Source organism: Nelumbo nucifera, chromosome 2, assembly GCF_055504915.1.
Source record: "Nelumbo nucifera cultivar China Antique chromosome 2, China Antique-T2T, whole genome shotgun sequence".
NCBI lineage: Eukaryota > Viridiplantae > Streptophyta > Magnoliopsida > Proteales > Nelumbonaceae > Nelumbo > Nelumbo nucifera.
Genome location: NC_142650.1, coordinates 82,352,065 through 82,424,153, shown reverse-complemented (window position 1 = coordinate 82,424,153; position 72,089 = coordinate 82,352,065). Strand labels below are relative to the sequence as shown.

At 38.2% G+C, this 72,089-nt stretch overlaps 1 protein-coding gene across 8 annotated transcripts; it reads left to right on the top strand.

Annotated features, from left to right (window-relative positions):
- Positions 1 to 23,186: 23,186 nt before the first annotated feature.
- LOC148802377 (ubiquitin C-terminal hydrolase 12-like) lies at positions 23,187 to 66,333 on the top strand. Of its 8 annotated transcripts, XR_016082590.1 has the most exons (9): positions 23,187 to 23,471; positions 23,562 to 23,670; positions 23,766 to 23,881; positions 38,912 to 39,021; positions 39,207 to 39,281; positions 39,378 to 39,422; positions 48,678 to 48,862; positions 49,098 to 49,269; positions 51,084 to 52,939. XR_016082590.1 is itself a non-coding variant. In XM_088898336.1 (7 exons), the coding sequence occupies exons 1-6, from the start codon at positions 23,187 to 23,189 to the stop codon at positions 51,181 to 51,183; spliced, it is 795 nt and encodes a 264-aa protein (XP_088754462.1). In that variant the 3' UTR covers positions 51,184 to 51,206; positions 66,186 to 66,333. The 8 variants fall into 8 exon arrangements, 4 of the variants coding, with proteins under 4 accessions (XP_088754462.1, XP_088754463.1, XP_088754464.1 ...); XR_016082588.1 differs by lacking the exons at positions 39,378 to 39,422; positions 48,678 to 48,862; positions 49,098 to 49,269 and adding exons at positions 61,823 to 61,878; positions 62,201 to 63,110 and having other exon boundaries at positions 51,084 to 51,206; XR_016082592.1 differs by lacking the exons at positions 48,678 to 48,862; positions 49,098 to 49,269 and adding an exon at positions 42,065 to 42,174 and having other exon boundaries at positions 51,087 to 52,939.
- The last annotated feature ends 5,756 nt before the right edge of the window (positions 66,334 to 72,089 follow it).

Genomic DNA, 72,089 nt, shown 5'->3' with positions numbered 1-72,089 from the left:
ATGGACTCAATGGAGACCAATGGAGTCTGGACTCTAGTGGATCCGCCCTCCGGGGTAAAAGCAATTGGTTGCAAATGGATCTACAAGAGGAAGAAGGGCCCCGATGGCAGGATTGAGACCTTTAAAGCTCGTTTGGTGGCGAAAGGGTATACTCAGAAAGAAGGCATCGACTATGAGGAAACCTTTTCACCGGTGGCCATGCTTAAATCCATTAGGATCCTGCTAGCTGTAGCAGCGTACCATGATTACGAGATTTGGCAAATGGATGTCAAAACAGCGTTCCTGAATGGAGATCTTAGTGAAGATATCTACATGCAGCAGCCGCAAGGCTTCATTGCTGCTGGTCAGGAACACATGGTATGTAAACTTAATAGATCCATATATGGACTTAAGCAGGCTTCTAGGAGTTGAAACATCCGTTTTGATTCTGCAGTCAAAATGTTTGACTTTGAGCAGAATCCGGATGAGCCCTGTGTTTACAGGAAATCCAGTGGGGATAAGATCACCTTTTTAGTCTTGTATGTGGACGATATCCTACTCATTGGGAATGATGTAGGAATGTTGACTTCGGTCAAGGTGTGGCTATCACAACAGTTCTCCATGAAAGATCTTGGAGAAGCTTCATACATACTGGGTCTTCGACTCTATAGAGATAGATCGAAGCGGATAATTGGATTATCCCAGGCTGCTTACATTGACAAAATTGTCAAAAGATACAGCATGGAAAACTTCAAGAAAGGAAACGTTCCTTTCAGGCACGGAGTCACTCTCTCCAAGAAGATGTCTCCCAAGACTTCTGAGGAGATTGAGAGCATGAGAGACGTTCCCTATGCCTCAGCTGTGGGGAGCATCATGTATGCCATGTTGTGCACTCGCCCGGACATAGCTCAGGCGGTGAGTGTGGTAAGCAGATTCCAGGCAAACCCTGGACAGGAGCATTGGACTGCTGTGAAGAACATACTCAAATACCTTCGAAGGACGAAAGAGTTTTGTCTGGTATTCGATGGTAGTTCACTGCAAGTTCTAGGGTATACCGATGCCGATTTCCAGTCGGATCCAGATGATAGAAAGTCTACATCTGGGTATGTTTTCACGATAGGATCGTGTGCTGTTTGCTGGAAAAGCAGCAAACAGGGGTCCACTGCAGACTCCACAACCGAGGCCGAGTACATTGCCGCAAGTGAAGCTGCCAAGGAAGCCGTGTGGATGAAGAAATTCATACACGAATTGGGAGCGATTCCATCCAACACATCACCCATCCCGTTGTTGTGTGACAACAATGGAGCGATCGCCCAGGCTAAAGAGCCTCGGGCCCACTCGAAGTCAAAGCACATCGAGAGGAAGTACCATGTACTGCGGGAGATCGTTGGTAGAGGGGACGTCCTAATTCAAAAGGTAGCATCAGCGGATAATGTGGCAGACCCATTGACTAAGCCACTGACACAGAAGGTGTTTGAGAAACACGTGGAAAGTATGGGACTCCGGCTTGTACCAGATTGGACCTAAGTGCAAGTGGGAGCTGTTAGACAGTTTTGTATGCCCTTAGCTTCAATCATTTTGATGTACTTTTGTTATTTAGTGGAAATAAATAAAGTGCATGTTTGATTCATGTTGTTTGGTTTAATTCTGTGTAAAACCCTAAAACTGGACATTTGTAGAGACTCATGTTAGTTTTAAATGTTCACAGCCGTTGGATAAGTCTGGGGAGATTTATCCTGCCAAGGCTGATACTGGTGTGCCACCAAGTGTTGGGATGGCCTGTCTCAGCCATCAGGGTAAGACCCAAGGCACATACAGCATGGGATTACTTGAATCCTTGAACCGGACCAGATTTCCAGTCTTGCCCTGGACCTTGGAGATAGATGGGCAAAACTGGAAAGTTACACCTGACCCCTAGACTCGATTATGACACTTCACTAGGTGCTGGATCAGGCTGCCTTTGATATGCCAATCAGTGAGATCCTTAGTGGGGATCAAAACCTGGGTATGTTGGGGCAGTTTGAGAATTCATCTGAGTGGGTGGTCATAGTGACAGAATCGGCCACTTTGTCGGACAAAGGGTAATGATCGGGAATGCACTCTCTCTGATGGAAACCAAACTGCCGGCAGTTGATTTCAATCGTTGGAATTTTGTTTTTGCAAAATTAATATATTTACATATATATATGTATGGTTTCAAAATGTTTGCAAATGGTTTTAATTCCCGGGATCCATGTGAGAGGAGAGTGCGGCACTGTTCCTTGCAGCCGAGGGAGAGGTCCTCTCTTGTCGGGCAGTGCTTGATCATTAAGGGCTGAGAGGTTAAGTGTAAGACCATTTAGGACAATACCTGATGGGCTAATCTTGCACCTGCCCACAGTCCCTGGGTTTTTATAAGATGGCTTGGCCCAGGGACCACTTAATGTAAGTGTTGGGCCCATAGGGTTCATACGATGGACTCAAGGGGTTCATTGAGATTTTCAGTGAATTTGGCTGGGCCTTGTATTAAAGGCTGGGCCGAACCCATGTGGCTGGTGTGTAGATCAATGCTTGGGTCCCACGCCATACAAAGAAGCCCAACTGGGCAGCAGATTGGAAACTAATTAAACACTGAATACTTAATGGGCCTAAAGCCCATTTCGAAGTGGGCTGATATGATCACCCATCAATGGGGCGAATTTGAGATTGAAGTTAGCAAAAAGGATTGGGCTCTTAGCCTTATCCACTCTTAGAGACCAAATTCAAATCAGATTTGAATCTGGTAACCTCTTGATAAGATCAGGAGTAAGCTAACTCTATCTGGGAAAAGGATTAAGAATATCCCCTATCCAAATACTGATTTGGATTGGGATAACTCCTAATTAGGAGATTTCTTAATCAAGAAGAAAGGAGGAGATTTCGAATGTACCAAGAGGGAGAGAAATCAGATTTCGATCCAAGGGGTTTTGGTAAGCAAGAAAGGTTCCTGCGAATTGAGATTAGATCTCATTCTCTCCAGAAAAGAAAACAATTCAGCTTTTTCGTTTCTGGAAATCTCCTCCTGCCGCCGCCATCTGTATTGTTGCAAGATTCGATCTTTGCAGAAAAGAAAGTCAAGAAACCAGTTCTTGACATCAGTCTTGCAAGAAAGACTGGAAGAATTCAGTGTTTAGTACATCCAGGGGATTCTTGTGAAGGATCCAGTGTGTAGGACGCACCCTGCTGGTTCTGTTCCATCCACAGCTGTGTCATCTTCAGCAGGGACAGATCTTGGAGCATTCTTTGGGCGTGAACACCAACTTTGGGAGATACTGCTTCTCCGGATCAGGTATAATCCTCCCATTTATCTTTTGGTACAGATCTGGTTTGATTAGGGTTCAAGTAGATCCTTGAATATTGTATTCTAAATTCAGGGAATATGATTCCCAGTTGGGAGAAGGTAGGAAATTTTTGAAATTCGCCCCACCCATTCCGCAACCTTCATGGCGTCCATTAGATGGATCCTACCATTCTTTCAGAGTAGGCATGAGTACAGGTCTTCAGCCGACGCATAACAAGAAAGCAATATAATGAAATTTACAAATATGCCCTCCAAAAGGCGGGACAAAACATCATGTTAATTTAAACACAGTGCTATGACATCAACCGCCACCATAAATATCAGATATCATGTTAGGGCCACACGTGCGAACAGATCGCATTTAATAAGATACGACGGTTAAAAGAGGCGCTAATGATAGCTACCACATCATCAGCGCCTGATTATCCTTCCCATCCCTCAATGATGACAGCATATGAAAGGACACCGAGCACTCGAATAGGGGTAAACCGGATATAGAAACAGTGCCCCTATACACAAGGGGGCTGAACGCCCACACCTAAAGAGCACCTTGTTTGTCTTTTGATAATTCCCTTCCTGCCAGTGGGCAGGAGGCTGAGATTCACAAATTCGATGACGGTTTACCCACTGGAGGAAAACAAATTATCAAAAGACAAAGGGGCAAAATCATACAATGGGTAAAAACTAATAGAGAAGAAACATCCAACTCTTGCCCAAAATCCATTAATAGGCTAGACACATGGCTGCCAAACTGACCAACTCTCAGCTTGTCAACAAGTAGGGGGCTGACTAAGATCTAAACAAACTTCTCTTCCCACCCAACCAAGACCCAAAAAAACAAACCATCAATTAGGGTCAATCTCCTGCCCAATAGACCAATTCACACATCAATTCATATCAACCTCAAGGAAAATCTAAGGACAAAAATGCTTATCGATAAGATTCCACCTACTGATAGCAAGGGGCTAATGTAAGTACATAGTGCTCGCTCAATCCTATAGAGAACAAAAGACACTTGATACCATATGAACATGTGTGATCAGTTCAAAGTTCATCGGTTGTCTGCGATGAACTTATAATGCATTGCAAACTCACGATGAATACATAGTAAATCACACATTCGCAATGGACTTGTGTCTGATATGAACCCAAAACCAAGTTTTAGTTGAACCCGTGATGAATTTTATATGCACGCATTTCAGCGATGAACCTTGGTCGTGATGAACTTTGAATGAGCACAGTCTTGCGATAAACCCGAGACCATTACAGAGCTGTGAATCGCTAAGAACCAAACTCAAACATCGACTGCACATGCAACCTCAAGTTACACTCATGGTGAAGCGCCATTTAGGATTAGTAAAGGGGCCACCTGTTGTGCAATGACGTCATTGGCACCATGTCAGTTAAGTAGGATGCGAAAGGAAGCAGCACGCGTGGATTATGAGGATCCTCGGGTGAAAGAAAAGTTAACCTTTGAGAGATCTTATAAGACATGTGGCGAAACCCTAGTAGTGCTCTTTAATGACCGACAACGAATCTAATATTCTCTTTCCTATTAGGAATCGACCACTCTTGGCTCCTTCCTTCTAGGACTTCAGGATCCCTTCTTATAAATAGAGATTCTCCCCATAATGGAGATGATTCATTTGACCATTGATTCACTCAATCATTGGACTCCCTGTTCAGCTGTCTTGTCACTCCCCTCTCTTGCCCTAGCCTTCCCGGTTGATCCTCTACTCCCGGACTTCCTTTGTCCTTCAAGGAGACCACCCCCCACCTACCTTGATCACCTCCTACTTACACTTATGCTAGATAGTTCCAAGATATTGTGGCTAGTTCCACGATGCTGCATGCTCCATGCAAAGGCCCTAGCAACCCCAAGCGCACACATACTTACCCTGGCAATTTCATGATGTCGTGACCGGTTCCACGATGCCGGATGCTCCATGCGAAGGCCCTAGCAACCCCAGGCAAACATATGCTTACCCTAGCCGATTCCAGGATGTCGTAGCTAGTTATACGATGTCGTATGCACCATGCGAAGGCACTGGCAACCCCAGTCGCACATATACTTACCCTAGATGGTTCTAGGATCTCGTGGTCGGTTACACGATGTCGCATGCTCTATAAGAAAGCCCAACAAGCAAACCCATGTTAACACTCATGTACCCTAACAAATGCAGGAGCAATGGCAAAGAAAGATAGGTACATTACACCTTGTGATGAGTCACCCTGGCAGTCCTAAGAAAAAGCATGTCAGACATAGGTATGATGATAAATTCTGAGTATATTACCCTTGTGAATACATATGATTACCTTGGAAATAGGAGAAATCTAACCGCATTGCACATGATAAGGCATCTTAACTATAGAACTTTCTTATGCACGACAGACTACCCTGGAAAATCCAGGAATGACTTGATCAATACCCCGCATACTTGTTGAACCTCATCTATATTTATTGGTATATGCAAATGTGCCCTCCCCGAGAGCGCATGAAATATAGCGATTAACTTTCACGTAAACAATGAAACTTATACGACTGATTATGCATATGCAATGACACTTTAGTAGGCCGAAACACGACAAAACCTGACTTCTGCTAATGCGAAGGGATCTAACTTTGTCAACTACATTAGAACTTAAAAAGCCCAACTGCAATGAATTTTTTTCTAAATGCAATGATATTCAGTTCTCACGTGCAAAATAGGTTTTATTTCCCCATAAAGCGAGGAAGCTCTATTTTCCTTTCACATGGTAGCAAACTTTAACATGGTGACAAAGTTTGGCTGATAATCGATTCTCGCAGTGGTACGATGACATCTTAGCATGCGACAAGGTCTAACCGACGCATACGCAGCTAACTCCTTTTCTTTAAATTACTGCGATGACTCTTTCACACTCGATGACACTTAGACGCTTGAATGATGTTACTTAACCCTTTTGTTATGACAGGCTTTACATTTTGAATGATGTTCTTTGCTCGCCTAAGAACATCATTTGGGCTTTTGCAATGACATTTGCCTCGACTTACACAAATAGTGTTTGCGGTAACATTCATCTTTCCTTACAAAATAGTGTTTGCGCTAAACTTTATACTTAACTACATGATAAGGTGTTTACGCAACTCATCTTACATGATACTTATGATTCATCACATGCGGCAACCCTTAATTTTACTTTCGTATGTGTTGATAGAGGTGCAGTCTGTTGTTCGCAGGCAACGCTCAACTGTTACAAAACGTCATACTTAAATTTCCTCGACAAAGAGGATAGTACTCAAGTTTATTGTCTGTAATGAGTTTTAATCTTTTCTTCACAACTAGTTATCCTTTCAAGTATATAAATAGTTACGTGTAGCAATTGCATTGAAGCAACATCCATGACGAGAGACCTTGCACAAGGCTACCAAAGTGAAAATTAAGGAACTCGCATTCATGAAGCATACAGGGTCTACAAGCACTACTAGTAGCCCACCAAGGATTACTAGAGCTAAGGTTCGACAGGAAAACCCACCCAAACCCCTCTGTTGATAAAATTATAATTAACAAAAAACTCGAGATAGACTACATAAAAATATAATTAAATGATCTTTCATTACATAATTTAGAAAATTTACATCAATTCGTTATACACTTCATACCGCATACAACTCTTTCCTCATTTCGCTTATCTCTGCTAGATTCTACTTTCGCTCTTCAAAATTTAACAACTCCTTCTGTTCTGCCTCGTATTGCGACACTATGACGACCACACTCATTAAGTAGAGCATTTAACTTCTCGATTGCCTTCGAGAGGTTCGTTTCAACCACCTTGAGATGCAAATGGGCATTCGGTTTTCATTTTGCAAGGGGCCATGGTAAAAAGATAGGGTGTAATGGAGGAAATGGACTGAGAACGATTGTTATAGCGGTAAAGATGGAAACAAAGAGGGCAAACTGACTGAAAATAATAGAGAACGCAAAAAAGAAGAGTTGAAGGCATAGCGCTCTTTTATAGAAACCTCGCACGTGTCTGAAATGCTAAATGGCATCGTGGAAGACGAAACGATATGATTACAAATCTCCCCATTGATGCTTAATAGAAAAGTAAATTATATAAAATTACAGTCATACCCCTAGTTGGGCGGGACAAACTGGCGCATTAATTTAAAAGTAGCGTCGCGCTAGCAACCACCACTTTAAAAGTTACATCCTCCCTTTGAGCCACATGCACGAACACAGTGCATTTATGTGGAGACGACAATTACGAAAAGCCCTAATGATGACCGCCACGTCACAGGCGCATAACATCTTTCCTATCACTTTAATTGTGATTGAATATGAAAAGCCACCTAAATGGAACACAGCCAACTCAAATTGTATATTCGCAACGGGCAATACTTCACCAAAGATAGGGGGTTGGATGCCTTTACTCTAACGTTTCATATTTGTCTTTTGACAATTTACTTCTTGTTAATAGGCAGGGTGTTGAGAATTTCGCTAACAAACTAAGCATAGAGTTGCCTACTAACAAAAAGCACATTGTCAATAGACAAGGGGGCTAAATCACAGAATGAACGAAAAGCTAGCCCAAAAAGAACACCTCGATTCCCATCTAAAGATACTACTAAGCCGAATGTATGATTGCTTGTTGACTGATTCATAGCTTGTCAATAAACAGGGGGTTGACAACATTTCCAAATGAATTTTCCCTGGTCGCGAAAGATCCAATCAAGACAGGGACGATCACTGGACATAACACACAAAGATCAATGTGCCACAATGCATATTAATCCCTCTCCATCACAAAATTTGAAGACAAATCCAAGGACAAAAATGCTTATCAATCGCTCAGACCATCAGAGTGCAGAGGGTACCGAATTAAATACCATACGGACGTTTGTGATGAGTTCACAACTCATTGGACATCTGCAATGAATATATGACTCATTGAATGACTGCGACAAACTCGTATCCAAAACGGGTCATGATGAACTTTGGCTAGCATAAACCTACGATGAACTTTAGACATGCATAAATTTTCGATGAACTTTAGACGCATAAATCTATGAAGAACCTTAGACACAGACAGATTTGCGATGAGCTTTAGACACATGCAGGGATGCGATGAATTCAAAGTCATTACAGAGTCGTGACAAATGTAGAATCACTATAGACAGGGAATAAATATTAGTTACACGTGCGTCTTTAAATTACGCGCATAACAGAATGCCCCGTGGATCTAGTAAAGGCACACCCACTAAATGATGATGTCACTCATGCCACATTGGTTAAATGGATCACGAAAAGAAGTAACACACGTGGATTATGAGAATCATCGGACAAAAGGAAAGTTCATTCCAAGGATATCGCATAGTACACGTGGTGAAACCCTAACAATTGACAGCAAATCCAATATTCCCTTTCCTAGTAGGAATCAAATGTTTTTGGCTCCTTGCTTTTAGGACCTTGGGATCTCTCCCTATAAATAGGGGTCCATCTCATAACAATAGGATCATCTTATCATCCATGTTTTCCCTAGCCTTTATCCCAACTCCTGCATCTGGTCTTCCTTTGTCCTTCAAGGAGACCCTCACGTAGCCTCACCACTACAATTACACATGAATATCGGTAAAAGAAAGCCCTTAAAAAACCTAAGGGAAATGGAATATTACAAACCTAGTATTCCCAAAATGCGATGAAAATAACTTGATTATGACTCGTAATTGTGATGATAAACTAAGCTACCTGCTATGCCAAAGTAGTAAATTGTCGACAGCAAAGTGAAAATACTCCATGCAACAACCTACTACAAGATAGCTTCAGCGCTCAACTTACTGCTACAATCAAACAAATACAAACTAGGTAGAGACACCAAGCTGCTACCCTAAATATACTACACATCCAATAAATGGTGCGCACTTTACTCATCACAAATACAAAACGTCTCAAGCTCACATACAAAGCGAATCCATGGGCCTCATCATCACTAAATAGGAGCCCAAATCCTCTAAGCATACACATAGCTCGAATGGCATACTGGCATCACGCTCTGCCCAAAAGGGTCTACTGGTGTTGCATTCAGCCTGATAGACCCATTAACACTACTGCTCTTGCCTCATGGGTTATAAAAACCAAAAGGGGCCACAATTAGCAAAAATTTAAGGAGAAATCAAATTACACAAGAATAAAACCAAATTCTCTTTCATTAAAAAATCTCAATGTTTTTTTACATGATATAATGTTACATATACATCTCAATCAGCATACCACTTGCTCCTCATACGGGCGATCTTCGCCAAACTTTGCCTTTGCATTTCAATCTCTAAAATCTCCTTTTGCTCCATTTCATACTACGATGCTACCTTCCTTTGGCGAGCACACTCGTCAAGTAGGGTGTCTAAATTTTCTGTGGCCTTCGCTAGATTCGATTCGACAACCTTGAGGCACTGACGAATCTCTTTTGAAGCTTCAATAGTTAAGGGATGGGACTCCTTGTAACCAACCTTCCAAAATATGTGGGCCAGATGAACCACCCTCTCCTTGATATGGTCCATCTTAAAGCCTAGAGCAAAAAATAACTCACAAGTCCTCAGCTAGTGGGCAAATCTAGAACATGAAATCTCATCTATGGATTGGTCCATGATGCAATTCATCATTGCCGCTATCATATTTAATGATGTCCCTATAACCACCAGAGGGATGTCACCAGATGGTAGCCAACCTTTCTAAATGATTAGAGTCACGGTCTTCGCTACAAAGCTTGAAAAAAAGTACTTCTCGTGTCTGCGAAGACATTGAATAGAGACTAGATCTACGACATAGTAGCCAAGAGGCACGACATCATGCTTTTTATAGTATTCTTGAAGCTCCCAACGCACCAATGCAAGTTCTTCGTCATGTGATAGAGCCTCGGGCGGCGATGATATCTCAACATCCATAAGATCACTTTTAGACTGAGTCTCCAAGTTTATAGGTTAAACTGTCGAAGCCTTAGAATGTTAGGGAAGCACTACTAATACATCTCCACAAACTCCAATCTCCACATGGCTTGTGGTTACACGTTCCTCTTCATGATGAGATTCTGGCACCGTAGCCTTACACACCTACTCAGGCAAAACAACAATAGGTTTCTACTCTTGCTATTCCTTAGTGGGCTGCCCTGAAGCAATGTTTGGCTCCTGGGTAGATGATTCACATCCATCGAACTCCCAAAGTGATGCCTTGGCATTGTAACTATTGGTTGATCCCCTTGGACACCCTCAGTATGACCCACCGGACTACTGGGGGGCTACTCCTGCAAGCCCATGCTAGCCGTAGTTCATTGTAACCCATCTCAAGTACGAATTTGTCGCAATCGTGCGATGTCATATATTACTCATCGCAAATGTCCGATGAGTTATAAGCTCATCGCAAGCCACTGATGTGCAAGCGTCTATGTGGTATCAATTTGGTATCCTTTGTACTTTGATGATCTGAGCGATCACTATGTACCTACATTAACCCCCTACTTATCATCAGTAAGTGGAATCTTACTGATAAGCATTTTGGCTTCAGATTTTCCTTAAGGTTTTGTGATGGATCAATGTAGAGAGGGGTCAGTGGCATGCTAATTTTTTGTGCGTTAGGCCTGATGATTGTTCCTGTTTTGATTGGATCTTTTGCGAGTAAGGGAAAATTCGTTTGGATCTTTTGTTAGCCCCTTGCTTGTTGACAAACTGCGAGATAGTCAACAAGCAGTCATGCATTTGGCTTATTGATAACTTCGGATGGGGATTTTGGGTGTTCATTTTGGATTAGTTTTTCATCCATTCTATGATTCAGCCACCCTATCTTTTGACAATTTTCTTTCTATCGGTAGGCAATTCTATGCTTGGTTTGTTAGCAAAGTTCTAAGCCCCCTGCCTAATAACAAGAAAGAATTTGTCAAAAGACAAGCAAAAACAGTAAAGTATAGGCGTTCAGCCCCCCTGTGTTTGTCGAAGTGGTGTCTGTTGTGGACATACAGTGTGAATTGGTAATTTTTCACTTTGTGACTTTTCGCATTTAATTACCGTTGAATGGGACGGGAAAGATGTTATGTGTCGATGACATGGTAGTCATCATTAGGACGTTTCCTAACTGTCGTATCTTCATAAATGCAAACTGCCCGCGCGTGTGGCTCAGATAAGAGATTAAACATTTAAAGTAGCAATTTCTGACGTTGTGCCTCCTTTAAATTAATGTGTTGTTTTGTCCCGCCCTTTTAAGGGTATAGTCATAAATTTATATACCTTGCTTTTCCGTTAAGCATTGGTTGAAAGACTGTAATCATGTCTATTAGTTTTCCCCGACGCCATTTGGCATTCCCTACACTTGTGAGGGTTTTATAAAAGGGTGATACGCATTCTATAGTTCCCCTTTATATTCTCAGTTATTTTCGATCATTTCACTTTCTCTATTTCTGTCTTTAGCTTTCTTTCTCTATCAGTTTCCTTCCTTATTCTACTCCTTGCTCATTCATCCTTTGACCATGGCTCCTCACCAGAAGAACACTGAGTGCCCGTTCGTGGAATTCGTTAGAGTTGTTAATACAACGGAGATACTATTCGAGCGAGAGGCGGCCAGGGTGGCCGATGGTGGTAAGGGTTTTTGGTCCCCTATGCCAGTAGCAAGGGGTGTGAGTGGGGTTTTTGATGCCGTTGACGGTAGTGAACTGATGTGCCTTTACAGATGCTTGGATCGGTCGATGTCATTCAAGTGTCAGGAACCAAGGACCGATACTTCGAAGTCCCTGGTGAGTTATTTGGATTGGGCACGCTATGTGTTGGAAAATCCAATATATTGCCGTCTACTGCAAGATGTTGAGCTCATCTGTTTTGTGGATTGCTACATGGATCTTCCCGGCAAAGAGGGGGTAAAGTATGTGAAGCCCCTTCTCGAGTATTGGTGTTGCCGGACCCATACATTCGTGGGGGCATCTAGTGAATTCACTATCACTGTAGAAGACGTTGTTGCCTTGTTGGCATTACCCGTTGGTGGGTCGGTGTCTGCCCACCACCTACAGTTTCCCACGTTCAAAGCCCAAGTCGATTAGTCAACCGCCCGGGGTAAGATGCCACTCGAGGCATGGGTGGAGTATTGGTTTGAGATCCATGGTAGGGGGGATGTGATGGTACAAGGGGCAGATAGCCAGTGCCATCTCGCTGCTTTCATTTTGTACATTGCATCCCGTTTTCTCTTCCCCGAGTTGCTCGATTACGGCCTGTGCACGACATTGGTTTCGCTTGCCATGCTCCCTGCCAACGGTCATCAACTTCCGTTGGCATCTATATTCTTGGGGTATTTATACGAACAAATGGATGATACAATCCAACAAATGATGGATTTGAGCTGTAAGAGACGGATCAGCTACATTTTTGCTCATTTCCTATTCATATACATGTGCGAGCGCCTTGACCTTTCCTATTCATAGTATGGGCTGATTTAGCAACACGAGTTTGGTCTTGGCTTAAGCCCAACCTAAGTGCATCAACTTCCAATCTGGTTGGATTTGGGTTTGACAAATTAGGCTTGGGCTCAGGCCTTATAGCTAATTCTTAGGGGTTGGGCTTGCATTGAATTTAAATCCAACCCAAACCCACCCAACTTGCACCCCTAATGATTCAACTATTTGGTTAAAATGGGTCAACGGATGGTGTCATATTTAAATAATAACTATTAAAATATATAAATTTATCACATTAAACAAAAGATTAGTGTTATAAACAAGAACTATTTTTTTTTAAATAAATTACAAGAATATAATAAAAATTTTAAAGTTGCACAAAAATGAGATATTTTTTCTTTCAAATCAAATGGTTAACAAATGATGTCGTTATTATACAATAAAATCTCAACAAATTGATAAAAACAAAAGAATAGAAAATACAAAAAATTGTGCACATATCCAATACCATACATTTATCATATTAAACACTAATAGACATGTATTAACAATGAAAATGAAAATAAAAAAATTAAATCTACAAACACACAATACTTTGGTTATTTATATTTTTATAATGAGTTTAGATAAAAATACTGAAATTATCATCTTTTTAACTATTAATGAAATTATGCACAATTACCGGTTCATTCGGATGGCGCAAGCATTGATGAATTAAGTCACGAAGCATTTCTGCAGAAAAAAAACGAAAGTCATGAAGCATAATGTACAAGGAATCTCGTGTAGACCCAAATTTGAGACGTTTTTTTTTTCTAATTTCTCATCGTTCCAAAGAAAAAAGAAGAGCTCCCCGTATTATTGCATGATTACGTTACCGTTGGATAATCCGGATTTTTTGGACAGATAATCGGATACTGATAAAACCGTGCACCTTAATTACACCGAAACACAAAATCATTCTTTTTCGAAAACCCGGCTGGACCAGATCGTCAATCTGCTAAGCTGAGCCTCCTCGTGGGTGTTGAAAGCACCAACACTGTACTTGCTTGACCAGTGGGCAAGACCAGACTGGTCCAGCTGACACTTTCAGTTCTTTTGTTTAAACGGGTTATACTGGACCGATCAAATCGAACCGAACCGGTATCTTTGAAGAGTGAAGACCTTCGATCGGGTAGTGTGGGCTTCCCCAGTCCCCACCTTAACGTGGATAGTTCCGAAGACGGTAGACCGTCTGTTGGGTCTACCATTGAGGGTAGTCTATGAGATCTGCTCCTGGTATGAATGGGAAGTAGTGAAGTATTAGCATGTGCAATAGACCTTCTCTGAGTTTTATTGTCAAGAAATACCCAAACTACCCCTCCTCGAAATAAAACCCATAATCTTTTCGTGGGTGGTTGAACCGGATTTGTTCAGCTAACAGCTGAACACCCGTAAATATTAGCGTTTTTTCTTCGAAATGCCGATGTGGTCGCTTCTGATTGGCGGGTTCAAATATCCCGTGAACCCACAGGTGCACAGAACGTGGACTTTCATAATCCAGGCTTGGGACCCAACTTCACACTATCTCGGCTTGGACTTCCGGCCGGGTCCATTAGAATTTTGACAAAAGCTAGCCCGAGCCCGACCCATCAACAGGTTTCGGACGTTCTAAAAATTCCGTCTCTTTTTCTGTCTGGCTGCTTATTCCCGTTTTGATAAGTATTTCTGTCCGGCTGCTTTGGATGGAGGTGAAGGACGTGGTAATTGCCGAAGGCCACCACCGCTCGATTTCTTTCTGTTAGAATTTTAAACATAGCGTTGTAAGAATCGTGGTAGTTATTCTGCAACCTTTGTTACGCTTTGCCCTGTCTTTTAAATTGATTTTGTAACGGTCTAAATCCCTATCAATCGACATGAGAGCAAGTGATCATCTAGTAATTACTATAAAAGAGTTGGTGTTTTCCATTCAGAGAAGAGGTCGATATCATGCTTCTAGAAAAGAGAAAATAGAGAACAAAACCACTCGATTTCCTCAGACTTACCTGCGAATGGCGATCCATGGCTCCAGAGCCAGTTCCACTCAGGTGGAGCTTCGCAGCTTGAATTCCTATGTGAGTAATCCTCAAAAACCCTAAAACCCAAGTAGCTTTCTTGTTTGTGGGTTACTTCGATGTTTTGTCTGTTTTCTTGGTCTTGCATTTGAACCTGCAACATTGGCGACTGGTTTCTGCAGCTCCTCTCAATGAGGAGGGAGCTCGGGCGAGTGACAATTAGACACTTGCCTTCCAGGACGCCGAAGCTGAAAACCGTTGGAGAGTCTTTGACTGAGGAAGAGAGGGCTGCGTGTTTGCTTGAATAGTATCGGGACATGGACGAGGAGGTAGAGGATTTTTAAGTCTTCCTTCGGGTGAGTACTATTATAGGATCTGCAGCTTGAATGCGTCGTAACCGTTGAATTTGAATTCATTTTTTTTTTATGCAGTTTATGGTTTTGGGTTGAGAAATTGGTACTGGGGTTAAGGATTTTAAGTAGAGTGAGCAAATCATATCGTTACAGGTCTATTTGAAACTGCAATCGCATGTTAATGCTGGAATTGGTAGCGGAGCAAAGAATTCGACTGCATTTCTGAAGGCTGCTACGATGACATTGCTTCACACCATCAGTGGATCTGAGAAAGCGTCCTATGTTGCTCATATAAACAACTACCTAGCAGAAGATCAGTTCTTGAAGAGATACCTTCCTATAGATCCTTCCACTAATGATCTCTTTGAGATTGTAAAAGATGGCGTTCTTCTATGGTGATTTCCCTGTTAAGTCCTTTGCTTTAATTTGAATTTGGAGATGGTTTTTCTTTCTTGGTTTTGGGGCTTTGTAATCTGAATGCATATTCTTTGATGTAGTAAACTTATCAATGTGGCAGTCCCTGGGACCACCGATGAACGGGCAATCAATACAAAGAGGGTGCTGAATTGACACTTCCTTTCCTTTGGTCTCATCTTCATATTCCAACTCAAATCCTGCACTATTATTTGCTTTCCCGTCTCCCTTCTCCCCCCTTTCCAGCCTCTCTGAATTGACAATGGCACTCTCTTCCAAGGTCAACAAATTTCACCTCATTATTTCCTTGCAACCTGGTTGCACCAAAGCCAGATTCCATCCCACTCACTTTACTTTCTTATTGTCTCCTTATTGGAAGGGGAACAACCTTGAAAAGGCCTTTGTCATATGCACAACATTATGATTTCACAAGTTACGCGATTTCTTGCTACTTATCCCATTCTTCTGTTCCTTCTCCTCCTATTCATGTTTGCTCTTTCAACCTATGTCCACACTCAACCTCCACCTTTACTTCCTCAAAATGCAAACCATCCTCAGTTAATAAACCCTAGTTGTTTCTAGGTCAAAGTAGAGAAGGAGAAAGAAGAAAGAACAGAGAAAGAAGAAGGAGAGGAGAAAAGTATTCGGCCAGACTAGAAGAGAGGATGTACACTCGTCACACTCCTAGCTGACCCACTTGACTTTTATTCATGAAAAACTTGAGTTACAAGAAAGACAATTTTGTCCCTCATAGAAGATGGGACACATGACTTAAACTCAGATACAATAGACATTTCACTTTCAGTAAGATACACCAGAATGACCAAAATACCCCTGACTCGAGCATTCTAACACTCCCCCTCAAGCTGGAGAGTATATATCATATAGTCCCAGCTTGTTACAAATGTAATCTATTCTTCCCTGAGACAATCCTTTTGTGAAGATATCTACCCACTGATTTCCTGAGCTCACATGAGATGTAGTTATTACCCCACTTATCACTTTCTCTCTCACAAAGTGACAATCCACCTCAATATGTTTAGTTCTTTCATGGAAGACAGGATTGGATGAGATGTGAACAGCAGCTTGGTTATCACAGTATAGTTTCATGGGTTTGTCAATTGAGAAACCCATCTCCTGTAGTAGGTTCTTCAGTCATACTAGTTCACATGTGGTATGGGCCATAGCCCTGTACTCTGCTTCCGCACTACTTCTTGCCACCACTGTTTGCTTCTTGCTCTTCCAAGTTACAAGATTGCCACCCAGGAAGGTACAATACCCTGTGGTTGACCTCCTGTCTGATATAGAGCCAGCCCAATTAGCATATGTGTATCCTACTATCTCAAGGAGTCCTCCTTTTTGGTATAACAAACCACGACCTGGAGCACCCTTTAGGTACCTAACAATTCTCAAAACAGCTTCCCAGTGAGGAACTTGGGGATGTTGCATAAACTGACTCACCACACTCACAGCAAATGATATATTTGGTCGGGTAATGGTCAGGTAGTTCAACTTTCCCACCAACCTTCTGTATCTTCCAAGATCATCAAACTCTTCACCTGCATCCACACTTAACTTGACATTGAGTTCCATAGGAGTCTCTGCTGGTTTAGCACCTAACAACCATGTTTCTTCAAGTAGATCAAGAACATATTTCCTCTGACATAGGTTGATCCCCTGTTTTGGCCTCGCAACTTCTATTCCTAAGAAATACTTTAGCTTCCCTAGATCTTTCGTATTGAAGTGGTCCTGTAAGAATTTTTTCAGTCTGTCAATTCCATTGCTGTCACTTCCAGTTATGACAATATCATCCACATACACGACTAGCAAGATTTTTCCATCTTTCGAGGTATAGCTAAATACGGAATGATCAACCTGACACTGTTTCATCCCAAAGGCCTTCACCACTTCACTGAACCTGCCGAACCATGCACGAGGAGATTGTTTCAGTCCATAGATTGCCTTTTTGAGCCTGCACACCTTACCAGTCTCCCCCTGAGCAACAAACCCTGGTGGTTGCTCCATATACACCTCCTCAACAAGATCACCTTGTAGGAAGGCATTTTTTATGTCAAGTTGTAGGAGAGGCAAATCATACATAGTAGCCAATGATATCAACACACGAACTGAACCAATTTTAGTCACAGGAGAGAATGTCTCCATATAGTCCACACCATATAACTGAGAATAGCCCTTGGCCACTAACCGTGCCTTCAATCGTTCCACACTGCCATCAGGAAGATGCTTCACTGTATAGACCCATTTACACCCAACAGTGTGCTTACCAGGAGGAAGGGTAGTGAGTTCCCACGTATGATTATGTTGTAGAGCAGAGAGTTCTTCTTCCATGGTTTGCCGCCACCCTGGAGAGGCAAGGGCTTCCTGTACAGACTTGGGAATGGGAACCAAGGAGAGTAATGATATAAACTTGCAATGGGAAGCAGAAAGGTGAGCAGTGGAAACATAGTCTGAAATGGGATGAGAAGTACAAGTACATTTACCTTTCCGCAAAGCAATAGGGAGATGAAGATCTGAGGGAGAAGGAGCAGTAGTAGGATCTGTCGACGGGTGTTGAAGTGGAGGAGGAGCCGAAGCACTTCTGCGAATATACACTTGAGTAATTGGCGGCCTCTCTATAGTACCCGGCATATGATGTGCATCTGCAGTAGGAGTGGGAGCTACGAGAAGGGGGTCCACAACCGGAACAGGAAGAGGAACCACAGAGGGAGAAGAAGAGACCCCGGCATTGGAAAAAAAAGGAACTGATTCAAAGAAGGTGACATCTAGACACACAAACGATTTATGAAACCTAGGGTTATAACACTTGTACCCTTTCTGAGTCCTTGAGTATCCAAGAAAAATACATTTTGTAACCCGAGCATCTAGCTTGTCTACTCCAGGCCCCAAGTGCTGAACAAAACAAACACAACCAAAGACTCTTGGGGTGAGAGGAAAGGGAGACAAAGTGGGGAACAACATTGAGAAAGGGGATTGACTTCCAAGAATTGACATGGGCATCCGATTTATCAAAAAACAGGATGTAAGAGCAGCATCACTCCAAAAGTGCTTTGGGACATGCATATTTATCATCAAGGACCGAGCAGTTTCAAGAAGATGTCTATTTTTCCGTTCAGCTACACTGTTTTGTTGTGGAGTGTAGGCACAAGAAGTTTGATGAATTATTCCATGATGTTCTAGGTATTGCTGAAATGATGAGGAGGTGTATTCTTTGGCATTATCGGAGTGAAGTATTTTCATATTAACACCAAACTAAGTGCGTATTTCAGCATGAAATTTCTGAAAAATAGAGAACAATTCACTACGGTCTTTCATAAGATAGATCCGTGTCATCCTTGAAAAGTCATCAACAAAGATTACAAAATACTTAAACCCATTGTATGACACCACTTTAACTGGACCCCATACATCAGAATGAACTAAAACAAAAGGACTTGAGACACGACTATTAATTCTTGGACTAAATGAGACTCGATGATGTTTTCTCAACTGACATGACTCACAATCTAATGATGAAAGATGACTCAAGGAAGGAACTAGTAGCTTCAAAGCCTTGAGAGATGGATGACCAAGTCTGTAGTGCCATTGGAGAGGAGGAAGAGACGACTGAAAAGCCATTGGAGAGCCACCACCATCAAGGTAATACAAACCACCGGCTTCATGCCCTCCACCAATCTTTGTCCCTGTCTTGAGATCCTGAAACACACAAGAAGAAGGATAGATCAACATAAGGTTAAAAGGGACTTGGTTAATCTACTAACAGGCATAAGGTTAAAAGGGAACTTAGGAACATATAAAACAAATGCTAAAGACAATGAGGAGAGATCAACATCACCAACACCACAAATAGGAGATGTAGAACCATTACCAAGGGTAACTGTCTGAGATGTGGAGGTGCGAGAAAGGGAAGAAAATACATAAGGAGTCCCAGACATATGGTCCGAGGCGCCAGAATCAATGATCCAGGGTGAGGCTTTGGAAGCTAAACAAGTCATACTTGAATGGGCAAGTGTGGCTGTGTTCTGCTGAGATGTTTGAAGGAACTGCTCATATATTGCCCGTGGTACACTCACCATTTCCTGCCCGAAAGCACACGTGGGTGTGGAGGGGGTTGGTGCAGTTTGCTGGCTTTCAATAATTGTGCTACTACTCTTAGATGTAACATGGTTAGCCCAAGTGTTAGGTGGACCACACAAATCATAGCAGAAATTAACTGTGCCCCTCTAAGCCACAATGTGTACATTTTCTCTGAGTATTACCCCTTCCTTTTCCACGGCCTTCCCCTGACTCACGGCCTCTAGTCTGGCCACTGGCCCGGTTAAACATGTGTCCACCACGGTTACTTGGAGGGCCACTGCTGCCACCACCACTTCTACTTCCACGACTACTCCCTTTAGTCACTACCAAACCAGATCTATCAGAGAAGGAAGAATGTTCCACTGGCTCAATGGATGTTCTCTTAAGATGGGCAAAAACTTCTTCAAGAGAGGGAAGAGTTGATCCCCCCAATATCTGTGCTCTGACAGGCTCATACTCAGCCTTCAAGCCCACAAGAAACCTAGTCACATCAAGTTGTTCACGTTGCTGTTGTTGGATCTGGACATCTGATGTGAGAGGGTGATACACATTTAGCTCATTGCGGATGTTTCTCAAACTTGCATAATACTCTTCTAAGCTTTGACTTTCTTGCTTCAAATTGAAGTACTCTTGGTATAACTGATATACCCTAGTTGTGTTGTCTTGTCCAGAGTACAACTTTTTAGCATGATCCCAAATCTCTCTGGCTGTATCTAAGAACATGAAGTTCACACTAATCTTTGGTTCCATGCTGTTCCAAAGCCATGTCATTATCTGTGCATCATCTTGTTCCCAATCACTGAACCCAGGAGAATCAGATGAATGTTTCTCTTCCCTCACATGTTTTACTTTCCTCTTGGCCTTCAAGAACACCTCCACAGATTTTGCCCATGGTATATAGTTCTCACCATTCAGCTTAATGGATGTCATTTGAACACTTAGATAATCTGAAGAGAGCATGATGCCTGTTTTGTTGTCATTCCCAACTACAGTTGAAGCCATCTCAATTATGTCTCCTCTGAATATACACCACAATCTCACACTTGTCACAAGACTTATCTCACTTACAACACCACCAACCCACTTTCTTCAACTGCACATTACACACTACACTCTAAAGCTGAAATCATTCAGTCAACACATCAAACACTTGGATTGCACACTGCAGGACCATTTACCACCAACACACCACTACTGAAATTACTCAGTCATTTCATCGAACACTTGTTCTGCAAACTGCAGAACTGATTACACACAAGGTCTAGGGGTTCACTTTTAAGCATTTAAAAACATAGATATGCCAGCCACCACAACACAATCAACACCACACCGCTGCTGTCGTGGACATCAGCAGTCTACCACTCTTCTTTCAGTACACACGTGAGCAAGAAAACACAAAAAAACATGACTGATATGTGTATCAGTTTCACCCAGCACCACAACAACTAACTTTCGATGCACACAAAAAAAAAATCAGCATTTACAATCCATTTCTGAACACACGGCAGCAGTGTCCATACCTGTATACAACCAGCCCTCTTCGTACACTGAATAGAAGGTCTAGTATACCACTTCAACGACCACCACAGCATCGGCTAGAGGCATTCTTACCTCTAGGCCCTCAAAACGACAACTCCTTTTCAGCCCTTTATCGAGTCTTCAATCAGATCAGCTGTAGGATGAAGAAACTTACTGTGAAGCTGGCGACGAACCCAGGAAGAAGACAGCAGCAAGAAAAGAAAAAATGAACACCAGACCTTAACGCTCTGATACCATGTTAATAAACCCTAGTTGTTTCTAGGTCAAAGTAGAGAAGGAGAAAGAAGAAAGAACAGAGAAAGAAGAAGAAGGAGAGGAGAAAAGTATTCGGCCAGACTAGAAGAGAGGATGTACACTCGTCACACTCCTAGCCGACCCATTTGACTTTTATTCATGAAAAACTTGAGTTACAAGAAAGACAATTTTGTCCCTCATAGAAGATGGGACACATGACTTAAACTCAGATACAATAGACATTTCACTTTCAGTAAGATACACCAGAATGACCAAAATACCCCTGACTCGAGCATTCTAACACTCAACAACCTTCAGCTTGACCTTCAGTGGATTTATCATCATTTGACACTTCCTTTCCTTTGGTCTTATCTTCATATTCCAACTCAAATCCTGCACTATTATTTGCTTTCCCGTCTCCCTTCTCCCCCCTTTCCAGTCTCTCTGAATTGACAAAGGCACTCTCTTCCAAGGTCAACAAATTTCACCTTTCTGATTCACATCTAATCTCTAGTGTCTCGAGACTACAACCTTGGGCTCGATTTTGAATAGAAGATACTTTTTTTTGATGAACAACAGAAACTGATTTATTATAATAATAAAGAAAGTGTACAAAGGGGAATTCAATTATCAAAAAAAAAAAAGAAAAGAAAATGTACAAAGGGGATAAAGGGAGTGATAAACTCTCTTAACTCTCCCTTACAATACAGCCCAAAATAAATGATCCCTTTCCACCCCCTACTTTGCTAACGTATCAGAGAATGAATTAGCTTTTCTTTTCACCCATTGCTCATTGATTTCCATTCCCCGAGACAACCAAGTATTCCTTTCCTAATAAATATAGAACCACCGTCCAAATTCCTCTTCCTTCAACCACTCAAGAACTAAATTTGAGTCCCCCTCAATTACTAGCTTTTGAATGTTAATTCTCTAGCCCTTTGAAAACCTTCCATCATAGTCATTATTTCAGCCCTCAAAAAATCTCCAACATCCCTTGATCTCGAGGGGACAACAATGATTCTTCCTTCCTCGTTTTTAAAGACGCCCCCTGTAGGGAATGAATATTGATTAAATTAAATAATGCCTGGTAAAAGAAATGATGTAATGGGTAAGTTAGCTGAGGCTAGTTTAAAAGGGGTGCAAGCACGTAGCGTTGTATCGATATACAAGGAACATAAGGGTTGTATCAATATACTTCTTTCATAAAGTCAATAAAAAAGTACTTCCATAAAAGTATAAGTTTCATTTGTTCGTGTTCCCTTGAAAAGAAAAGCCTATACCAATTGGCTTCTTAGACAAGTACATTCCCATAATAAAATTGCAGATAAATAATGATAAATAGTAAAAAAACTAAATTAAATATAAAGCCCTTAAAATAATTTGGAATTTCAATAATGCCTTGCATAAGCCTGGAATTTATAGAAATGCACGAAGGTCCTCCAAAAACACATTTAATTGTGATCAGAACTGCTTGTCTGTTAATTAAAATCTTTTGGAGGGCCCATAATGCACATAATACGAAACCTTGCTTTTGTTGAATCACCAAAGGTTGATGGAATCAAGGAGTTACCATGACTTATTTTTGCAGACTGAAGAGAATATTGCCAACATCCTAGGTTGTTTTGAGAATGACCATACAATAATAAGGACCAATAGCCTAGTCAAGAGGAAGTGATCCCATAGTTTTATAAAAAATAACTGGGGTGAAAGGAATTGGGGGAGAGGAAAGAAAAAAAATGGGAAACAAAGGTCTTTTTATGAAAAAAAGGAAAACAAAGAAGGTTGAAATTGAAAGGCTTAAATGTGGTTTAAGTCATGAGAAAGAGGATAGTAGGAGGAAAAAGAGTAGAAAAGGGGAGATGTAAAACTAGGGTTTTTTGGGACTTATTGATTGTTGAAATGAAGATAATAAGTTGGAATGCCAAAGATAATAAGCTGGAATGCCAGAGCTTATTCTACAAGCTACAGTACAGTGACAACAGTGTTGCAACAAAAGAGCTTACCAAGTCTTTTGGATGGGACACATATGATTCTTTCATGCAGCATGATGTGCAGGAACTTAATAGGGTTTTGTGTGAAAAGCTTGAAGACAAAATGAAGGTGTTTTTTGGTGAACATAATCTTTTTTTTAGAAAGTTTCTTCTCATTGCCAGGACTATTTTGATTTTGATTTTTTGTTTGGGTGTTCAGGGGACTGTTGTAGAGGGTACAATACAGCAATTATTTGAAGGGCACCATATGAACTACATTGAATGCATCAATGTAGATTACAAGTCTACAAGGAAGGAGTCATTTTATGGTATTTTTGTTTTAATTTCAATCTGAATTGTAGAATGGATTTTATTGCCCTTGCCAATCCCCTGTGGTGCTGAAGTGCCCATGTATAAATGACAGATCTTCAGCTTGATGTCAAAGGCTGTAAAGATGTTTATGCTTCTTTTGATAAGTATGTAGAAGTTGAACGTCTTGAAGGTGATAACAAGTATCATGCTGAGCAACATGGGCTACAGGTATAAAGGCTGGATAAACAATTTACGTGAAAAGCTTATAGAACTTCTGTGTCTAAATACTTGAATAAAAAGTGGCTTAAGGCAATTAGTTGTTTTTTTGATAAATCTTAAGGCAATTAGTTGTTTTTGATTTTTGATGACCTTTTTCCCATCCCCTCCAAAATGCAGCATTTTAAGCAAATGGTGCGTTAAATGCTAACATACCATTGATAGCATATTAATTTATCTTATTCATTTGATGGGTAACTGTTAAATTTTATTAAACATGAAACAAAAGATGTCACATATAATACATGCCATATATTCCTTAGCTTTAGACTAGTATTTGCCACCTAGTCCTTTCCTTTTCTCATTACATTCAACATTCAGACAATTGACTGCAAAATAATTGAATCCCATTTGCCCCTTGTTTTGCCATTGCACCAGCTATACAGTTTATTAATAAGCTCTTTCCATTCTAGATCATGGTATTCCTCCCTTGTGCTTTGCCTTCTTTGAGTGGATTACTCTGATTTGAAAGATAGAAATAGTTTCAAATGAAATAGTTTTCCTTTGTTGCAGAAATTGAACAAGAGGATAAAGGGAGAACATTGTTATAGTTGTTGTAGTCATCATTATCTAAGCCTTGTTTCAAGTTTCAACCATATGGGGTTGGCTACATGAATCCTGTCTCATTATTCTGTTTTCTTCAGTTTCATACATGTTAAATTATGAGCCCTTAAATCATTTCTTACTAGTTACTACTACAATCCATGTTCTTCTAGCCTTTTCAAATTATGGGCCCTTAAATTGTGAGTTCTTAAAACATTTCTTGGGCATCTATTTTCTTTTCTATTTTTCTTCCATTTGGTAGCTTTCCTTCTGGAATAACAAGTCTTTACACCTGATTTATTTTAGTTTGACCCACTTTTAAATGTTATTTAGTGTTCATTCATGTGAAATTGTAACCTTTTTTATATTTAATGAAAGCCTTATTTTATTCTTCTTATTATTAAAAAATGTTATTAAATGTTCATTTATCAAAAAAAATGTTGTTAAATGTTCATTCTTTTTAAAATGCCTTTAGTATTGTCATATTATTAGCTGTTACAGATTTTAAAACTATATCTCTTGTTTCATTCTTCTCCAAAGACCATGGTTTAAAATACTGACATGCATGATGCACATTTTCTTTTCACATAATGTGACTCAAATAGTACCATACACTTGCTTTCCCCACAAATTAATTTATATCTCCTTTATAATGATCTTCTATTCATTTGGAATTTCTTGTATTATGAGTCCCTCCTTGTGTAGAGGGTTTGCTGGTTGTTTGAGCATTTTTATTCTTTTTTTTGGGGGGGGGGGTGGATAATAGGTTGTGATGGTAGTGGCATGCAATATTATCTAGTTATATTTGCCAATCAAAATAAAAATCTACATTGTATTAAATGAGAAAATACAAATGTCTTAATTTTCGGTGCAGTGATTTGTTTGAATAACTTGTGATTTATTAAAAATAATAATAAAATTTTTTAGCTTTTAGCCATGTGAACTGATTTAGTTTAATGCTTAATTCTGGTAATTGAACAAAAAATTATGACATTTAGCATCTTTTTATTTATCTTTTCTTTTCATTTGGATTGGATTAAGTATGCTGCTTGAAGATGGTTATTAAAGGGACTACTACTATTTGATTCTTTTAGGATGCTAGAAAGGGGGTCTGTTGGGACCCAAATACCTTCCCCTAACCCAACACAGGGAGTGGAGCAGGCCACTACCCATCAGCAGTACTCAAGGAAGCAGAAAGGACAGGCGACAGAGCCTCAGAATTAGTTACACACAGAGAGGGTGATTCTATCGACAGAAGATATTCCCTCCATGATATTTCCCAGAGTTTGTTATCAGTTAGTTATTCTGCCAATCAGAGGATATTCCCTCTATGGTTACACCTGTAGGCCAGATATATAAGGCCCTACTCTTTTAAAGAAGGAATGAATGAATATCCCCTGTTTTTCTCTTTCACTGCATCCCTCTTTTCCTACCTTCCCTTCTCTTCTTCCTCCCCATTTTCTGTTTCAGGAGGTTAAGCCACCCTCGAAGGGGCTTCCGAGGTGAGCGGTATCTCACCAAGTTGGTATCAGAGCAAGGTTGTAGACCAGCTATGCCGTAGACAAGATCCTCTACCATGGAAGACAGAGTCGACCAACTTGAGATTGGGTTCCACCAAGTACTGAATGAACTCAGGGATCTCAAGGTGGTCATCTCTAACCTCGCCTCCCGACAACAGTCCGGCGAGACCAGTCAGCCAATAGGGGCCGACGCCTCTGTTTCTGGAAGCCAGGGAACTGGGGGTTACCCTGCCGGAAAGGTTACTAAAATCAATTTTCCCAACTATTCCGGTGGAGATCCCATTCCTTGGATCTTCAGAGCAGAGAAATTCTTCGAGTACCATGAAACCCCTGCACACCAGCGCGTCGCCATCACCTCCATTCACCTTGAAGGAGACGCTATTCTTTGACTTCAGTGGTATCGACAAACCCATCCTCAGGTAGCTTGGGCAGAGTTCACGGAAGCTCTGTGCATCCTCAGGTAGCTTGGGTAGAGTGCAGGCCCGACGCGAGAAGGGCCTCTATTACAACTGTGATGATAAGTTTGGGCCGGGCCATAAGTGCCAGGTCCAGCGAGTATTCCAACTTCAAACAGAGGGAGAACTGGAGGGGATAGAACCAGAGCACCTCGAAGACTGTGAGCTGATGTTAGGCGAACCAGAACCGGTTGGAGCCGAGATCTCTCTACACGCTCTCATGGGCCTCAACCCTCTTCAGTCCATGCGAGTAGAAGGAAGATTGGGTGGCCGATCTGTGATGGTTTTGATTGACAGTGGCTCTACTTTGAATTTCATCACTTGCCGTTTGGCAAAGCAACTAGGTATGACTATACACCCCACTCCTCTCTTTTCAATCCATGTGGCTAATGGGAATCATATGTTATGTGATGGTGTATGTAAGAAGGAAAGGATCCTCGTACAGGGCCATAATTTCATGGTAGATCTTCACCCATTGGAATTCTTGGGGGCTGATATCATTTTGGGAATCCATTGGTTACGTGGCCTAGGTCCTGCATTGTGTGATTGGGCCAGAATGACAATGGATTTTTGCCAAAATGGACAGACCTGCCATTTGCAAGGGGTGCGACCCTCTAGTCCCCGAGGTGATACCTTAGCCTCTATAATACGGGCCTCCAAGGATACTGGACAGCCCTTGTTTATGCATTTGGGCATTCGGCCCACAGTTCCAATTTTAAACAATCAGGATTGTGACCAACCTACTGAAGCCCAACACCAGAGCCTAAGATCGATCATCGATTAGTTTGGTGACATATTCAAGGAACCGAACCAGTTACCTCCACCCCGGGCCCATGACCATCAGATACCCCTCTTACCCGAATCCAAACCAGCCAATGTGAGACCATATAGATACCCTTATTTCCAAAAGCTGGAAATTGAGAAGGCAGTAAAAGAGCTACTGGACAAGGGGCATATACAGACCAACACCAGCCCGTTTTCATCCCCCGTACTCCTAGTGAAGAAGAAAGATGGTAGTTGGCGGTTTTGCATAGATTACCGGGCCCTGAACTAGATTACAGTAAAGGACAAGTTCCCAATACCTCTCATTGACGAACTGCTGGACGAGTTAGGGGAAGCACAAGTGTTCTCCAAACTGGACCTGCGGTCCGGGTATCATCAGATCCGGGTTCACCAGGCTGACATCCACAAGACAGCCTTTAGGACCCATGATGGCCACTATGAGTTTCTGGTTATGCCGTTTGGTCTTACCAACGCCCCCTCCACCTTTCAAGCCCTCATGAATGACATCTTCAAGCCTTTCTTAAGGCAATTTATTCTGGTATTTTTCGATGACATCTTGGTTTACAGCAAGGATTGGGGCACCCATATGAAACATCTCAAACTTACCCTCACGATTCTGAGAGAGCACCAGTTGCATGCCAAATTGGCAAAGTACTCCTTTGGACAAAGACAGATTCGGTACTTAGGCCATGTGGTTGCTGCAAGCCAGGTCATAGCAGACCCAGAAAAGATAGGTGCCATCCAAAATTGGCCCAAGCCCACCACTATAAAGGCTCTCAGGGGTTTTCTTGGGCTTACCGGTTATTATAGGCGCTTCATTAAGGGGTATGGGCTTATGGCCGCCCCTCTAACACGCCTGTTAAAGAAGGATTCGTTTGGGTGGGCTGATGATGCCCAACGGGCCTTTGAAGACTTGAAGACAGCAGTCTCTAGCCCTCTAGTCCTCACTCTTCCGAATTTCTCTCAACCCTTTGAGATAGAGTGTGATGCATCGGGTGTCGGAGTGGGGGCCGTTCTGATGCAGAAGGGGCAACCCATTGCTTATTTCAGCAAAGCTCTCTCAGCAGCCCACCAAAATCAGTCCACCTATGTCAAGGAAATGATGGCCGTGGTAATGGCAGTACAGAAATGGCGTGCATACCTTTTGGGACGCCAATTCATCATCAGGACAGACCAAAGAAGTTTGAAGTACATAGCAGAACAAAGGGTGCACACCCCGGAGCAGCAAAAATGGCTTAGTAAACTAATGGGATTTGACTACCACATCGAGTATAAACCTGGGCCTGCCAACAAAGTAGTTGATTCCTTATCACGGGTAGAAGAGCTGACCCAACTAACCTGCTCTTAGCCCAGTTTTCCCTTATTTGAAGCTATACGGCAAGAAGCCAGATCTGATCCACAGCTGCAAGACATCAGGGAAAGGTGGAAAAGTGACCCTTCTCAGGTTCCGGGTTACCAAATTGTGGGGCTTGATCTTTTCTTCCAGGGTAGGTTTGTGGTTGCTCCAAATTCCACCCACAAAACCGAACTGCTAAGGTTGTTTCATGATTCCGCATTGGGAGGACATTCAGGGGTGCTAAGGACCCTAAAAAGACTCAGCAGCCACTACCATTGGGTAGGAATGCACAAGGATGTGCTGCACTATGTATCAGAATGCCCAACTTGCCAACAACAGAAATACTCCTCACAGTCACCCGCAGGCCTTCTACAACCCCTCAAGATTCCAGAGCAAGTGTGGGAAGACCTCTCCATGGATTTCATCACAGGACTACCTCGTTCTGCAAGAAAAGAGGTCATCATGGTAGTGGTTGACCGCCTCACCAAGTATAGCCATTTCTCTGCTTTGCCTCACCCTTACACTGCAGCGGTGGTGGCCGACATTTTCATACGGGACGTGGCGAAACTGCATGGAACACCAAGATCCATTGTCTCGGACCGTGACCCTGCCTTCCTAAGTTCATTTTGGAAGGAGTACTTTAGATTGCAAGGAACCCGACTACACCCATCCACCAGCTATCACCCGCAAACTGATGGATAGACTGAAGTCATTAATCGATGCTTAGAAGCCTACCTTAGATGCTTCATAGGGGAGAAGTCTAGACAATGGGCTCACTGGCTTCCGTGGGCAGAATACTGGTACAACTCAACTTATCAGTCAGCTGCAGGGATGACACCTTTCAAGGCCCTATATGGCAGAGAACCCCCTCCCATATTACCCTATGAATATGGGTCATCCAAGGTGGCAGAAGTAGAGACTCACCTACTGAAAAGAGACGAGATTCTTAGACTGCTCAAGGCCAATTTGACAAAGGCCCAACAACGAATAAAGATCAGCTATGACTCTCACCACCGCCCATTAGAGTTTCAAGTGGGTGATTTTGTCTACCTTAAACTCCAACCTTACCGCCAGGTCTCAGTGGTAAGGCGGGCTTGGCACAAGCTAGCTCCTAGGTATTATGGGCCCTACAAGGTGCTGGAAAGAGTGGGCCTTGTTGCTTACAGATTGGACCTCCCTACTACCTCGAAGCTTCATCTAGTGTTTCACATCTCTCTTCTCAAGAAGGCGGTGGGAAATCATACTCCTACCTCATCTAGCTTACCCCAATTCACTGAAGAAGGGGACATTTACACAGAGCCCATCAAAATTGTGGATTTTCGATGGGTCCGACGAGGTGGGCAGGTTGTACCAGAAGCCAAGGTAGAATGGGCCGGGCTGCCCCCAGAAGACGCCACTTGGGAACCTTATCTAAGGCTGAATGAGAGGTTCCCGAACCTAGACCTTGAGGGCAAGGTCAATGCTAAGGAGGGAGGAATTGTTGGGACCCAAATACCTTCCCCTAACCCAACACAGGGAGTGGAGCAGGCCACTACCCATCAGTAGTACTCAAGGAAGCAGAAAGGACAGGCGACAGAGCCTCAGGGACAGGCAACAGAGCCTCAGAATTAGTTACACATAGAGAGGGTGATTCTGTCGACAGAAGATATTCCCTCCATGATATTTCCCAGAGTTTGTTATCAGTTAGTTATTCTGCCAATCAGAGGATATTCCCTCTATGATTACACCTGTAGGCCAGATATATAAGGCCCTACTCTTTTAAAGAAGGAATGAATGAATATCCCCTGTTTTTCTCTTTCACTGCATCCCTCTTTTCCTACCTTCCCTTCTCTTCTTCCTCCCCATTTTCTGTTTCAGGAGGTTAAGCCACCCTCGAAGGGGCTTCCAAGGTGAGCGGTATCTCACCAAGTTGGTATCAGAGCAAGGTTGTAGACCAGCTATGCCGCAGACAAGATCCTCTACCATGGAAGACAGAGTCGACCAACTTGAGATTGGGTTCCACCAAGTACTGAACGAACTAGGGATCTCAAGGTGGTCATCTCTAACCTCGCCTCCCGACAACAGTCCGGCGAGACCAGTCAGCCAACAGGGGCCGATGTTGCATCCTGTTCGACCCAGAAGTTATAGTGACTTTTCATCTCCCGGAGCTGTCTCCAATCGAACTTCTAATCTGGTGTAATCAGTTCGACCCAGAAGTTACAGAGTCTTTTCATCTTCTAGCCCAGAAGTTGCACCTCTTGTCTGCTCGACTGTAGAGAGACTATTGTTTGAGGTTCGTAGAAGGAGTTATGGTTTACAGGGAGACTATCATCTGAAACTAAAAGAGGTACTATCATCCTTGTCTGTTCGGCTGCCTATTGTTTGATGAACTATTCGGCTGCCCTAGTGTTGAGTGACTGTATTCCTTAACAAAGTAATTGTATTCAACTCTTTTTTCTTGTTATTGTGGACTGTTGATTGTTTGTTCAGCCGATTGATTGTCTGCTCAATATTAATCTTATTGATTGACTATTCGGCTACCCTGTTGATCTCCTCGACTGGTTGGCTATCAGGCCTACTGATTAGGTCATTCAGACAGAGTGATGTACTGCAACTGCAGTGTTTTTTGTTTGATTCCTAAAAAAATCGTAGGCCATACAGACCTGTTCTTGTATTGCAACAGCAGTGTTCAGACTTGTTTCAGTGAAACCGTAGGTCAGAAGGACCTGTTTCAGTACTACAACAGCAGTGTTAAGTTTTTTGTTTGTTCTTAGTGAAACTGTAGGTCAGAAGGACCTGTTCTTGTACTGCAACAGCAGTGTTCTGTTTTTTGCTCTCAGTGAAACCGGAGGTCAGAAGGACCTATTTCTGCAATAGCCTTGTACGACTGTACTCTTTTGGTTGCTGTTTCGTTTTTATTCTGATATCATGGACAGTGAAGATTCAGCCACATCTGGAGTTTCCTCAATGCTGAATGGAATGGGTGGGGGTGACCTATCCTTCTATGGCTGTTGTCCCTCTTGATGGTTTAAATTACTTGGAGTGGTCAAGAGGGATCAAATTATACATCACTGCAAGGGGGAAGATAGGCTATATTAATGGGAGGATAAAAGAACCATCCTCTGGGAGTGCTGAATATGATAGATGGAATCAGGAGAACAATATTGTTATGTCCTGGCTCTTGGTTTCCATGCAACCTCAAATAAGGAAGAATTTCATGTGGGCTGAAACTGCAAATGAAATCTGGGAACAAGCAAAGTCTACATATTCAGAATTGCGACACTATACCAAAATTTATCAACTGCAGGCAGCATCTTCTACTTGTAGACAGGGGGAGAGGTGTTTATCGGTTTATTACTCTGACTTAACATCTATCTGGAAGGAGTTGGATCACTACCAGAGTGTGGATTGGAAGTGTGATGAGGATGCTAAGAAGTACAAGCAGCTTGTCTCCCAGCAAAGGGTGTTTGCATTCTTACATGGTCTGAATCCTATGTATGAATCTATCAGGGTTCAGATTCTCAGCTCTAAGGATCTCCCATCTGTTCAGGAAATCTATGCTCTTGTACAGTCTGAAGAAAGTAGGAAAAATTTGATGAACAACCCTGGTGGGAATGCTGTTGTGTTGGTTGCAAAAGGGGGTGTCTCTACTGGTGTGGGATCTTCTTCCCGGAAAGGAGATCTCCAGAAAAAAACAGAAGATAAGGACAAATTGTGGTGCACTCATTGCCAGAAACCCCGACACACCAAAGATACCTGTTGGGATCTTCATGGGAAACCAAAATGGGCTCAAGATCTGACTAAGAAGCAAGGTTCAGAGGTGAATAAGAAGTCCGGACAGCAAGGTACAAAGAAACATCACATGGCCAACATGGCTACTCGGGAGAATCAGCCCCCCATTTCTACTGTGACTCAGACACATCTCACTGGACCTGACCCGAGGGAGGACATTATGAATTCCTTCCGTGACCATTTAGAGCTCTATGGTAGAGCAATTCGTCAGATGGATGCTCCTCCCTCAACCTCATTTGCATCTACGTCAGGTAACCCTGCCACTGCTTTCCATGTTGCTTCTCACACCCCTGACTCTCCATGGATCATTGATTCTGGAGCGTCAAAACATATGACTGGTACGTCCTCTTACTTTCAAAATTATCACCCTCTTTCTGGAAGAGACAAGGTGAGAATAGCCGATGGATCATACACTTCCATAGCTGGTCAAGGAACTCTCTCTCTCTTCCTCTTGGTCTTACCCTTTCTGATGTCCTTCATGTTCCAAAATTTTCCATTAATTTGTTCTCTGCTAGTAGTGTTACTAATTCCTTGAATTGCTCAGTGACTTTTTTCCCTTCTCATTGTGTGATTCAGGATCTGACCTCAGGGAGGACGATTGGTAGGGGTCGTATGGCTGATGGACTTTACATGCTGGAGAATAAGATGACGGGGTTACCTGATATTGTAATCATTGTTGATCAGCAAGAAGAATATACAGCTCTTCGAGAATGCGTCACTTTGGGAATTCCAACAATTTGTTTAATCGATACAAATTATGACCCGGATCTCGCAGATATTTCAATTCCAGCGAATGATGACACTATAGCTTCAATCCGATTAATTCTTAACAAATTAATCTCTGCAATTTGTGAGGGTCGTTCTAGCTATATAAGAAATCGTTGATTAATAATAATAATAATAATAAGATAAATCAATTACTTTGGGAATTCCATAGATTTATTGAATCGGTTCTGGTCTTCATGTTACAGAGTCTATGAGTCAGTCTATGAGTCAGTCCTGTAAGAAAAAAGTCTATTTATGGCATTGTCATCTTGGTCATCTATCTTTTGAGTCTTTGAAAGTTGTATTCCCATAACTGTTTAAGTTAATGTCTATTTCTGATTTTTCTTGTCAAACGTGTCAGTTAAGTAAACATTGTAGAACTCATTTTCTTCAAAGAAATGGTAAATCTGAATCTCCTTTTCACATTGTTCATTCTTATGTATGGGGCCCTGTTACCTTACCATCTGAGAGCGGCTACAATTATTTCATTACCCTCTTTGATAATTATTCTAGATATACTTGGGTTTACCCGATGCGAACCAGGGAAGAAGTACCAAAAATCATTCAAGATTTCTAGCGGATGGTTTTCACTCAATTTCAAACTGAAATCCAAATTTTTCAATCAGACAATGCAAAAGAATTTTTTCATAGTGACCTCACGGAGTTTTTGCTTTGCGTGGTTCCCTTCACCGTAGCTCTTGTGCCTGTACGCCACAACAAAATGGTGTGGCTGAACGGAAGAACCGACATCTCCTTGAAGTGGCTCGGGGTTTTCTACTTCATATGAATGTTCCCAAACATTTTTGGCTTGAAGCCATTCTTTGTTCCACCTACCTTATAAACCGTATGCCCTCTCGTCGGTTAGAGTACAAAGCTCCACATCAACTTCTCTTTCCTAAGGCTCCTCTTCTTTCTATTCCTCCGCGTGTCTTTGGTTGCCGGTGTTTTGTACAAAATCAATCTCCCACTCGTGGGAAATTGGATTCTCGTGCTATCTCTTGCATATTTCTTGGTTACTCCTTCACTCAAAAGGGATATCGTTGTTTTGATCCTGTTTCTCGGAAATTCTCTGTTTCCATGGATGTTTCTTTCTTTGAAGATGGGCCTTTCTTTCCTGTTTCTCCTCAGGGGGAGTGTAGGCATGAGGAGAAACTGGTTCAGCTTCCTTCTCTTCCTGACCCTCCGCCTTTTCGTGTTTTTTCTTGTCGTCACAAAGGCCAACCAAATTCAAGAGCTGTAGAGAATCTGGAAGCTGTACCTCCAGTGCCACCAGACTCCTCGGGGGAGGATCATACTCAATAAGGTATTTTGGCTCCCAATGATGTCCTTGAATCTATTGAAAATGCTTCCTCTACTGCTAATGATCTTGACTGTCCTATTGCTCACAGGAAGGGTGTTAGATTATGCACCACTAAACATCCCATTTCCAATTTTGTCTCCTATGAGAACATTTCATCCTCATTCCGTGCTTTCCTTACCTCTATTGACAGTGTTCCTATCCCTAAGAATGTGGTAGAAGCTCTTTCAGTTGCTAAATGGATAAATGCCATGAAGGAAGAAATTAATGCCCTTCACAAAAATGGCACATGGGAACTTGTTGATCTTCCTAAGGGAAATGTTCCAGTTGGATGTAAATAGGTGTTCACAGTCAAGCATAAGGCTGATGGAACAGTGGAAAGGTATAAAGCTCGCTTAGTGGCAAAGGGATTTGTATGGAGTTGATTATGCAGAAACTTTTGCCCCCATTGCCAAGATGAACTCCATTAGAGTCCTTTTCTCTCTTGCGGCTAATCTGGATTGGGTTTTACACCAGCTTGACATCAAGAATGCATTCTTGAATGGTGACCTTGAAGAGGAAGTGTACATGATTCAACCTCCTGGTTTTCTAGCTCAAGGCAATGAATAGAAAGTGTGCAAGTTGAAGAAGTCCTTATACGGGCTAAAACAATCACCAAGAGCTTGGTTCAGCAAATTCCATGTGGCAGTTCAACAGAAAGGATACAGGCAATGTCAATCAGATCACACACTGTTCATGAAAAGAGGAGAAGGTAAAATTGCTGCTCTAATTGTATATGTGGATGACATAATTGTTACTGGTGTCTGGGATGATGAAATTCAGAGATTGAAACTTTTTCTTGCCACTCAGTTTGAAGTGAAGGATCTAGGACCTGCCAGATACTTCCTTGGAATTGAAGTCGCCCGATCAAAGAAGGGTATCTTCATTTCTCAAAGGAAATATGTCCTAGATTTACTTCAGGACACTGGGAAGATGGGGGTGAAACCAGTTGACTCTTCCATTGACCCAAACCATAAATTAGGTGACAGCCGTGGTGAACCTCTCAAGGATGTGAAACAGTTTCAGAGGCTTGTAGGGAGATTGTTATACCTTTTTATGACTCGCCCAGACATTGCATATGCTGTTGGTGTCCTCAATCAGTTCATGCATGCTCCTAGGTCTTCCCATCTTGAAGCAGTAGAGAGAATCCTCCGATATCTAAAGAAGTATTCGGGTACTGGTTTGTTATCTCAAAAGCACGGACATTTGAAAGTTGAAGTTTATACAGACGCAGATTGGGCTGGATCCCAAAGTGACAGAAAGTCTACCAGTGGCTACTGCACCTTTATAGGAGGGAACCTTGTTACATGGAGGAGTAAAAAGCAAAATGTGGTGGCTAGATCCAGTGCTGAAGCTGAATATCGTGCTATGGCCCACGGGGTTGCTGAAGGCATGTGGATAAAGAATTTGTTGGGGGAGTTGGATTTCCCAATGGCTAAACATATAACTCTATTTTGTGATAACAAAGCAGCTATAAGCATTGCTGCCAATCCGGTGCTACATGATAGAACAAAGCACATCGAAGTTGACAAGCATTTTATCAGAGAGAAAGTTATCACAGGCGAAGTGTGTACCCCCTATGTCACTTCTGAGAACCAGCTTGCAAACATCTTTACAAAGGGTTTAAACCTTTCCAGACATCATGATCTTTGTGACAAGTTGGGCATGATTGATATCTATGCTCCAACTTGAGGGTGAGTGTTGACAGTTGTTTGTGTACTCAGGTTTAGTACCACAAGGGTACTGTTGTAATTTCTCTCCTGTTTATATTGTACGACTAGGCCAGTATAAATAATAATGCTTTCACTCGCTAAGGAATATGGCAGCTAAGGAATGAGTTGTGGGTTGGCTGAAAAAGGGGAAGGAGTAATATGGCAGCTAAGGAATGAGTTCAGGCACGTCAAATAGATCCAAATAAGTGGATTAGGAGATCTGCAAACAGTATGGCTGATGGTTTAGCTAAACAAGGAATTCAAAGACAATCTGTGTTTTGGGTTGTTTTGTAAATATTGGGAGAGTTCTTCTTGGGCTTGTTGTCTCTGCCCGCAACTTCTTGTTGTATTTCTTTATTATAAAATTAATGAATCAATTTGTGTTGCTAATAAAAAAAGGGTTGCCTAGGTCCACAGATGAAGCTCAGCTGAACCTAAATGTGCCTTATTTGGCTTATTGTTATGTTATGATGAGTTAACCTTAGGTTTGATGTTTCAGTAGGTAATTTCTGTATTTAGTTATTATGCTTATAATTTAAACCAGTGTTTTAAAAGGCATGGGGCGTGCCTCTAGGCGAGGCGCTCCCAAAACACCCTGAGGTGTATGCCAGAGGTGCTGACACCTCTGAGCCATATGCCTCATGCACACCTCATATAAAAAGACAGAAAAAAAAGGAAAAAAGAAAAAAAAAAGGGAAAGGAAAAGAAAAGAAAGGGAAGGGAAGGGAAAGAAAAAGAAAGAATGAGAAAAGGAAAGGGAAGGGAAGAGAAGAGGAAAGAAAGTGGTTTGCCCTCGGCCCCTTTGGTTGGGGGGCGAAAGGGAAGGGAAGAAAAGATAAGAGGAAAGAAAGTGGTCCGCTCTCGACCCCTTTGGCTGGGGGGTTTCGCCCCCTAGGCCCCGCCTCGCCCCCCTTTTCAATGCAGCCCAATTTCGACAAGAACCCCCCCCCCCCCCCCCCTTCAACTAGTGCTATGCATTTTCATTAAAAATAAAGAAAATGAGATCCCCCTTCCTCTTTCTTCCTCTTCTTCCTCCTCACCCCCTCCTCTTAAGGAGGCTTAAGAGGTGTTACCTATTTCTTTCCTTTATTTTCCTTTATTTTTCCTCTTAAGGAGGCTTAAGAGGTGTTACCTCTTAAGGAGACTTTTCTTTCCTTTATTTTTCCTCTCATTGCCTAACCCTCTAATCCTTTTTTAAGTAGCCAATTTGTTTGCCTAAATTAGGTGTACCATAGGTGTTACCTATTTCTTATTTTTCATTTCTGCTGTATGATTTTATACAGTTCCTTCCACCCACTCTTGACCTATTTTCCTTTCCATTGCATTTGTCCATATTGGCTTGTCCTTTTGTGTTTCTTTCTTCCTTTTTCTGGTCTAGATTTTCCCTGTTTGTTTTTACATCTACTAACTTCAAAGTAATTTCTCCTTTCTCTTTCATTTTCACGCTTATTTGATATATACTGGTTCCTTGTGTCCGAGATGACCAAGAGTATTAAGGTTTTGCTTACAAGAAGGAGGTATTCCCTTATCTATTTTCTAGATTGATGACTGTCAAGAGGTGGATGTTTATCTTGAACCTGCAGGTTTTTCTCTTATGGATGAAATTGATTAATAAAGACACATATTTTGTCTTGATTTTGTAGAGATTTATTTTTGGTTTGAAATAAGTATTGACTTGCCCTGCACCTGAGTGTTGGTTGAAGGAGATTTTGCTATCTCTGATTATATTTTTTAACAATTCTTTTCGTAGTTGCTATCCCATAATATTCTTCACTATTTTCTAGAAGTTTTGACTTATGGGCATGCACATGCATGCCTATGCTTTATATACAAAAACGTGTACATGTGCATCAGATGTTCTTTTTTAGATTTAATCTCAGTTCTTGTGATGAAAACTGAAAGAGAACTTTATTGAAAGATAAAAAGGCGATGTGCTTTAATCTTAGTTCCTTGAAATTAGTGTAGCCAATGGCTAACATAATTATCAAAAAGAAAAAATGCATCTTGCTAACACGTAGGTGCTTTTTCACTGTCAAGGTGATCCATCTACAAGGCGGCCAGAATTCAACTTCTTGTAGGAGAAGGTTGCCTCTTTGAGGTCTACACCTAGAACTATGGCTTCCGCCTTTGATCTTTCTGTTGTTGTTGCATTTAATAAATTCTTTTTGTTTTTGATGAAGAAAGATTTTTTCCTAATAGAATATAATATAGTCAAAATTCTGGAGAGTTGGCTGCCTAAAGGAATTACATTGCTAGAAACTTGAATAGAATCTAAGTTCCTCTTTTACTTGACTTAGAAAGTTACCTTAACTTTGACCTTACAGTGTCATGGATGCTTATGGGAGTCCATAGAATGGTGGCTGGTCTGTGATAGAAATAACAGGAAAGCCCAAAACTTGATTTTCTGCAATCTTTTTACCCAAAAGATGTTTGTTTTCTCTCTGCTTTCTGTATTTCTGCTTTGAATGCTACAACTGTTTTCATCATCTTTCCTGGTGAGATAAATTACACAATCTCTTGAAATGTCTTTTTAATCACTTTCTACTTGTTATCTCTGTTTTGTATTTGATTTCTACTTGTATTTAGTGACAGGTTTTATTTTTCTTTCGTTTTCTCTGATTATATCATTCCTTTCTTTGTAGTTTGGGGTGTAAGATGATTTTTCCCTTAAGCAAAAACACTTTCACAATTATACTTTTTGTATAGTATATGATTCTGTTGAGAATAGGTTTAATTCCCGGAATTGCTTTGTTTGGTTTAGATAAATGACCGTTATGAGTTCCCTCTGGAACTAGACCTCGATAGAGAGAATGGAAAATACCTGTCACCTGAAGCCGATCGAAGAGTTTGCAACCTTTACACGCTCCACAGGTACCTTCATGATGCTTCCCCTACAATACTAGTTCTCAGAGGAGTAATTTATATAATTTAAGTTGGGATGGGTTGGCGAAGTATGATACCTTTGACTAAGAGAGGAATATATATTTGTATATATTTGTGTTTATGTCAATTTTTTATTTTGTTATGTTCAGGTTCTTACTTTTGTTTGTTTGCAGTGTTTTGGTTCACAGTGGTGGGGTGCATGGTGGACATTATTATGCTTTTATCAGGCCCACTCTCTCTGATCAGTGGTAGGTATAGCTAGAGCTTTTTCACTGAATATTTTTGTTTGGCTGTTGTTAACTTTGGGTAAAATTGCTGGTTAATCAAAAATTTACTTCTAACAGCCTGTGGTATGGGTGAAACTTCCAATGAACTACAATTAAGCAAGTGTAAGTGCCTCTATGCCTGTGTTGAAACTACTGTTTAGCATTGAGAATCAAAACTTGAGATTTGTCTTTATGATTAATTTTTAATAATTAGATTCCTCTACAAGGATTGGGACGACATTATTAGGATCTATTAGTATATATTAAAACAAAGAAGGCCTCTCCCTTATCTCTTTACCCAATTGAGGCTTCTCCTTGCTCCTTAAAATACCATTCCTTACACTCTCAACTTGCCACTACAGCACCCCTGTTTTCCTAAAATCTCTTTCACTCTCACGTTTCCAATCACCTAAATCATCTCCTCTCCTGAAAATTTCTAAACCATCTCCCTACCTAATTTCTATTTATTTCCATCTCTATCTCTATCCACCTTGCAAAATACATGCACTTAATTTCTCATCAATGTATTAAAATATTAACGTTTATGTTAAAACTTTTTTGGAAGAAAGTTTAGGAAAGTTTGAGTCAAAATTTAAATATTGAAATAAGATGAGTAAAACATATCTAAAATAATAATAAGGGAAAAATATATAATGCAATAAGACAAATAATAAAAGTAAGGTAAAAAATTAATAATTAATTAAAAATCTTATCATAATTATAAAAATTACAATTTCAAAATTAAATACAGTCAATTAATTAATTAGAATTGATAATTTATTACTTAATTAATTATGGTTAATTAATTAATGTTAAAAAAATACTTTTAATATAAGTAATTATAGTTAATTATTTACTAAACTTTCCGAAAAAGTACTTTAGTTTTAAATTACCATATTTAATGAATTACTTAAATTATAGCTATTGTTATTTTTATTTCTGTAAAATAATTTTATAAAATAATAGTAATTATAATTAAATTATTACTGATAACTAACTTAAATTATTAATTAAGTATAAATGTAATTAATAATTATGATAATTATTATTGAAAATTACCATAATTTTTGTAAATTTTGATACTTAATTAGTTCTGAACTGTTTGAAAAAGTAATTTAATACTTAATAGTATAAATATAATTAATAATTATGATAATTATTTTTGAAAATTACCATAATTTGTGTAAATTTTGATACTTAATTAGTTATTGAACTGTTTGAAAAAGTAATTTAATAGTAAATTACCATATTTAATGAATTATTTAAGTAAAATATCAGTAATGAAAATAATGGTAAAATACAATTAAAAGACTATGATATGGGTTGTTTTGGTATCAGGCTGAACCCTATAGAGTTGGGTGGGTTGGCATGGGTTTGTCTCAACCCTAACTCATCCCTCCCCTGCTTCCACTGAAGCCTAACCCAACCTGACTCAATACTATGCTGGTTTTTGGATTGAACCTGCCCTGGTCTACAGGGTACAACTTGATACGACCCAACCCGTCTCACAGTCTTTCAATTATTTTTTGTGATACATTTTGGAAACTCAAGAGTCATAATTTAAGTTGGAAGTTGGTTAATGGGTTCTAGGGTACCACTTCTCAAAAGTGGAAGAACAAAAAAGCTCAAAAGCAAATAGTGAAATAAAGCGTATACTTTAAGGTTAGGGGGTAGAAGTCAGACCGAATTACAAGAATACCCTTTATATGTGTAGGGGTATTATGATCCGATGGGTGGGGGTTAGCCAAATCTGAACTCGATATGGGTTAATTAATCAAAACCCTAACCTAACCTCACACTTTTTTAAAACAAATATTGAAAGAAATCATAAACTTTAAGGTTAGGGGTTTGAAGTCTGTAATCTAATCTTACACTAGATTTGGGTTAAAACAAGCATTGATAGAAATCATAAACTTTAAGGTTAGGGGTTTGATGTCAAACCAAATTACAAAAATACCCTTTATGTGTAAGGTTATTATTGCTCGATGGGTCAGGTCAGCCAAACCTACATCCAATTTGGGTCAAATAATCAAAACTTTAACTTGACCATCTATGGGTGATTCAAATTGAATTTACCATTTAAGTGGACCCACTGAGATCCCTATACGAGATTAGCTACTCTCACTAGGGTTTCAATTTGGATTGTGGTTGGAACAACTAAACATTACTCAAAAATATAATACTTGGGTTGAATTGAGTTGGTTGAATTAGAAATGTTAGAAAGCTCTTTCTACTTCAGTTTTGCGTGGCATGGTCCGTGCATTGCACGGGTCCCAACTTGTACACTTGAGTATATCCTATTAAATAAAAGGGCAGACTAGAGAGCTACACAAGTCCCTCTCTTCTTTAGATGGGAAGGACAACTTTAAATCAGCACTTCTGTGATCCCTCATTTAGTTGGGGGAGATGTTTATTCTAGTAAGAGGTGTGTGGAATGGTTAAATTACAACCCCTTCCCAGTTTATAAAAGGTCTCTTATGCTTCCTAATACTACCAAGGAAAATGAATGTTGAAGTGTCCCCAGAAAGAGAAACAAAGAGTGAGTGAAATATTGAGAGAGAAAGAAGAGAAGAGGAACTCCCAAAATCTTGTGAGATTTCTACGAGGAGAAGAGACATTAACTGATATGAAGCATCACAGGTAGGGAAAAAAGAAAAATAAAAGCCTTCCTTTTAATACATCTGTTGTTATCTTCCATTTTCCCCTAAGCATAAAATTCCTGGTTTCTCATCACCTTTTCTCTCGAATAAACTGTCTATGGTTAGGTTATTTAAATCTGGCGGATCGCAGTTCCCTACGAGAGATGAAAAATATATGTAGGAGTTACCCAACTGTATATGTCCCTTGTATTCAACCTGGCTGATTGCTGTCTCCTGTAAGTTAAAGCTTTATATATAGGGTAACATAAATGTTTTACAGCCCAATAAATAATGGGACTTATTGTGATATCTACAAGTGAAGTTTATTAATTAAAATATTTCTGCTATACCTTTTTTCTTTCCCAAAGAAAAACTCTGGGAGATATTTGAAAAGGAAATGAAATCAGTATACTTACTAGAAGAATTCTGCAATACTGAAATTAAGTTCTCTGGCCTTGTTTTGTTTGTTTCTTTAAGTTAGCAAGGGTTTTCTCTGCCTCTCCATGGAGATGTAATCAAGGGAAGTACGAAACCATCTACATGATACCCTGAATTAGGGATGATCATGGCTGAACCTGTGCCTTTGCCTGACCTGAACCCTAGGCTGGGTTCCGGCCTACAATTTTTGTTTTGTTTGGGTAATGTGGGAAGAGGGAAAGAAACTTTAAATATAATACACGAGTATACTCACCTTCCATTCTGCTCAGTGCCATACCCATTGCTAAGTTAGAGGGCTTAAATCATATCTTACTACAACCCATGTCCTTTTCGATCTGCCCCTAGCTCTAAGGGTCCCTTCAACTTGTAACAGATCACTTCTTATGGGTGCTGTAGATGGTCTTCTGTGCATTTGAATGAACCATTTTAGTCTACTATTTTTCATTTTTATCACCTATAGGAACTACACTTTAGTTCTTTTCAATGACTTCATCTCTGACCTTGTCCTTTTTGTTTTATCCACTCATCCATCTCAACATTAACACTATCACAATCATTTTTTGGACATGTTTCTTTAGTGTCCTGCATTTCTGGCCTTACAACTGTTTAGCTGAGTGGTATCCTACCCATTGCAAGAGACTCTTGATTGACCTTTTGGCTTGTCCATCCTTCTGTAGATTTATGTGTTATACTTAATATCATATAAAATGTAATATATAGCACATACCAGTGATTTAAAAGGCACGCCTCAGGCGCACATGCGAGGTGCATTTTAGGGTATGCACCTCACCTAGGTCCTAGGTGCAACCCTTTCAAAAGGCACATGCCTGGTGCACCTGATGTGCCCTGTGCCTCAGGCCAGGCATGTGTGTTTTGAAAATTGGACGTTTTTTTTTTTTTTTTTTTTTTTTGCTTTTCTGAACCTAACGGCTGGGCTGAGGGCTCTCCCCCGGATCCTTGTGCCACGCTTCGATAACCCCTTATTTGGTAATGTTGTTCATTTATTCGTCCATCGTCCTACTAAAATATCTCCTCAAAAAGCAATTAAAATTGTAAAATCCTTATTTTTTGTGTGAGAACTAAGAATGTAAGACCCTAACATGGACTTGTTTGTCTTGCTTCGAGGGGCATGACACAAAGGCAGCTCGTAGAATCAGGAATGCAATATGTTTTACATCACATTAGCTACTTGAAGTAATGCAATTGAGGAAAAAAAGAGATTGTGGGTTTTACATACTTGAAAATGTTTTAGATGTTTGATTTTATTTTTAAATTCTCATTTGAATACGCTTTACATGTTATGTTTATGTATTTTTAATAGGTATTTTAAAACAATTTTTTTAAATGTAGGTTTATATTTTTTATTAGTATCATGTTTAATATTTTTTGTATTTTTGCGCCTTTCTTCAAAAAGGCATTCGCCTTGGGTGCAAATTGGCCCCTGCACCTTTTTTGTGCCTTGCGCTTTTAAAACACCAGCACTAACCTGCATACACACATTCTGGCCAGGCTAGAAATCATCACCCCTCTCTTGTATGGTCCTTATCTTAAACAATAAAACTCAATTATTTAATTGAGTGAATTATGTTGTATGAGAATCCTATTCCATCTTTATAAAAACGACATGTGTGTGTGTTTGCCGGGGGGGGGGGGTGCTTAAACTGGATATTGTAAGTTGTTCTCGACCAGGTAAACAAGTTTCTCCATCATGATTCTGTTCACATTCCTCAATATTGCTTGTTACAATGTTTGGAATTTCTTTGACTACGAATAATAAAGGGAGAAATAGGGAAGAGGCTAAATTGGAGAGACCACATGACAAATTTCTATTTGTTAATCATAACCTAATGGTCGTCTGGCATTTATATCACATGCTGTTTACATGTAGGGGCCACATCTTGACCCTGATCCTTAATTAGTTGCTATAATTTATTTATAAGAATGGGAGGTAAATAAGAGGATTTGTTTAAATGTGGTGTGTTGGCTGCATACCCATACATATGATATTTCTAATATGATATCAACTAACAATGGTGCCTTTATTTGTGCACCCAATACAAAAGAAGTTAAAGACGAAAATCCCTTAGAATACATTGTATTCAACACTCCCCTTCAAGCTAAGCAAGATATCTATCATGCCTAGCTTGCTTAAATTACTATCAAACTTTTGTTTGTGGTCTCCCTTCACGAGACAATCATCAAGTTGGTCTCTTGATCTCACAAAGGGTAGCAAATCTTTCAATTGGCTATCTTCTCTTTGATGAAATGTCTATTTACTTCAATATGCTTTGCATGGCCATTTTGACAAGATTATGAGCAATGTTTATAGCTGCTTGATTTTCATTGTAAAGTCTCATTGGAGTATCTATTTGAATTCCCATATCTGTCAATAAGGTCTTTAACCAAAGCAACTCATATACCCACTCCATTAGCCATTGCCTTGCACTCTGCCTCTGCACTAGCATGAGCAACAACTGACTGCTTCTTACTTCTCCAGGAAACCACATTGCCTCATAGTAAAGTACAATAGCTGGATGTAGATCTCTTGTCATCAACAGATCTTGCCAATTTGCATTTGTATAATCCTCAACCTTCAGATTTCTATGGTTGGAATATAACATCCCTTTACTAGGACATTTCTTCAAACATACAATAATCTTGTTGACAACTTGCATGTGAGAGGTCCTTGGCTGATGCTTATATTGGCTTATTAGACCAACTGCATGGGATATGTCAGGTCTAGTCAAGTAAAGGAAAAGGAGCCGACCAACTAATCTTTGATAAACCCCTATTAAGGAGAATATCTCCAATAGTAGCACTCAACTTGTAATTAGGACCAATTGGGGTTTTAGTAGGCTTGCACCTTAATTTCTCAACTCATGGAGTAGATCCAGATTATAGTTTCTTTGAAAAATGAAAATTCCTTTCTTTGATCTTGCAACTTCATTCCCAAGAAAACATTTAAGATCTCACCAAGATCCTTAATTTCAAATTTAGAAACAAGGATCACTAATATCCGTTTTTTTTTATCCTTAATTTCAACTCCAATCCCAATAGAAATAATATTGTTAAAATAATGTTAAAATAATTTAGTTGTTGATGTTAGGGCCTGTTTGGCTAATTAAAGTGTATTTATTTCATTTTTTTCCTGTTATGTCTGTTATTGTACTCTGGGGCACAAGGATCTTTTCCCTTGTTATTTCTGCCGCCCTATATATATATTAAAATAAAGGCTGGTGCCGCCAGCACTGTTACATTGCAAAACCCTTCTTTCTTCCTTCCTCTCTTCTCTTCTCTTCTTCTCCTCTTCTCTTCTCTCCTCTTCCTCTTAGTTCTAGCCGGCTACACTATCAAGAAATATCATCAACATGCAGGATAAACATAGAGACACGTGCATTGACTCTTCCTATGAATAGAGTACGGTCAGCTTGAGATTGTGAAATTTCAAAATAGCCCTTTTAAATCTATCAAACCAGACTCAAGGAGACTATTTGTGTCCATATAGAGCCTTCCGTAGATGACAAACTTTCCCTTCATTGTTATTGAGGAAGACATTCTTTACATCTATCTGACATAGAGGCCAAGAGTAGTGGGCAGATAGAGACGTAATCACCTTGATAAAATGTCTTAATCATAGGAGCAAATGTCTCCTGTTAGTCTATGCCATAAGTTTGGGTATACCCCTTCGCCACCAAACAAGCATTGTATCTATCAATTGAACTATCAACCTTGTGTTTAATAGTGTATACCCATCTGCACCCAATAGGAATCTTGTCCTTGGGAACGTAAACAAAACGAGTAGAAATAGAATAAATAACAGAAATATAGACATAATAGGAGGGTGAGAGAGCATCGTAGGAAATAATAATGGGGTAATTGGTTTTGTATTCCCGCTTACCTTTCCGGATGGCATAGGAAGAACAAGATCAGATTTTGAGACACTAGATTCAATAGTAGATGCGTTTAGATTGTGTTGGACACTCAACATGAAGGGTCGCCTTCTTACTGTGCCTGATAAAAAACTACTGCCAAGTAGGAGAAGTAGATGGACAGGTAGAAATTGGAGCAGGAACAAGGAAGCAAAAGGGAGTCTGGTATTCACTATACCCTCCCCTTGAAGAGAAGGATGCGATGATTGGAAGAAAGGAAAGGACTCAAGGAAGGTAACATCCTTAATACATCTCGTTTCAAAATGAGGTTTCTCATTCTAGAATGTGGACTGAAACATCTTCTATCCCTTATGAACATTAAAATAACCAAGGAAGATACACTTGATGGACTTAGATCAAACTTATGTCTAGAAGGATTAATATCATGAACAAAGCGACGAATACAATCAAAGACCTTTAGGGGTAAATTAAACATTGATTCATCAGGGAAAAGGAGTTAGTGAGGAGACTGAAGATTTGATGTTCTTGATGGAAGTCATTTATAAGATACATTGCAGTCTCAACATATCTCGATAAATGAGTGGGAATATGCATCTGGAATAATAGTCCTTGCGCCACCTCAACTACATGTCTGTTCTTCCATTTAGCAACCCCATTGTGTTGAGGGGTATGGAGCACACGATCTTTGATGAATAATTCCCTTCTCGTCAAGAAACACTCATAAATGTTTTTCAAAATACTCTTGAGCATTGCCAGATCTAATGATTTTAACTCTTTTCTCAAACTGTTTCTGCCCCATATTCAGAAAATTCTGAAAATTGTACCTCATCCCAATTCTTAATCAAATACAACCACATATGCCAAATAAACTCATCAATGATAATCAAGAAATGCTTATATTCACCCATGCAGGGAATAGTATATGGGCCCCAAACATCAGTATGTAGTATCAAAGAAAATGCAACATTGCTTCTGTTACTCATGGAATATGTGGTTGTATATTGCTTTGACAAATTATAGACTTCACATTGGAAATTCAAGTTTGACACAATTAAACAATTTTGGAAACAAAAGTTTCATGGAACCAAAAGACATAGGGCAAGACGACAATGCCATAATTCTAAAAGACCCAAAATTTCATTAGGATGGGACTCAATCTGACACAACAATCCTTGTTCAGATGTGTGATAAAAAGGATAGACTCCATCAGCCTCATGTCCACTTCCAATCATCCTCCCTGTGTTCAGGTCCCTAGAAGATACAATGAGTAGGAAAGGTCATAGAACAATTATGGGATTTTGTAAAGGAACAAATAGATAATAGGTTTTTATGTAACTGAGGTACATTAAGGATAGAGTCCAAGGTGAGGTTGTTGGTAAGTGTGGCTTCACCTAGACCGGAAATTGGAGTTTGAGATCCATTAGCTACTGTAATTTTACTCTTCCTTGGAGCTATATGAGGTGAAGGAAGAAGACATACCAGTCATGTGGACACTTAGCCCTAGGGTCTACAATCCAAGAGTTGTTAGAGGAGAAACAAGCAAGTGCAGTACCTGTCTTAGCACTAGAATGACTGGTATGTTGGGATGAGGAAAAGAGAATTCACTTGGTCAGTTGGGACCAAGTATGTTCCCAAAGGAAAAAGGAGGTTTGGGGGATTAGAAAGCTGAAATTATTTAATGAAGCCCTCCTAGGTAAATGGATCTGGACTCCATTATCCCTTGCTGAGTAGAAGTCTGATAGAGGGGACCGGTAGCAGCTAAATATGACACTGGTAGAGGGGACTGGGTAATCAGTTCTAATGTCACTTCCTTAGGGTTCTCTCTTTGGAAGAAGATCATGGACATTTATGCCTTGCTGAGTAGAGGTCTGGCTCTGAAGTTGGGAATGGGCAGCGATTAAGCTTTTGGAAGGACAAGTGGTGTACTGAAAGGCCATTGGCAGAGATGTTCCCCCAATTGTTTCTTCTTGCAGACAATCAGGAAGCATTTGGAGTCCCATGTTCAGAAGAAATTTTGGGAAATCAATCAAGTGAGGGAGCTGTTTGAGCTGATATTCAATCAGGACATAAACTTGCTTGAAGAAGACAGCTGGAGCTGGAACTGGAGTGCAGATGGAATATTTTCAGTGAGGTCCTTTGCAGAAACTTGTTAGAGGGAGACGGACCTGAACTTCCTGCTGCTATTATTTGGAAGTCGATAGCCCCCACCAAAAGTAAATGCTTTAGTTTGGGCGACTGTCTTGGATAGTAGATGCCTAACCACGAAGAGCCTGGTGAGAAGAGGAATGCAGGTTCAAGAGTTACATTGTGTTATGTGGTCAACAGGATGAGGAAAGTAACCATTTGTTTTTACACTGTTCTGTTTCTGTTTGTTTATGGAGACACTTCTTAACTTCTGTGGGTTTATCCAGGGCCATGCCAAGTACAATGTTGGATCTGCTATGGTGTTGGAATCTCAAAGTTCTATCCAAGTTGGCTAAAAGTGTACGGAGAACTTTTCCTGCAGCTGTGATCAGCACCATCTGGGCGGAAAGAAGCAACAGATTATTCCAGAACAAGGCAAAAGATGTAGACAGTCATATTTCCATTTCCTTTGGTAAGTTGGTGTCTTGGATTGCATCTGTAAAAGGTCTCCAAACCAGGGTGTTTGGAGCCCTTCTGAGCTCTAGAAGCCTTCTTGAGTTGTAATGTATATTGGGCCCCATGCCTAGCTTTGGCTCTTGTGTGGGTCCTCTTTGTATTTTTTTTTTATGATTTTAATAAATTTATCTTACCTTTTTCAAAGAAAAAATCAGTACTAGTGAATGTAGATGTCCCCCACTCTTTTGTAGGTGTAGCAAGAGACTCCGAAGTTTATCCATCAAATCAGAGTGGTCTAAGGAAGAAGATGAAGCAGAAATGGGCTGAACACCACTGCCAACAGTGGCCAAATGAGCATCACCTTTCCTCCTTGTCTTCAACATTGGCTTCAAATAAGGATTTAATTTCCAACATCTGTCCTTGGTATGTCTAGGCTTCTTACATTACTCACACTTTAGGCTTTTCATTGACAGTGTGCTTGTTTGTGCTTTACTTGAGTTTAGATGACATAAAGGTTGAGTGCTCAGTCACCAGAGGTTGCATCATTAGTAGCTCTTCTACTCTCCTTCCCCTGCAGCAGGGAGTAGGTAGCTGAAAGAGCGACAATATCTGCACTAAGAATGTGTTGCCTTGTAAAGTTAAACACAGGATTCAATCAACCAGAAAGTCAAATACTCTATTCTCCTTAATATACCTCCGGTACTGCTCATTGTCTATAGGGCCTTTACATTACAAAACCTTCAAGTGTTCTATTTCTTCCCAAAGTGATTGTAGGGAAAAAACACATGGGCACTGATCTCTCCCCTTGACGCATACTACAACTTCTCTTTGAATATGATGCACTCTAGTTGTATTCTTAGTTTGGGAGTAGGTAGCAACAACTCTATCCCAAGTATCTTTGGTAGTGGATAGGAACATATAGATACTGGCAATATGAGGTTGAATTGAGCAAACCAACCATGACATTACCAACAAGTTGTCTTTCTCCCATTTAGCAAACTTTGGATTTTCAGGCTTCAACTTCACTTCCTTGCCTGTAATAAATCCCAACTTACCTCTTCCTGTGATGGTAAGTTAAGTTGATTGAGACCACTCCAGAAAGTTTGTCCCATTGAGTTTCACTATTGTTATCATGCTATTGGAGGTCTCCACATTTCCAAGAAGTGCATTGGAAGTACTTGACACATCCTTGGTCAAAACACGGTTGAAAGCAAAAAATTAAAATTGGCTAGTGGCAAAATAGGAGAGAAAAATCTCCCCAAAATTTTCTAGGGTTTAGAAAAATATGAGGCATCTTCCCATTAATCTAGAAACTTAAAATGAGCCAAGTGAACTAGGTTTCATGCTGAAAAACTCCTTCAATATTATAGAGAAAGGCCCAACGTTGAATCTAGATTTTTAACCAATTTTTGCTGGGCAAACCACAGTATCTTATAGAAGCTTCAAATGACTACAAGAGTCATACAAAAATGTTTCTAAAATCAGTGGTCTCAGCTGGTCTCCCTTGTAGACAGAGTCAGTAAAAAATGTCTGCCCATTACCAAGAGGTGCTCAGATACCAAGTTGATATCTAGGAGCTCTGATACCAAGAAGAAGAGGATTTGTTTGATTGTAGTGTATTGGCTACTATTCACACCCACAGACATAATATTTCTAATCTGAGAACAAATTACAATAGTGCCCTTATTTGGTGGCCTGACTACAAATGAGTTTAAAGATAAAAAAACCGTTACGATGCTATTTATTCTGAACATATTTGATACTTACGCACTCTAGCATCTGAGGGCAGTTACTTTGTGCAAAAGAAATGCCAAAGTTTAGGACCGTATCCAGTCTATCTCTCCCAAGACCCCATATAGCAGGTGCCTGGGACCAACATTGTGTAATGGCCTTCTTTTAGGCATTGTAGCAACAAAATTATCTGACAATGCTTCTATATGTATTGTTAGTTATGCTTTTGCATCACAGATTTCTGTTGCAAAGAGTTGATCTGTGAACATTAATCTGAGGAGCCATATATCTTTTAGTCACTACTTGTCTGTTCATATGAGTATCACTAGTCTGATCATTTTCATTCTTGTTAACGTTATTTGTCATCATCATCTTTGACTATCATTTAATGTGTTAATATGAAGCTAATTCTGTTAAAGAAGATATAAAAAAAAAGCTTATTCTGTTAGAGTTGTGGTCTTTCCTTGATGATTTGGTGATTGTCAACCTAATATAACTGTCAACAGGAGGAGGTTGCAAAGGAGTTTGGTATACCAGTGCAGTTCCAGCGTTTCTGGCTTTGGGCAAAGCGTCAAAACCATACTTATCGCCCCTATTGGCCATTGACACATCAAGAAGAAGCACAATCTGTGAGTACTTTCTGCTGTTATCTCTTCTCTATGTATGATATTCTACTCTTATGTTCTATGAGTTATTATGAAGCAGAAACAAATATGACCTATAACTTGGGGGGGGGGGGTTGAACCAAGTTTAGGCCTGACCCCATGACCTAAACCTTAAATCTAGGCCTAGTACAATCAAAGTCAATGCCCAAGTTTACCAACCGAAGCTTAGTTCAAGCTATAATCCTATCACCACTTTCAGCTTATGTGAGCTTGGTCTGGTCTAGGCAAATTGGTTGGGCTTGAAAACCTTCCTGGAACTTATGTTTTGCATTTTAACTTTTCATTTAGGTTTTATAGTCTTTTATTTTTAATTTTTGGTATTGGGCTTGGGCTTCTATGAGCTAGGTATGACCTAGGGAAATTGGTGGGCATGGTTTTCAAAACTGGACCGAACTGGACAATCAAACTGGAAAAACTAGGAACTAGTCAGGTGACCGGTTCTGTTTTACCCCAGAACCATTATTTCCCCAAAAAGCATTGATTTGGTCAGCAAACCATTGACCCAAGTGGTTGAACCGTCCAATGGTTTGTCTGTTATTTATTTATTTATTTATTTTTTATTTTTTGTCAAAACGGTCCATCCATTCAGTTCGAATGGTCGAACCTTGACTTGGGAATCGGACCCCCGATCGGTTCATTTTCCGGTTCAATTTTAAAAACATTGTTGGTGGGGGTTTGAAAGCCTTCTTGGAACTCATGTTTTGCAAAAGCCTAAGCCGAGCTTGCCCAAGTTGCACCCCTACCATCGTTCTAATAATTTTTAGGTTCCATAAGAAGAGGGAAAGACCATATATATGTAGCCACAGGAACCTATTGTCTTCCACCCTTCAGTGTCATTATTGGACACTCCAGCACACAAGCTCCAGTAGTTTAGTAGCACACCTACACCATTGAGTGGAGACCTTGGATGTGTTTGCTTCCCTGCTCAAGGGAAAGATGAAGAGGAAAAGAACCCCTACTAGATGTTTGACCTTCATCACTGAGGTGTTTCCCCATTTTTTGGACCACCCAACTTACCACCTGCCTGCAATCTAGGGGGTGCAACTTGGACGGGACTTGGGTTAGTAATTTTTTAAATTCTTCAAATCAGGTGTGTGACTTGCAGCCCTATTACAATGTCCCACTTCTTCCACAAAGCAGCCCACTAAACAGCACTTGAAGCATTTTCTTTCCTCCACCATCTTAGAACTAGTGACAATGCACATGGTAACCATGGCCAGATCCTAACTCATTGTTTCAACAAAGGATTATTTAGATGAACCCTGCAACCATTATAGCCTGGCCCACTGTTTTGGGCAACCCTTTGACAACACCGGCTGCCAATTCTAGGCAACCATGGCACAACCATTGAATCCTAAGTCAGGGCTACTGCATCAAATCTGTTGAGATACAAACAAGATACAAGAAGTGAATGCCATGACCTTTGTATCCGTTCAGTGTGAACTGTTGGTTGCTGTTTTTTCTGAATTAGCCATTATCATCTTGAGGATATTAGTAGAAGTGGTTGCAAATATTGTAACTCTAAAAGTGATATTTAAAGTTACAATTTTCTTATATTGGTAAATAGCTTTAAAGTATGTATGGAGCACATGTTTTATTGCTCATATAACTTCTATAGCTCTGTATTTTTAATATTGTTGAGCAAAGCAACTACTACAATCACAGGAGACCATGTAAGGAGAAATTTACATTCTTTATGATGACCTTTTTTCCCCTTTTTCTTGGTAAGCCTTAATTGGCTTGTAGTTTTGGTTGGATTACAAGTTTTCAGCCAGCAATATATTTCCATTAATGCCTTTACCAAAACATATTTCTAGCATTGCTTTTGATCAGTAAAACCGTCTATATTGATGGTATGATTTTTAATCAATGTTTTAGCTTTTGTTATATATACTTTTAATTTTAATTGGTTTGAACATTGTACATACATGGAAAGCAGGTGTAGTAGACTATTCTGTTATCAATTTCTTTACATGTTTATTATATCCCCAATTTGATTAATTTTATATATGTCAAAAGTTCTCAAGGATACAATCTTTTAGTATAAGCCTTTGATAATCTTAGATCCAGGTAAGTTTTGCATGCTTTCAGAGGGGGTGTCATTATATATCTATTATTGATTTATATATCTGTTGATTTTTTCTTTAATTGAATGAGTTTTATGTAAATCTCCTTATGACTATTATTTGGAATTTTAGTTTAGATAAGTGTTTTATAGATACCGAGATTACTTTCTGGGGACGTCATTTAATAGGAAAATAGATACAATTCACAGCTAGGTGATTGTCTGTTTTGCAATCATATATATTTTGTTTTGGTCAATAACCGAGATTTCATTAAATGATTAAAAAAGGAGTACATGGAAGGGGAGCTAAAATATCTTAACTCCCCACAACTGTCACCCAAAATGCAACAACAGTTACAATGAGATTTCATTAAATGATTAAAAAAGGAGTACATGGAAGGGGAGCTAAAATATCTTAACTCCCCACAACTGTCACCCAAAATACAACAACAGTTACAATTGAGCCCAAAAAATAGAATTCCTATTCACCCCTTGTCTAGATAAACCATAAAAGAATTAACACTTTTTTTTATCCACGTGCGTCGAACTTCCATGTCCTTGGTCAATCATTTATATTTCCTTTTTTCATTGCTGTAACTCCAGAGTCTTGAGTTGTCTTAGTAGGAATCTTCTGAACTAAAAAATAATATGAAAGAAAGTAGTTTCTAGAAGAGAGAAGGAAGAGAAAAGGAGAAGAAGAGAAGAAGAGAAGTTGAAAAGAAAAGAGAGCAATAATCTGGCCACCCCCTTCACTTGTTATTTATACTAAAATAATAGAACAATACGAAGACAACTATGCCCTTATAGGGCGGCAAAACATAAAACAACATATATAACACTCAAAAACATAATAAAATTTGGACTCACATAACTACTGTGGTCCCCACCTCCTATCTAACAACTAACATAAAACATCTACTCAGAAAAACATCATAAAACTAATTAATCTTCAACACTCCCCTTCAAGTTGGGAGTAAATGTCACACATTCCCAACTTGCGTAGATCATGTTCAAGCTTGTTCTTTGCCACCCCTTTAGTGAGAACATCAGCCAACTGCAACTCTGAAGAGACATAAGGCAAATAAACTTCTCCGGTTGTTATCCTTTCTCTTATAAAGTGTCTATCAACTTCAATGTGTTTTGTCCTATCATGTTGAATTGGATTGTAGACAATATTGATTGCAGCCTGATTGTCATAGTATAACATCATATGTTCCTCTACTTTCACCCTAATCTCACTCAAAAGAGATCTAGCCCAAATAAGTTCCGATTTATTGTTGCTCTCTAACACTAGGAACATTGAGGACAATGTTCATCTTAAGTGTGGGGGAGTTAGGCTGTGACTATGCACTTCAATCAGCCCAACACTTATATACATGCATTGACAAGCCAAATAGACTGAAAATCCCCTCGAGATTATTGTTGTTTATTAGGTGAATTCAAAGAGGAAATATAATGAGTTGAGGGAGACCACTGTATGTGTTAGTTTTTATTATTGTGAATGATCCAACTGAGCACAATGCATGAAGTTAAGGGAGTTGAATATGACTTTCATCATGACCAGCCCTAACTACCTTCATGTGTATGATGCACTTGATTGATTTATTAATGATCACTCAAGATAGTTCATATCTGAATTGCTAATGCATGAGGTTCAACAATTGAAAAAGGCAAAAGAAAAAAAGAAAAAGAAAAAGGACAAAGTCCAATTGACTCCGCTGTCATGAACTGAATAGTAAAACTAGCGGTTTATGATATGAGTTCAGTCCCAACTCCGCTATTCCGAGCTGAATAGTAAAACTAGCAACTTGGAATACGAGTATTGTTATCTGCCTCAAGCCTGTGACTAATGTGAGATGGAGCATAAAATGCATTCACACCAAAAAAGAAAAGAGAAAAAGAAAAAGAAGAAAGAAGAAAATACCCCGTGTGAGATGGACCATAAAATGCACTCACACCAAAAGAGAAAGAGAAAAAGAAAAAAGAAGAAAATACCCCGTGTGAGATGGACCATAAAATGCACTCACACCAAAAAAAAAAGGGAAAGAAAAGAAAAAAAATTCGGTGACGGCTGAGGTTCAAAGGGACAAAAGTCAGTTGAACATTCAATGAGGTGTAGTGACAGATTTGAGACCTAGCAAAGTGATGGTTAATTTTGGTTGTCAATGAGCTGATTTACATATTGAATGGAAGTGAATGTTGGAACTTGAAGAATCTTATATTCTCCCCTTCCTTGGCTCTTATGTATGTGATAAGAATGGTAATTCTTAGGAATTGATCAGAATACTTACACAAGTTTCTCGATTACTCAATGCATTCTCCTCCTAAAAATTCATCCGGTAAATGGTGAGAATAAGGGGGGATGATCGGTTTATGGCTGATGTCTTTGCTTGAGGGCAAGCAAAAGCTTAAGTGTGGAGGTGTTTGATGTGTGTACAATTTACATATAAATTCTGATGTTATATGCATGGTTTTGGTGCTGATTTGTGTAAAGTTTTACCCCAATTCAGCTTAATTTCAGGAAATTAGCAAGGGAGGCTAGCTTAGAGAAAAGAAAGCACAAAACCAAGAAAAATGAGCTAAATTGGAGGTGATTCAGCCCAGCTGAGAGATCAAATGAGGGCTATTCAGCCCATGAAGCCCATGCTGTACTCTTTGGGAAAACCCAAAGAGAGAACCTAGCCACAGCCTTCCAAGGGAGTTGAGCCCATGTTTGAGGTTATGGTCAGGGTTGAGCCCATGTTTAATAATTTATTCAATTAATCAATTATTTATTAAGAGGTTATGGTTAGGGTTGGGGTTAATCCTGTTCATGGGCTGGGATTTGTCTATCAACAAAACATATTCAAGCCCATGTTTGAGCCCAAACAAACCACTAAGCCTAGATTTGGAGTCGAGCCCAACCAAGAAATTAATAATCTTTATTATTCTCTAATTTCCTCGCCAATTTATTTATATATTTAATTTAGTAGATTAAAAATTTAATTTATTTTACTCAACTGTTTAATTTTATTAACAATTTATTTCCCTCTCTCTCTCTCTCACCCTCCCCAAGTTCAGTTAAGGTTGACAATGGGTTGGATTTGGATCTAGATATCTTGGATATTTATTTATTTTACCAAAACTATGTAAACTATTATCCGTTGATTTTATTTATTTACTTAACTAAATTATTTAATTAATTAATAATTTATTTCACAAACAAATTACTTCTCTTTGTCTCTCCCTTTTAGGGCTATCAACGGGTTAGTTCTGGTGTGAGATAGGGTTTACATGTCTCGCCCTTATTTATTTTACTAAATTAAATCATTCATTTATTTATTTTAAGAAGTTAAATAAATTATTCTCTATAAATCATGAACAAGTAGGTCTAGTGTTGTGTTATAGGTTGTAACTTAGTTTTTTATGAGGTTGAAAGGTCCATCACAGAGGGATGCGACAAGTTGGTACTGGATTTTTTGTAAGGGGTTGCGATAGGTAGAAATGTTGAAGACATCGAGTGTGAGGAGGGAATGATTGTGATGGGTAGAAGTGCCACAGGAGGTTGAGAGAGGTTGCGAAGGATAGAGTAACTTGGTCCTCAAGAGGCAATGGGTTGATGGTTATGGACTAGTCTGGATTTCAGCTAGGGTTTCTAAAATTGTGATTGAGATAGTGGCTAAGGCTTTGTTGGTTTAGTGGGGAGCGATATAAGGTTGGCGCTATGGAGCAACCTCCAGTTAGTGTTGTGATCTCGAATCTGGTTTCTGAGGGAGGTTAAGGGGTGGTCCATTGGGAATTCAAGTGTTCATTGGTGTATTCCCATCCTTTACCGCAACTCCATTTCTTTTTGATTTCCAAAACTTGACCTACTTGTGAAGGGTTCCCTGACAATGTTTTCCTGAAGGTTGCAATGTTTACCTTCATCTCATGGGCACCATCGCCCTATGGAAGACACTCGGCATAAGCGAACTATGCCCGGGTGACAATGCCCCTTATGTGCAATGATAAGAGAGAGGACACATCCTCAGCTGAATATCCCTATCTCCCCAAAACTTTGGTAACTAGGTAATTCTTTTGGTTCTCAATTTTATTTTGATAGGCAAGTACTGTCTTTCTTTTTTTATCGATCGTTTAGAGATTAGTGATTTTAGTCTGAGTTGGTTCCGAATGATGTGCTTTGCTTAAATTTTCTAACTCAGTTATAATACATTTTTTAGTCTTTTTTTCCTAGTTACACTAAGAACAGTTGTTTGTGGTATTTTGCAACAATTTATAGAGGTTTGAGATAGTTTTAGGGACTTGTTAGATGCTTGGATTTCGTGGTTTTTATTCTATTTTCCTTTAGAGCTTTGGTTCAATCGTGCAATCTCTCTCCTATCTCTCTCCCCAGGTGAAGTGCTTGTTATTTTTGCTTTTTGAGTACCAAAACTTAACTCACTTGTGAAGGGGTACCTTTCCCCTATGCCCAGTCCTTGCCAATGTTTCCCTGAAGGGTGCAATGCCTACCTTCATCTCATCATACAAAGGCACCGTCGCTCTATGGAAACTCTGCATTGGCTAACTATTCTTGGGTGATGGTGCCCCTCATGTGCATTGAAAACAGAGAGGACACATGCTCTGCTGATATCCAAAACTCCCCAAAAGACCCCAAAAATGTGTGTATAATAGCAATCACCCAGTAACGGGTCCATACCTTTTTGATGATTATGTGCACCTTTAATCTTATAATGCTGGGCTTTCTGCCAGAATGGCAACCTATATTGTTGGTGATGATGGAATCAGGTAACCAGTTAATGATTTTGGTTTCAATTTTATTTTGATAGGCAAGTACTCTCTTTCTTTGTTTTTCAGTTGTTCTAGAGATTAGTGATTTTAGTCTGAGTTGGTTCAGAATGATGTGCTTTGCCTAAATTTTCTAACTCAGTTATAATACAATTTTTAGTCTTTTTTCCTAGTTACACTAAGAACAATTGTTTGTGGTAGTTTGCAATAATTTATAGAGGTTTAAGATAGTTTTAGGGACTTGTTAAATGCTTGGATTTTGTGGTTTTTATTCTATTTTCCTTTAGAGTTGTGGTTCAATCGTGCAATCTCTCCTCTCTCCCTAGGTGAAGTGCTTGTTATTTTTGCTTTTTGAGTACCAGAACTTAATCCACTTGTGAAGGGGTACCTTTCCCCTATGCTTAGTCCCTGCCAATATTTCACTGAAGGTTGCAATGCCTACCTTCTCATCATACAAGGGCACCATCGCTTTATGGAAGACACTCTGCATTGGCTAACTATGCTTGGCTGATGGTGCCCCACATCCTCTGCTGATACCCCAAACTCCCCAAAATACCCCAAATGTGTATATAACAGTAGTGAGCCAGATGGAATCAGGTAACCAGGTAATGCTTCAATTATTTTAGAGATTAATGATTTTAGTCTGTGCTGGTTCACATTGATGTGCTTTTCCCAAGTCTTTTTTTGTCCTAGTTAGACAAAGAACAGTTGTTGCTTGCATTTTGCAATAATTAATAGAGGTTTGAGATAGTTTAAGGACTTGTTAGGACTGGATTTGGTCCAATCCAATCCAATGAATATTTTGGATCATTTTGGACCAGTCAAATTCAATGTCTGGATGGTCCAATCTGTTCAAATTCGTTTTGATTTAGATTGATTTCAATCCAAACCCGACCCATTTAAGATAGGTTCTAAAACTAAACTTATTAGATGCAAGCACAAAATATTGGCTTAATGCAATCCAATCCAATATAAATTTATTACGAACAAACTATCTAAAAGTATTTTGAATTGGATTGATCCAATCCAATGTTTTGTTGGCCCGTCCAATCCATCAAAATTGATTTTGGATTAAACAGGTCCAATCCAAAACCGGTCCATTGACACCTGATGTAACCATTTTTTGGTCACGTACCATTTTTTGTGAAGTATAAATTTCTTGATAATAGCACCCTCAGTAGTTTAATTCTGTCCCTGGGCAACTTTTTAGCTTTCTAGCTCCCTTTTGAGTTCAAATCAGTATGTCGAATTTTCTCACCGGTGCTTGTCGGGATGTTAGCATGTAAAAGACCCAGAAAATGCATTCTGTCATGAAATTTGTGCCCACATGCTGGTTTTGACAAAGTACTAGAATTTTAATCCATACCAACACCAGCAAAGAGTTGTTTAAAATTCGAAAGTTAACCAACCACATGGTATTACTTGTGCATCTTAGAGGAGTATCTTCTAATTCTCTTTTTATTTGGTTACTTGATTGTTGTTTTAGATTCATGTTTAGAAAGAAACACCAGGGATAGGGGTATTGTGTTACTTTTCTTATCAATATCTGTACCCAATATGTTGTAAGTGTGAATTTTGAAAGTGAGAATCCTTCAAGATTGCTAGAATGTGGTGTATTTTTGTTATAAGGTGTGGGATATCCTGTACCTGTCCCATCCCAATAATAAAATTTTACTTATTTATTTTACTAAACCAAATTATTCATTTATTTGTTTTAATAAATTAAGTAAATTAGATTTCTATTTATTTAATTTACTAAATTATTCAAGTAATTAATAATTTATTTAACTAATAAGTTATTTCTCTCTCTCTCTCTCTCTCCAAGCCTAATATTTAGGGCTATCAATAGGTTAGGTCTCAGTTGGGATTAAACCGGTCCACGGGCTATGCCAGGTTTAAGTTGGTGTTTGCCCTCATATCAGCAAAAAGCCTGGGCTGGCCATCAAGCCTAAACCTTAAGCTTGAGGCCGACCCTTATATAAAGCCCAAAGCATGACTAGGAAATTTTAATTCTTTGTTTCTCTTATTTTATTGCCTAATCATTTATATATTTATATTATTAAGTTAAATAATTTTATTTATTTATTCTTATTAAAAGAATTTGCTAAATATCTAATTATTTGTAATGATGCCATTAATAAACATCTACTATTTTATTAAGTTAAAAAAAATATTTATCTAATTTAGGCTAGGTTCAGGTTGGGCTTTGTCAGGGTCGGGATTTTGTCAAAATTTCAATAGGCCCAACCTGAAGTCTGAGCCCGAAACAGTGTAAACTGTTAACTCAGGACAACCCGACTTGCACCCCTAAAATTTCCCCTCCCCCACTCTCCACCCCAATGGGGTGTCCCTCCTTTAACCATCCATATTTATTCCCCCCAGCCCCCCAAATTCCACCTTAGGTTTTGGCCCCCTCATGAAAATTTCCTAGCTCCACCCCAAATTCCACCTTAGGTTTTGGCCCCCTCATGAAAATTTCCTAGCCCAACCCAACCATTGGCCCTAAATATTGAGTCGAGCCTGGTCAAGGAGATTATTATTCTTGTTGGTGATGTGCTTTGCCTAAATTTAATGCTTTTGATTCTCAATTTTATTTTGATGGGAAAGTACTATCTTTCTTTGTAATCTGAGTTGGTTCAGATTGATGTGCTTTGCCTAAATTTAATAAATCTTTTATAATACCTTTTTAGCTTTTTTTTTCTAATTAGACAAAGAACTATTGTTGGTTGTATTTTGCAATAATTAATAGATGTTTGAGATAGTTTTAGGGACTTGTTAGATGCTTGAATATCATGGCTTTTTTTTCTTTTTTTTTTATTTTCCTTTTGAATTTTGGTTCATTCGTGCAATCCCTCTCTTTCTTCCTCTCCCTGGGCATATTTTGAACTTTCTAGCTCCCTTTTGAGTACAAATCAGTATGTCCAATTTTATCACCGGTGCTTCTTAATTTTCATTGGTCATTTAATTGTTCAGAAGGAAAAGGTTTGCGGTTTGCCAACAGTCATGAATTTTTAGCAATAATGGCCCTGTCCAAAACTTTATTCACATCTCTTTGACAAATCAATGTTGAACACATTACTTTAACTCCTCAAAAAATTACCAATTGAAACAGAAATCTTTTCTATTGGGTTTTTGGATGAGATTGAATGCAATTAGTTATTAATTGTAGATATGCTCAGTTTGGTTGTTAGCCTATAAAAGACCAAGAAAATGCAACATGTCATGAATTTGTGCCCACATGCTGGTTTTGACGAAGTACTAGAATTTTAATCCATACCAACACTAGCAAAGAAACATTTGAAAGTTTACCACATGCTTTGAAATGGATTTATTCTTGTTTAATGTTGTGTGATTATCTTCTTGTCAATATGGGCACTCAATCTGTTGTTGCAAGTGTAAATATCTTCTAATGCTGTTATTATTTGATTACTTTAAATGGATTTATTTCGTTTAAGATTCATCTTTATAATGAAACATCAGGTGTAGTATGCATTGCTTTTCTTGTCTATATGGGTGCCCAATCTCTTGCAAGTGTGAACTTTGATAGCAATTCATATACTTTACCCATATGATCTGCAAGCATCTTTCCAGATTGCAAGAATGTGGTGAATCTTTATTATAAAAATTTGATTCAACAACTTATGGTTGTTTGTACTCACTAGATGATTCCAGCAATTTTTCCTTGTGGAATTATGGTGGACTAATCCAAAATAGTTAACACGAGATACCCTTTCCCATGGCAATAAAATAGGTGGATCTTTCAATTCAGCAGTCTCTCCACCTCTTCAGCTCTTCCAACTCCCAGTTGTTTGTGTTCCTTTTGAATTTGGTAGCCCCAACTACATTATTTTCAATCTGTTCATAGCAGTCCTTGATAAAACAATGCTCCTTGGCAGCCTTTACCAAGAATAACTTTTGATCATTGGCCAATCTCTTTGTCCAAGGACAATTTAAGGGGAAGGGGTCCATCTCCTTTCTAGTTTGATAATATGTGGCTTTATCACCTAGGATTCAAAGAAAAAGTTAGGGAGTGCTGGACAAAGAATAACCCAAGGGTTAACTGGGAGGGTATGAAGTTCCATCTAAAGATAAAACAGTTGAGAACAAAAATGATTTTCTGTACTGGTAGATGTTATTTATGGTGAATATATTGATGGACTTTATTAATGAGTGAGACGCATGGGGTTCTCTCCGATTGCCTTTTGGGGAAAACCTTGCACTTTAAGTCATTGAGACCTGATGCTGGTAAGCTGTTTGGCAAGCTTTTGCGGATATTTAATATTTTTCCTGAATATTCATCATTGCTGAGAGGTTTGAGAGATTAGAAAGGACTCCTATGGAGAGGGAGAGTGCTCCACCTCATGAAAGTGAAATGGAGTTTGTGGGCCTGAAAATCACCATTTAGCATTTGACCATATAGAGCTGAAAGAAAGTAGGAAGGTGTTATGGAGGAAGTTATTATAGATAAATATGAGTTGGTGGTCAATAATGCCTGTAACTTAAGAAATAAATAATAGACACTTCAACACTCCCCTTCAAGTTGGAAAACAAATATCATAGAACTCTAACTTGTTACTATATGTTTTGGTCTATAGCCATCTTTTCTTCTTTATATGTCAATTATTGGCTATTTTAACTTTTTTCTCTTTGTTGTTACTAATTTGCTTTAATACATCTATCTATGTTGTGCTTTTTCTCATTTTTGGACAACCCGTCTTTTATTGCCAGTAGGAATACATTATATTCTCACAATTAGGGGTGTCACAGATTGTTGTTGGAGCCAAGGATTTACAGGTATGGGAAAGATAAAAGGGTTGTGGATTTGTCTTGGCTGGTTGGGTTTGGTTGTTTCTTGTGGCTGTTTTCTTTGGTCAGAAAGCTTGATGTATGAGGTGCTTTTTTATCTTGTTTGGTTGGTGTTTGGTCTGGAGTTGTGATTCGAAGGTTTATTGTTTTTTCCTTTTCTCTTGGCTTACTTTTAGTCACCTTTCTTGCAATCTTCTTTTTTTCTCTTAATAAATTTTATTCCTAAAAAGAAAGAATAGAGAGAGATATGAGAAGAACTAGGGCCGAAAGCAGTAGAGATCGAGAGTCAGTTTGTCTTTCTAACTGCTGCCTCTTTTATTGATTTACTAATAAAATTACAAATTACACCTTTGCTCTTAACTAAGAAAAGAGATAAATTATATAACATAATACCAACTATACCCGCGTTGAAGATAAATAGAAAAGAAATAAATAATAGACACTTTCTCTCTCTCTCTCTCTCTCTATCTCTCCCCCTTTGCGAGTTACATTGGGTTTAGATCTAGATAGGTTGGATATTTATTTATTTTACCAAAAGTTAGTACATTATTATCCATAGATTTTATTTATTTACTTAAATAAATTGTTAAACTAATTAATGATTTAATTTATGAAGAAAGTATTTCTCTTTCTCTCTCACTTTTTAAGACTATCAACGGATTAGTTTTGTGTCGGATAGGCTATACATGTCTTGTCCCAATAATAACTGAAGTTTTATTTATTTATTTTACTAAATTAAATTAATAATTATTTGTTTTAATATTAAATAAATTATTCTCCATAATTTTTTTATTTAATTCAATCCGTGACCAATATTTATGGTTGTCAATGATGTGGGTTTGGATTTGGATAGCTTGGATCAGTCTTGCACCAATCACAAGTGAATATTTATTTATTTTTTGCTAAAGTTAATTATTGATATATCTATTTTACAAAATTAAGTAAATTATTATCCATAGATTTCTATTTACTTCATTTACTAAATTTTTAATTAATGAATTATTTTCCTAACAAATTATTTTTCTCTCATCCCGGAGCCTATTTTTAGGGCAATCAATATGTTTGGTAAGGTGTGTGATAGGCTGTACCTGTCCTGTCCCAATAATAAATGAAATTTTATTAATTTATTTTACTAAAATAAATTAATCATTAATTTTTGTACAAAATTAAGTAAATTGTTATTCATAGATTCCTATTTATTTTATTTATTAAACTATTCAAGTAATTAATAATTCATTTAACTAATAAGTTATTTCTCTCTTTCTCTCTCTCTCTCCACCCCCAACCTAAGCCCAATATTTAGGGTTATCAATAGGATAGGTATCGGTTGGTCGGGCCAAGTTTAGTTTGGCCTCTGCCTTTATATCAACATAACTTATTAAAGCCCAAGTCTAAGCCTAGGCCAACCATCAAACTGAGATTTAGAGCATGCCTGATCATATAAAGCTCGGATTGCGATAAAGAAAGTTTATACTTTATTTCTCTCATTTCCTAGAAATCTCTATTCCATATTTGTTGCTATCTTGTAACTATTTACAATGATGCCATTAATGAAGAGCTAACTATTCTCTCTTATTTTCTTGCCTAATTATTTATATACTTATTTTAAAAAGTTACAAGATTTTGTTGATTTAATTTACAAGATTATTTAATTATTTCCCTCTCTTTATTACTGCTCAGTGTCCAACATTTAAAGGTTGTCAATGGGTGGGATTTGTTCTACGTAGCTTGGATATTTTATTTATTTTATTAAATTAAATTATTCATTTATATATTTTACAAAATTATGTAAATTATTATCCATAGATTTCTATTTATTTAATTTACTAATTTATTCCATTAATTAATAATTTATGAACAGGTTAGGGATTGAGTTGGGATTAAACCTATTCACAGGTAGTGGCATGTTCCGGAAGGGCTTTGTCTTTATATCAATATAATATAATGAAGCCCAACTTCAAGCCAAACCCAACCATCGGGTCTATCTCTTGAGTTGACCCCAATGAGGAAATTGTTATTCTTTAGTACTCTCTCATTTTCTCACCAGTTAATTTATATATCTAATTTAGTAAGTTAAAAATGTAGTTTATTTAATTTTCTAAACGATTTAATTTTATCAACAAATTATTTCACTATATCTCTCCCTCCCCAAGTCTAATATTTTGGGTTATCAATGGGCCAGGCTAGGATTTAGATTGATTGGATATTTATTTATTATTTTACTAAATGAATTGAGTCATTATATATAGATTTTAGTATTTAGTTTAATAAATTAATTAATAATTTATTTTTCTCTCTTGATTGTTATTTTTTGGTTATCAAGTTGTTAGGTCTAGTGTGGTGTAGCATGTATCTGTCCTGTCCTATTATGTATAAACTTTTATTTATTCGATTCAACCCGGCAACAATAATAAATGAATATTTAGTTATTTTATTAAATTCAATTATTGATTTGTTTATTTTACAAAATTAAGTAAGGTATTGTCCATATATTTATATTTATTGAATTTACCAAATTATTCATGTAATTAGTAATTTATTTAACTATGAAGTTATTTCAATCTCTCTCCCTGAGCCAAATATTTAGGGCTCTCAATAGGTTAGGTCTCATTTTGCGATTAAAATTATAAACTACTCGGGCTAGGGTTGGATTGGGATTTGCGTTTATATCAATATAACATATTTATGCCTAAGTCTGAGTCCGGATCGAACTTTGGGCCTAGATTTTGAGCATAAGCCCGACGTTCATATAGAGACCAAAGAATGGTGAGGAAATTATTTGTTTCTCTTTCATTTTGTCACCTAATTATTTATATTGCTATTCTATTAAGTTAAAAAAATTATTTATTGAATTTACTAAATTATTTACTTCATAAACAAATTCTCTCTCTCTCTCTCTCTCTCTCTCTCTCTCTATCTCTCCCCCTTTGCGAGTTACATATTTAGGTAGTCAATGGATTGGGTTTAGATCTAGATAGCTTGGATACTTATTTATTTTACCAAAAGTTAGTAAATTATTATCCATAGATTTTATGTATTTACTTAACTAAATTATTAAACTAATTAATGATTTAATTTATGAACAAAGTATTTCTCTTTCTCTCACCCTTTTTAAGACTATTAACGGATTAGTTCTTGTGTCGGATAGGCTATACATGTTTTGTCCCAATAATAACTGAAATTTTATTTATTTACTTTACTAAATTAAATTATTCATTATTTGTTTTAATAGATTAAATAAATTATTCTCCATAATTTTTTTATTTAATTCAATCCGTGACCAATATTTACGGTTGTCAATGGTGCAGGTTTGGATTTGGATAGCTTGGACCAGTGTTGCACCAATCACAAGTGAATATTTATTTATTTTTTGCTAAAGTTAATTATTGATTTATCTATTTTACAAAATTAAGAAAATTATTATCCATAGATTTCTATTTACTTAATTTACTAAATTCTTAATTAATGAATTATTTTCCTAACAAATTATTTTTCTCTCATCCCGGAGCCTATTTTTAGGGCAATCAATTTATTTGATCAAGTGTGATAGGTTGTACCTGTCCTGTCCCATTAATAAATGAAATTTTATTAATTTATTTTACTAAAGCAAATTAATCATTAATTTTTGTACAAAATTAAGTAAATTGTAATCCATAGATTCGTATTTATTTTATTTATTAAACTATTCAAGTAATTAATAATTCATTTAACTAATAAGTTATTTTTCTCTTTCTCTCTCTCTCCCACCCAACCTGAGCCTAATATTTAGGGTTATCAATAGGATAGGTATCGGTTAGTCGGGCCACGTTTAGTTTGGGCTCTGCCTTTATATCAACATAACTTTTTAAAGCCCAAGTCTAAACCCAGGCCAACCATTAAGCTGAGATTTTGAGCGTGCTTGATTATATAAAGCTCGGATTGCGATAAGGAAATTTTTTTCTTTGTTTCTCTCATTTCCTAGAACTCTCTCTTCCATATTTGTTGTCTATTTGTAACTATTCACAATGATGCCATTAATGAAGAGCTAACTATTTTCTCTTATTTTCTTGCCTAATTATTTGTATATTTATTAAAAGTTAAAAGATTTTGTTGATTTAATTTACTAGATTATTTAATTATTTATGTCTCTTTATTACCGCTCAGTGTCCAACATTTAAATGTTCTCAATGGGCGGGGTTTGTTCTACTTTGCTTGGATGTTTTATTTATTTTATTAAATTAAATTATTCATTTATATATTTTACAAAATTATGTAAATTATTATCCATAGATTTCTATTTATTTAATTTACTAATTTATTCCATTAATTAATAATTTATGAACAGGTTTGGGTCTAAGTTGGGATTAAACCTATTCACAAGTAGTGGTATGTTCGGGAAGGGCTTTGTCTTTATATCAATAGAATATATTGAAGCCCAACCCAACCATCAAGTCTATCTCTTGAGTCGAGCCAAGCAAGGAAATTGTTATTCTTTAGTACTCTCTCATTTCCCCACCAGTTAATTTATATATTTAATTTAGTAAGTTAAAAATTTTATTTATTTAATTTGCTAAATGATTTAATCTTATCAACAAATTATTTCACTATATCTCTCCCTCCCTGAGTCTAATATTTTGGGTTATCAATGGGCCAGGCTTGGTTTTAGATAGATTGGATATTTATTTATTATTTTACTAAATCAATTGATTTTAATAAATTAATTAATAATTTATTTTTCTCTCTCTTGATCCTTATTTTTTGGGTTATCAACGAGTTAGGTCTAGTGTGGTGTAGTATGTACTTGTCCCATCCCAATAATTAATGAAATTTTATTTATTTATTTATTTATTTATTTTACTAAACCAAATGATTCATTTATATATTTTAATACATTAGGTACACTATTATGTATAAACTTTTATTTATTTGATCCAACCCGGCACCAATAATAAATGAATATTTAGTTGTTTTATTAAATTCAATTATTGATTTGTTTATTTTACAAAATTAAGCAAGGTATTGTACAAATCTTAGTCCAGATCGAACTTCAGGCCTAGATCTTGAGCATTTGCCCGACGTTCATATAGTGCCCAAAGCACGGTGATGAAATTCTTTGTTTCTCTCTCACTTTGTCACCTAATTATTTATATTGTTATTCTATTAAGTTAAAAAATTTATTGACTTTATAAACAGATTCTCTCTCTCTCTCTCTTTCTCTCCCTCTTTGCGAGTTACATATTTAGGGTTGTCATTGGATTGGGTTTAGATCTAGATAGCTTGGATATTTATTTATTTTTCTAAAAGTTAGTAAATTATTATCCATAGATTTTATTTATTTACTTAACTAAATTATTAAATTAATTAATGATTTAATTTATGAACAAAGTATTTCTCTTTCTCTCTCCCTTTTAAGACTATCAACGAATTAGTTCTTGTGTCGAATAGGCTATACATGTCGTCCCAATAGTAACTGAAATTTTATTTATTTATTATACTAAATTAAATTATTCATTATTGGTTTTAATAGATTAAATAAATTATTTTCCATAATTTTTTTATTTAATTCAATTCGTGACCAATATTTATGGTTGTCAATGGTGCGGGTTTGGATTTGGATAGCTTGGACAAGTGTTGCACCAATCACAAGTGAATATTTATTTATTTTTTGCTAAAGTTAATTATTCATTTATCTATTTTACAAAATTAAGTAAATTATTATTCATAGATTTCTATTTACTTAATTTACTAAATTCTTAATTAAAGAATTATTTTCCTAACAAATTATTTTTCTCTCATCCCGGATCCTATTTTTAGGGCAATCAATATGTTTGGTCAGGTGTGTGATAGGTTGTACCTGTCTTGTCCCAATAATAAATGAAATTTTATTACAACAAATTAATCATTAATTTTTGTACAAAATTAAGTAAATTGTTATCCATAGATTAGTATTTATTTAATTTATTAAACTATTCAAGTAATCAATAATTCATTTAACTAATAAGTTATTTCTCTCTTTCTCTCTCTCTCTCCCTCCCCCCCCACCCTAACCTAAGCCTAATATTTAGGGTTATCAATAGGATAGGTATCGGTTGGTCGGGCCACGTTTAGTTTGGGCTCTGCCTTTTTATATCAACATAATTTATTAAAGCCCAAGTCTAAGCCTAGGCCAACCATCAAGCTGAGATTTGGAGTGTGCCTAATCATATAAAGCTCAGATTGCGATAAGGAAAGTTTTATTCTTTGTTTCTCTCATTTCGTAGAAATCTCTCTTCCATATTTGTTGCTAACTTGTAACTTTTTACATTGATGCCATTAATGAAGAGCTAACTATTCTCTCTTATTTTCTTGACTAATTATTTATATACTTATTTTAAAAAGTTAAAAGATTTTGTTGATTTAATTTAATAGATTATTTAATTATTTCCCTCTCTTTATTACCGCTCTGTCCAACATTTATAGGTTGTCAATGGGTGGGGTTTGTTCTACTTTGCTTGGATATTTTATTTATTTTATTAAATTAATTTATTCATTTATATATTTTACAAAATTATGTAAATTATTATCCATAGATTTATATTTATTTAATTTATTAATTTATTCCATTAATTAATAATTTATGAACGGGTTTGGGTCTAAGTTGGGATTAAACCTATTCACAGGTAGTGGCATGTTCGGGAAGGGCTTTGTCTTTATAACAATAGAATATATTGAAGCCCAGCTTCAAGCCCAACCCAACCATCAAATCTATCTCTTGAGTCGAGCCGAGCGAGGAAATTGTTATTCTTTAGTACTCTCTCATTTCCCCACCAGTTAATTTATATATTTAATTTCGTAAGTTAAAAATTTTATTTATTTAATTTGCTAAATGAGTTAATCTTATCAACAAATTATTTCACTATATCTCTCCCTCCCCGAGTCTAATATTTTGGGTTATCAATGGGCCAGGCTTGGTTTTAGATAGATTGGATATTTATTTATTATTTTACTAAATGAATTGAGTTTAATAAATTAATTAATAATTTATTTTTCTCTCTCTTGATCCTTATTTTTCGGGTTATCAACGAGTTTGGTCTAGTGTGGTATAGCATGTACTTGTCCCGTCCCAATAATTAATGAAATTTTATTTATTTATTTATTTTACTAAACTAAATGATTCATTTATATATTTTAATACATTAGGTACACTATTATGTATAAACTTTTATTTATTTCATTCAACCTGGCACCAATAATAAATGAATATTTAGTTATTTTATTAAATTCAATTATTGATTTGTTTATTTTACAAAATTAAGCAAGGTATTGTACAAATCTTAGTCCGGATCGAACTTCGGGCCTAGATCTTGAGCATGTGCCCGATGTTCATATAGAGCCCAAAGCACGGTGATGAAATTCTTTGTTTCTCTCTCACTTTGTCACCTAATTATTTATATTGTTATTCTATTAAGTTAAAAAATTTATTTACTTTATAAAAAAATTCTCTCTCTCTCTCTCTCCCCCTTTGCGAGTTACATATTTAGGGTTGCCATTGGATTGGGTTTAGATCTAGATAGCTTGGATATTTATTTATTTTTCCAAAAGTTAGTAAATTATTATCCATAGATTTTATTTATTTACTTAACTAAATTACTAAATTAATTAATGATTTAATTTATGAACAAAGTATTTCTCTTTCTCTCTTCCTTTTTAAGACTATCAATGAATTAGTTCTTGTGTCGAAAAGGCTATACATGTCTTGTCTCAATAGTTACTGAAATTTTATTTATTTATTTTACTATATTAAATTATTCATTTTTTTGTTTTAACTGAAATTTTATTTATTTATTTTACTAAATTAAAGTATTTCTCTTTCCCTCTCTTTATTACCGCTCTGTGTCCAACATTTAAAGGTTGTCAATGGGTGGGGTTTGTTTTACGTAGCTTGGATATTTTATTTATTTTATTAAATTAAATTATACATTTATATATTTTACTAAATTATGTAAATAATTATTCATAGATTTTTATTTATTTAATTTACTTATTTATTCCATTAATTAATAATTTTTGAACAGGTTTGGGTCTAAGTTGGGATTAAACCTATTCACATGTAGTGGCATGTTCGGGAAGGGCTTTGTCTTTATATCAATAGAATATATTGAAGCCCAACTTCAAGCCCAACCCAACCATCAAGTCTATCTCTTGAGTCGAGCCGAGCGAGGAAATTGTTATTCTTTAGTACTCTCTCATTTCCCCACTAGTGTTGCACCAATCACAAGTGAATATTTATTTAATTTTTGCAAAAGTTAATTATTGATTTATCTATTTTACAAAATTAATCCATAGATTTCTATTTACTTAATTTACGAAATTTTTAATTAATGAATTATTTTCCAGACAAATTATTTTTCTCTCATCCCGGAGCCTATTTTTTGGGCAATCAATATGTTTGGTCAGGTGTGTGATAGGTTGTACCTGTCCTGTCCCAATAATAAATGAAATTTTATTAATTTATTTTACTAAAACAAATTAATCATTAATTTTTGTACAAAATTAAGTAAATTGTTATCCATAGATTCATATTTATTTAATTTATTAAACTATTCAAGTAATTAATAATTCATTTAACTAGTAAGTTATTTCTCTCTTTCTCTCTCTCCCCCCCCCCCCCCACCCTAACCTAAGCCTAATATTTAGGGTTATCAATAGGATAGTTATCGGTTGGTCGGGCCACGTTTAGTTTGGGCTCTGCCTTTATATCAACAAAATTTATTAAAGCCCAAGTCTAAGCCTAGGCCAACCATCAAGCTGAGATTTTGAGCGTGCCAGATCATATAAAGCATGGATTGCGATAAGGAAAGTTTTATTCTTTGTTTCTCTCATTTCCTAGAAATCTCTCATCCATATTTGTTGCTAACTTGTAACTATTTTTTTGATTTAATTTAATAGATTATTTAATTATTTCCCTCTTTTTATTACCGCTCTGTGTCCAACATTTAAAGGTTGTCAATGGGTGGGGTTTGTTCTACGTAGTTTGGATATTTTATTTATTTTATTAAATTAAATTATATATTTATATATTTTACAAAATTATGTAAATTATTATCCATAGATTTCTATTTATTTAATTTACTAATTTATTCCATTAATTAATAATTTATGAACAGGTTAGGGTCTGAGTTGGGATAAAACCTATTCACAGGTAGTGGCATGTTCCGGAAGGGTTTTGTCTTTATATCAATAGAATATATTGA

What these genes read in the sequence shown, in the direction of transcription:
- LOC148802377 (XM_088898336.1), top strand. Translation starts at nt 23,187, where the DNA reads ATGAGAAAGAGGATAGTAGGAGGAAAAAGAGTAGAAAAGGGGAGATGT. An exon ending in AAGGAAGGAGTCATTTTATG is followed by an intron (nt 23,671 to 23,765) that starts GTATTTTTGTTT and finishes TATAAATGACAG; the next exon opens with ATCTTCAGCTTGATGTCAAA. An exon ending in CCCACTCTCTCTGATCAGTG is followed by an intron (nt 39,282 to 51,083) that starts GTAGGTATAGCT and finishes AACTGTCAACAG; the next exon opens with GAGGAGGTTGCAAAGGAGTT.